The 60,948-nt window shown below is 59.5% G+C and overlaps 1 protein-coding gene across 10 annotated transcripts; it reads left to right on the top strand.

Annotated features, from left to right (window-relative positions):
• The first annotated feature begins 10,599 nt into the window (after positions 1 to 10,599).
• LOC105467416 (brain enriched guanylate kinase associated) lies at positions 10,600 to 60,725 on the top strand. Of its 10 annotated transcripts, none has more exons than XM_071099595.1 (7): positions 10,600 to 10,793; positions 30,158 to 30,186; positions 51,349 to 51,510; positions 52,815 to 52,881; positions 53,906 to 54,013; positions 57,275 to 57,358; positions 58,557 to 60,725. In XM_071099595.1, the coding sequence occupies exons 1-7, from the start codon at positions 10,752 to 10,754 to the stop codon at positions 59,901 to 59,903; spliced, it is 1,839 nt and encodes a 612-aa protein (XP_070955696.1). In that variant the 5' UTR covers positions 10,600 to 10,751; the 3' UTR covers positions 59,904 to 60,725. The 10 variants fall into 10 exon arrangements, with proteins under 10 accessions (XP_070955696.1, XP_070955698.1, XP_070955697.1 ...); XM_071099596.1 differs by lacking the exon at positions 10,600 to 10,793 and adding an exon at positions 22,427 to 23,016; XM_011716995.3 differs by lacking the exon at positions 10,600 to 10,793 and adding an exon at positions 28,315 to 28,669.
• The last annotated feature ends 223 nt before the right edge of the window (positions 60,726 to 60,948 follow it).

A 60,948-nucleotide genomic window follows, 5' to 3' on the forward strand; every position in this document is an offset into this window, starting at 1 on the left:
CAGCTCATTGCAACCTTCACCTCCCAGCCTTCTGAGTAGCTGGGACTATAGGCGTGTGCCATCACACTTAGCTAATTTTTTTTTTTTTTTTTTGGTAGAGACAGGGTTTCACCATATTGCTCAGACTGGTCTTGAACTCATGGGCTCAAGTGATCTGTCTGCCTTGGCTTCCCAAAGTGCTGGGATTACAGGTGTGAGCCATCGTGCCTGGCCGGAGTTGTCCTTTTCCATTGGTGGGTATATTAATACAGAGGTTACAATCATTGGCTGCAGATGACAGCATATAGGCTAACACGTTCCACATACAAGACATTCAGCAAAACTTCACGATTTAGAAACAAATCCGTGTCCTTGTTAGCGCCGGTGGGTTACGTATTAATTGGTACGTCAACAGTTTGGAGGACTCACGTTAACATTCTTTGCTCAGGAACAGAGTGTAAGCCATGAATCGGAAGACTTTCCGTGTCAGTTAATTCGGAAGCCTGCCAAATGTGACCTGTAGGTTACCAACATTTATCTGACAAATAACTTACATCCAGAAGAGATGAAGAACACCTACAACTGGATACCAGTAATACGAACAATCCAATTAAGAAATGGGCAGACCGGGTGTGGTGGCTCAGGCCTGGAATCCCAGCAGTTTGGGAGGCTGAGGTGGGTGGATCACCTGACGTCAGGAGTTGGAGACCAGCCTTGCCAACATGGTGAAACCCCGTCTCTAATAAAAATACAAAAATTAGCCGGGCATGATGGTGGGCACCTGTAATGTCAGCTACTCAGGAGGCTGAGGCAGGAGAATTGCTTGAACCCGGGAGGCGAAGGTTGCAGTGAGCCGAGATTGCACCACTGCACTCCAGCCTGGGCAACAGGCTTTCATCTTGTTTTGTTTTGTTTTCTTGCCTTACTGCATATCTGGGACCTCCAGTGCAATACTGAACAACAGCGGTGAGAACAGACATCCTCGCCTTATTCCCTATCTTAGAAAGCAAGCTCTGGGTCCGTTACTATGAAGTGTAATGTACTACTAAACTGGTAAACTTCTCTTAGATGCCCTTTGTCAGGTCGAGAAGGTTTCTTTTTTCTCTCCTTTTCTTTTTTTTTTTTTTTTTCTCTGTCTCAGAAAAAAAAGGAAGAAACGGGCAAAAGATTTGAACAGACAGTTCACTAAAGTAGGTTTCTAGCATCATCTGTCATTAAGAAAATTAGAATTAAAACCACAGCAAGCTGTCACTACACACCTATTAGAATGGCTAAAATTAACAAGATGCACCATACCAAGTGTCAGCAAAGATGTGGAGTAACTGAATCTTCATACTCTGCTGGTGGAATATAAAATGGTGCAATCACTTTGCAAACAGTCTGGCAGTTTCTTAGCAAGTTAGACCAACCATCTCCTGTACAACTCAACCATTCCACTCTGAGGTGTTTACCCAAGAGAAATTAAAACACTATGTCTTAACACAAAGACTTGTACACAAATGTTCAGAGAATCTGTTTATAACAACCCAAAACTGGCCGGGCTCGGTGGCTCAAGCCTGTAATCCCAGCACTTTGGGAGGCCGAGACGGGCGGATCACGAGGTCAGAAGATTGAGACCATCCTGGCTAACACGGTGAAACCCCGTCTCTACTAAAAAATACAAAAAACTAGCCAGGCGAGGTGGCGGGCGCCTGTAGTCCCAGCTACTCGGGAGGCTGAGGCAGGAGAATGGCGTAAACCCGGGAGGCGGAGCTTGCAGTGAGCCGAGATCGCGCCACTGCACTCCAGCCTGGGCGACAGAGCGAGACTCCGTCTCAAAATAAAATAAAATAAAATAACAACCCAAAACTGGAAAATCCCTAATATCCATTATTAGAAGAATGGTTAAACAAATTATAGCGTATTCATACGGTAGACTATTACTCAACAATAAAAAGGAATGAGCTATTGATACACACAGCAACATGGGTGAAACTCAAAAATCATTATTCAGAGTGGAAGGAGGCAGACCACCCCCCTCCCACTGCACAAAAAAAAAAAGTACATACTATAGGATGCCACTCATATAAAATCCAGAAAAATGCAAACTAATCTCTAATGACAGAAGGCAGATCAGTGATTACCTAGGAACAGGGGTGGAGGGAGGGATGGTTTACCAAGAGACACCAGGAAATGTTTGCAATTGATGGAAATACACGTTATCTTGATGGTGGTGATGGCTTCAAGAGTGTGCACATGTCAAAACTTATCCAATGATGCACTTTATGAGCAGTTTACTGTAAGTCAATTATGCCTCAATAAAGCTGTAAAAAAACGACAAAGAGAATCTGTTTCAATGACTTCTTCCACAGGATCCTGGTCGTGCCTGGTTGCAAGGGTGGCTGAGAAATGCACCTGCTGGCTAGCCTCATTCCTCCACTAGGCTTGCAGGGCTTCCATTGGTGAGGAAGGAGCCGAAATGGATGGGGAGGCACGTGACACTCGCCAGGCTCTGAGATCAGAGGGACAACTGGGCCTGTCCAGCCTCTGCCTTCCTGTTGTGACAGCAGATCCCAGTTCAAATCCCAGCCCCTGACTGCCGTGGAGCACACTTACCCCGTGGTCCCACACCTCGGTTCCCCACCTGTAAGGTGGGGTTGAGACCCCAGGGGAGCTGGACCCATGGTGATGCAGAAAGGGCTCTGGTGGCCACGTGAAGCTGCTCCATGAACTTTTCCTTCCTGCCCCTCACTTTCCATGTGTGGACCCCAGGGTGAACACATCGGCCTGGTTTGGGCGTCGCCAGCACAAAGCCCAGAGCAAGGTGATCATGGGATAGGGGGGCTGTTGGGAGAGCCCTGTCACCTGAGAAGGCCAGAGGTTGGTGGAAGAAGACTCGGTCCACAGGCCTGGGCCAGGATGGCTCCTGCCTCCTGCCTCCTGCCCTCCAGTCCTGGCTGGAGCGGGATATCCGTGTCCACACTGTGCTTTTCAGGCTGGCTGCGACCACCATTCCATGAGCTGAGCAGCCCCTAGATCCCTTGCAGGCACTAGAAGCGGCTGGAACACAGAGGAACGGCGGAAATAATTTTCCTGCCCAGTGGAGTGAGGCAAATTGATGGCCGCCTCTGTGGCCCTGTTTCCAACAAGGGCAGCCTGGAGCATCCCGCAGCAGCCCTCCTGCCACCTCGCATCCCTTTACAAGGAGCTCAGTGTCTGGCACAGAGGGTGCCCCAGCATCAGAGTCTCCCAGTTATTTGCCCCTAGGACTGAAACTGCGAATGCCTCCTGGACAAGCCTCTTGTTTGCTGCCTCATCCCCTCCTCACAGGGAAGGTTTTCTGAACAGTCATGTGAGAAGTGGACCACGGCTGGCGGTGCATTTCCAGTCCACAGAAGAAGAGACAAGGAAACTGAGCACAGAGAGGAGAATGTCTTGCCTGGGGCAGTCGTGGGCAGGCAGGACCAGGCCCAAGGTTTCCTGGGGCCCCGGGCAGGCCAGGCCAATGGCCCTGTGGATATGTGGGGGATGTACGGGTCATCCATGCCTTGACTGGCACTGTCCTGTGTAGGAGCCAGAAGAGCAGCAGAAGCGGGCATACCCTCGAGGGGCCACCGTGAGGCCAGGAGGAGCGCATGTGGGGCCATTAAAGGATGGAGTGGCGAAGACAGGTGCATCTTGTGGGCCAAGAAATGGTGGTCTGGAGAGAGGCGGGGGGCACAGACTGAGCCCCTCCCCCCACCATTCCAGAGACCCTGGATCACATCAGTCTCGTTTTTAATTCCTTTTTTAAGAGACAGGGTCTTGCTCTGTCAACCAGCCTGGAGTGCAGTGTGCAATTACAATTCACTGAAGTCTTGACCTCCCACCTCAGCCTCCTCAGTAGCTGGGCCCACAGGCACCCGCTATCATGCCAGGCTAATTTTTTAATTTTTACTTGTTGTAGAGATGGCGTCTCCCTATGTTGCTCAGGCTGGTCTCGAACTCCTGGGCTCAAGTGATCCCCCCATCCCTGGGCTCAAGTGATCCTCCCACCTCGGCTACCTAAAGTGCTAGGATTACAGGCGTGAGGCACCGGACCCGATGGAGCCTCTTTTTTTTATAGGAATGTTGCCTCCTGTTTTGAGCAGGGACAAGGGGAAAGGAGGCTGAGTGTGTGTGCCTGTGGGTGGACGGGGTGGAGGGCAGCCTGCAAGGGGAATGAGGGGGCAGGAGAGCCTCAGCATCTGCCAAGAGGATGAGTCACATCAGAGACACCAGTGAGCCCATGGAAGGCCTTGAGTGCCTGGATGGGATGCGGCAGGCAGGCAGGTGAGAGCCATGGCAGGTTCTTGAGCAGAGGAGGGACAGGGTGAGAGGATGCTGGAACAGACACAAGGCAGGATTCAGAGACAGGGGCAGGCAGGAGACTATGGGGATACCCAGAAGGAGGAGGGAGTTTCTTGGCTGGGAATGGGGGATGTGAGGGTCTGCCAGGCTCTGGGCACCCTCGGCTTCCATCTTTCAGGCCAGCATCCCAACTCCACACTGCCTTGGTCTCCACCTCCAATCCATACCACTCAAGGCAGTGTCAGGCAAGCACAGCAGGAGTTGATGTCCAGCCTCCAGGCAGCCTGGCTTGTGGCCATCCCTGACCTCAGGCACTGCTTCTTGCCATGTTCCTGCCACCTAAGGCTCTTAGAGGCCTAGGATCCATCTCGCTGCCCTAGAGTCCAGGCCCCTGCAGGACACTCCTCCTTCCACCAGCTTGGCAAGGTTTCCCTAGGCCTGGAGTCCTGCCCAGAGGCACTGACCGCACTGCCGCTGTCCGGATGCCACATACACCTGTGGGGCAGAGTGCAGGGGGCAGGTGTGTTCTCCCTGTGGTCCTACTGCATCAACCACAGAGGAGTTGATCGGTGCCAGCCTCTGGCTTCACGCTCTGGTATGGCCTGCCATGTGCCGAGGCTCTTGGGGAACTTTCTTTAGCCCTACCAGCTGACTCCCCCTCACATTGGGGTTCAGCCCTCTGGTGTTCCCATGGTCACTCCATTCCTCCCTCATTCATTCATTCATTCGCTCATCTCTGCCCGCACCTTCAGTGGTCTCAGCTCTGGGCAACAAGCCTCTGTAGGTTTGGGGAGGCGCCTGGAACCAGGGCCAGTCCTGCCTGGAGGGCCCATGGTGGGGCAGAGAAGGACATCCCTGGGCAGGGACACTAACTGAGGTCAGAACCAAGCTCAAGGACACACAGAGATACACACCAACTAGGGATCGGGGAGGGCTTCCTGGAGGGGGGGGTGCCTGAATGGAGACCAAAAGGCCTAGCTGTAATGCAGGAGATGAAAGGACAAGGAAGGCTGCTCCATGCTGAGGAACAGTATGTGCCAATGTCCCCTGGGGGTCCTTTGCTGTAGCTGTCCCCTGCAAGCTTGGTGAAGACCCTGCTGAGGAAGGGGCCCATGTTCTGCCTCCTAGCCTGGGCTGATGGGATTGAACAGCACCCAGGGTGGGGCCCCAGTCCGGGCCTCTGGAGGGGCTGATGTGTGTCCTGGAGAAGGGACTGGGAGAAATGGCTAGGAGAAGACGGGAGGGCACTGGTGGTTTCCAACTCCCTGAAACACCGTCCTGCCTTGGCAGAGGGGTTAGCCCTGCCCCTGTGGGGCCACAATTGTAGCTCAGAACTTTCTAGGCCACTGTTGAACTGTAGAGGCTTCTTCAGGGAATTTCTCGTCACCTGAGGGTGGGGAGGCTAGATGCCTCCTTTAGCCTGATGTATGGATTTGACTATGAGCCTTGCTGGGCGTCAGCTGTGGGGTAGGTGGGAGAGGGCTAGCTGGGAGCAGCCTGGGAAGGCTTCCAAGAAGCAGCAACTTTGGGAGCTGAGATGAAGAGGTTTCCACATGGACACTCCATAAAAGGGCATCTCAGGATGAGGGAACTCCGTGTGCAAGGACCCAGAAACAAAAGGTATGGACAGGGCTGATGTAGGCGGAGCTCAGCCTGGCTGGGGAGGGCACCACAATGGAAGCAGGGCCAGGCCTGGCCAAGGACCTAGCAGGGGGGCCCCTGAAGGAGCGCAGGTCCCCAGGTGGTCTTGGTGAACACCTGCTGACTGTCCACAGCAGCATCATACACCCAGTGGCAGTTTCTGTCTCAGTGAGGCCACCTCGGTGCCATCCCCTGCTCTGTGTCCCCTCCCCTTGCCCAGGCCCAAGCATGGGAGGCCAAAGACGGTGCCCTTCGTACCCAGGCCCAGTGCCTAAAGAGACAAGCCCAGTCACACTGAGATGAGGCGGGATTTCGCTTTGGTAAATATTTGTTTGAAAATGGTTTCCCCTATTTACAGTTTTGAAGCCCAAACCACCTCCACCTGCTGGGAAGGCCTGACATGGGGTCGAGCCCCAGTGAGGCCACTGCTGCTTCCCACGGGGACAGAGCAGGGCAGGCAGTGGTGTGGGGGCCAAGGGGCTCAGAGCACCACCCCAGGAGGAGCAGTGGGCCGGACCCCTGGGCCTGGGACCTACCTCAGACAGAGCACCTATGAGGCTCCCAGCTGCCCCTGCCCACTTCCTACGGTCCCAGGCACCCCCATAGTTGCTCAATTTATTTTAGAAAATGCTCCTAGGACAAACCGGTGGAGGAACAGGGCAGCAGGGTATGGTTAGGGTTAGGGTTAGGGTTGGGGTTAGGATTAGGTTTAGGGTTAGGATTTGGTTTGGGATTAGGATTAGGGTTGGGTTGGTATTAGGATTAGGTTTGGGGTTGGGATTACGGTTAGGATTTGGGTTAGGGTTGGGGTTGTTGTTGGCAGTGTTTAGGGTTAGGGTTAGTGTTGGGGTTGATGTTGGCAGTGTTTAGGGTTAGAGTTAGGGTTGGGGTTGTTGTTGGCAGTGTTTAGGGTTAGGGTTAGGGTTGGGGTTGTTGTTGGCAGTGTTTAGGGTTAGAGTTAGGGTTGTGGTTTTTGTTGACACTGTTTAGCGTTAGGGTTAGGGTTGGGGTTGTTGGCACTGTTTAGGGTTAGAGTTAGGGTTGTGGTTTTTGTTGACACTGTTTAGCGTTAGGGTTAGGGTTGGGGTTGTTGTTGGCAGTGTTTAGGGTTAGAGTTAGGGTTGGGGTTGTTGTTGGCAGTGTTTAGGGTTAGGGTTAGGGTCGGGGTTGATGTTGGCAGTGTTTAGGGTTAGGGTTAGGGTTGGGGTTGTTGTTGGCAGTGTTTAGTGTTGGGGTTAGGGTCGGGGTTGATGTTGGCAGTGTTTAGGGTTAGGGTTAGGGTTGGGGTTGTTGTTGGCAGTGTTTAGGGTTAGAGTTAGGGTTGGGGTTGTTGTTGGCACTGTTTAGGGTTAGAGTTAGGGTTGTGGTTTTTGTTGACACTGTTTAGCGTTAGGGTTAGGGTTGGGGTTGTTGGCAGTGCTTAGTGTTAGGGTAAGTGTTGCGTTGGGGGTTTGGTTTAGTGTTGCTTTTGCGATTTGGTTTTGGGTTGGCGTTTGAGTTAACTTTAGGGTTTGGTGTGGGTTAAGGTCATTGTTTTCCGGCAGGATAGTGTTGGGGTTAGACTTAGGGTTAGGGTTGGGGTTACTGTTATTGGTCAGGTTAGCATTGGGGTGGGGTTAAATTTCATTTTGGTTTTGGGTTCCATTAGAGTTAGGTTTAGCATTTGATATGAGATTGGAATTTGGGTTAATATTGCAGTTGGGGTCATTGTTAGATACACACTTGGGCCAATTCAGGGCCTTCTCACCACCTGTGGAGGGTAGCTGTAGCCTGATTCTGCAGGGGACCCCAGAGTTTCAGTTGGAGCACCTGTTGTTTGTGGGAGAGTGGGAAGACACCTTTCACCTTCCCAGAGTCTCTAGGGCTCATAGTCAGAATCCTTGTTCATTCTGTTCTTGTGGGTGGGAATTAGAAGATTAGGCAGGGAACTGGTCAACACGGCTAGGTGATGCTGGAGCCCAAGAAAATGCCGCATCCTGGGCCCCTGTATGTGACTGTCTGCAGGTACCTCACTGTCAATGACCTCCCTGATGTGCTGTCCTTTCTTTTATACTCAGCCACCAGGGCCAGAAGCCTGGCATCACACCAGGCTGTTCCTATTGCCCCCTCCCCATCCATCCATCCATTCTTTGGCACATTTAACCATGAGCCCCAGTGTGGTGCCACTTCCTGCCCTGCTGCCCCCACCACAATAGAGGACCATGCATCCCGGGGCAAAGATTGATGTCCACATCAACAGACAGATCAGATAGCTCTGGAATGCAGTAAGAGATATACAAAAAACAAAACAGGGCAGTGGGATTGAGCCATGGGGGTTGTGATGTCAAACAGAGTGGTTCGCAGAGGTCTGAATGAGGGCAGGGCCTAGGGAGAGGGTCCTCTGCAGCCCCTGGACATCACCTCCAAGTCCTGCCACTTTCATCCCTTCTTCCCAACCCAGCTGAAACCTCGCCTCCTCCAGGAAGCCTGCCTGATGTCCCAGGCTGTGCTGCACTGACTGTAGTTTCCCCATCTGCAAAAGGGGGCTAGTACCACTTCCCCTACAGGTGCATGACAGGGATGCTCCCAGACCCAAAACCAGTGCCTGCTTTCTCTCTGCCTTCCCAGCATGAGGGGTTGGAGTGGGAAGGATGGAAGAGAGGGCAGGGAGAGTGGGGACAGGAGGTGCGTGCAGCATGGGGGAGGGGCTCTCCTGGGGCCTTCCCAGGCAGGCCTGAGCTGAAGCCTGCAAGCTGCTGGAGCTGAAGCAGGAGCCGCCCCCACCCCACCCGCCCCTCCCCCGCCTCCCCAGCCATCTGTGGCGTTGGCAGCAGCAGTGCCAGGGCGGGCGGTGAACATTCTGGCACCATCTGAGCAGGACCAGCCTCTGGGGAAGGGCCACAGCCCAGGAGGAGGCAATGTGGGCAGAGCCCTGCCTGTACCCCAGGTTCCACATCCCCCAATGGTGTTTGTCCCCTTGGGGACTGGGGAGGGAAGGGACACTGGAGCTGGCAGGCTGGGCCCACACTACCTCTCATGGGCTGCCTCCACTGCTGTGTGCTGTGCTGCCTGAATGATGTCAGAACCTGAGAGGCCAGAGTGGAGGTCAGAGAAGCTGTTCTGACTCCTGCTGGGGAAACCAGGGCTCCCTGAGCAAAGAGGCTGGTCCGGGGGTGCACACCAGGGACTGGGTTTGGAAGAAGTCTGTTCATGCTTCGAAGGACGGGGAGAGCCCAGTCCTGAGCTGCTACCTCTCATTTTGTCTTGACTGTGGCCGCGTGCACTTGGAGGCACCTCCCTCTGTCCATTGGTTACCCAATCATGTCCCTGGGACCTGAGAGTGAGCAGAGACCGGACCTGAAAGTGAGCAGAGACAGGACTTTGCTTGACACTAAATGGCTCCAGTCAGCTGCTGGTTCTTTTTCTTGTCTCCTTTTTATCTGGGTTTTCCCTCTTGCCTTGCTATCAGCGCCTTTTTTCAGCACTGACACTGCCTGAATGTAGCAACCTACTCCCCAGATTAAATGAGAGAGTGTAGAAACTGCAAAGCATACAACATACAGCATATAAGGATGGTGGTGATGGTAGCACAACAGTGGGAATTCAATGTCCCCAAACTGTACACTTTAAAAGTGGTTCAAATGGTAAATGTTATGTTTTCCATGTTTCTGCAATTAAAAAACAAAAATGTACAAGGTACTCATTGGCAGCATCTTCTAATCTGCCATGTACTTGGAAATGATATAAGCATGTGTGAACCATGAGCCCATAGGTCCAGACAGAGGATATGAGCAAAGCACACGGGCTTTGTCAGCTCTGTTTCCACCATGCAGGACCCTCCCCGGCTGCCAGTGCTCCTCCCGGGGTTCCCACGCTGGCTGCTGCTGGCCTGGCTGGGATGGAAGACCCTCATGTAGCCGGCACCCTCAGGGCTGCCCCTTGCCCGCTCTGGGAGGAAAGCGGAGGATTCACACTGTACCTTTACCAGGGCGGGACTGAGCCAGCCTGGGCTCTACCCGGGCAGGTCGGTGGGATGCTTCAGACTAGGGGGAGAGGCAGGGGGCAACACTGGTCCTCCTGAAGCCACCTTTCCTTCCTGAGAGCTCCCTGGGGAGAAAGAAGGCCCTGAAAGCCACCGACTGGGGGCTGGGGCAGAGCAGGGGCAGCTTGGCCAGGCGGCACCCTTGGGAACCAGGGTTTCCTCATCTGTAAAATGTGACTCTGCGAGGGCAGGAGCTTGGTTTCTCTGGCTGCTGTACCCCCTGGGGCCTAGAACGAGGCTGGTTGGTACACAGAAGGCGTCTAATAAATGTTGAGGGATTGAATGGATGGACCGATGAAAAGGTTGGGCAGGTTGTTACTGACGGCCTCTGGGTTTCAAGGGCCCATTCACTCTGTCACTCACCTTCGCGCCCGTGCATTAGTTCCCTCATTTATTCATTCCTCCCGCAGGCTCTACCGCACTCATTCATTCATGCACTCTGCCATTCATGCACGCGCGGGTTCATTCATTCCCTGCCCCACTGCCATTCCTCGCCCGCCCCCCGCGCACGCCGCACCCCCGCGCCCCTGCCCGGCCCTGCGCCCACCACGTGCGCCCCGGCCGAGCGCTGCGGGGGGGAAGTGCGGGCTCAGCCGCGGCTGCGCGGGGCCGGGGCTGGCGGGGAGCCGGGCTGGGGGCGGGGGGCGGGCGCTCCCTGCGGGAAGCCGGGCGGGGTGGGGGAGCCCCGGCCGCGCCGGCTCCCGGCGCGCTCGGCCTCGGAGGGGAGGGGGCGGCGGTAGCGGCGGCGGCGGCGGGACCCGAGCGCGGCGGCGGCGGTGAGCGGCGCGGCTGCCCCGGGGCCATGTGGACAGGCGGTCGCCGGCCGGGCCGGCTGCGCCGGGCGGTGAGTACCTGCGAGCCGGGAGGGCAGGGCGCGGGCGCGGGCGCGGAGGCGGGGCGGGCGCCACCCACGCCTGGGGCGGTCCCTGCTCGGCGCCGGAGGTGGCCGGCCCCCCGCCCTGCTCCCCTCCGCGCGGCGCCCCCGCCGTGGCGGCTTCACTGGCCCGGGAGGAGCCGGGCCGGGTCTCCTGGGAACTGGGCACTCTCGGGTGGGGCGGGGATGCCCGGCCTCCGCGCGCCGCCGCGAGCGCCCGGGTCCGATCGCGGGGTCCTTGCGCCCTGACACGCGCGCCCCTGCGGCGGGAGGAAGGGAGGGGCTGGGGACCCAGGGCGCGGCTGGAGGACTGGGGACGCGCCGCTGTCCCAGGCGGGTGGCGAGGGTGCGGGCAGGCCTGGACCCGCCTGCGTCAGGGGGCAGGGCCAGCCCCTGCTCGGGAGGCCGGAGAAAGGCCCGGGAGCCGGAAGGAGGCTGAACCCGGGGCCGCCTCATTGAGCGTTTGCAGCGCGTGGGCGCGCACGAGCCTCGGACACCACCATCCCATTCAGTGCCTCGCGGCAGGTACTATCCTCCTGCCCCTTTACAGGCGAGGAAACTGAGGCTCAGGGAGGCCAGGGCCTCGCCCAGAGCGGCTCAGCCAGCGCGCTCACCCTCCCTGAGCCCCAGCACGTTGGATGGGAATTTCTGCCCCAGCGTTTCCGCTTCCTGCTTGGTTTAGAGGTGTTTCCTTCCTCATCTGTGCCCCACCCCATCCCCAATGTGGTTTCCTCAGGGCAGGAACAGCGTGGGCGACACGCTGGAGTCTCCTGAGCAGGCAGAATGGGAGCAGAGTGGGCACCCGGGAGCGGGCCGGATGGGTAGGGAGCATTGCACGTGCAGAGTCCGCATGGCCAAGGTCGGGCCAGTGCAGACTGGGGGTCCAGTCCTGGGGGTATGGGTGGGGCGGGGTCTCCACGGCCACGCTCCGTCGGAGGCCCCAGTGCTCTCTGGAGGCCATGGACAGGTCCTTTTCCTTCTCTGGGCCCCAGTTCCTCTGCCTGTCAAGAGCAGCAGCGACCCCCACCACTCCCAGGGCCAGGCTCCCACGAGGACTGTGGGCAAAAGCCCCTAACAAACTGTGGTGTGCAGCCCTGCCAGGCTGGGCTTGGTCTTGCCAACTGAGGCAAGTGGCCGTTGGGGGTGGCTCTGCCTGGCATCTGTGACACGAAGGGCGGGGAGACGGCAACAAGGGCCCCAGCAGCATCCTGCAAACCCTTAATTTTCCCGACTCTCACTATAATCAGGGCGGCTTGGAAAAGCAAGCACCGTGGCAGATGCGGCTCTGCCTGGGCTCGGAACGCGGGCTCGGGGCGATGGGCGGCTGCGCTGCTGCCCAGGGCCCTCCCCAGCTTTTGTCTCATATTTATAGATTCCTACGCTCCGCGTTCCGTTTGTCGTCAAAACCTGGAACTGTTCGCACCTGGGAGCTGAGTGGGGAGGAGGGCTGCCTAGGACCTCAGCTTGGAGGATGAGTTTTCCATGGGCTGGAGTGGAGTGGGGGGACACCTGTCAGATCCCAGGGCCGGGGAGCCCTAAGCAATCTGGATGATCTTCCATCCACTCTCCCAAGACTAGGGCACAGGGTCTGGCCCACATAGCTGCCATTTATGGAACGCCTGCTATGTGCTGGGCCCTGGATCAGCATTTCCACGCATCATCTCCACGGCAACACTTTGAAGGAGCTTCCCTACTCCTGCAGGCACTCCTGATGTTGAAGAGTGGATGGATGGATAGATGGATGGATGGATGGATGGATGGATGGATGGATGGATGGATGGATGGATGGATGGAGGGATGGATGGATGGATGGAAGGGATGGATGAATGGTTGGATGAGAGGGAGGGAGGGAGGGATGGATGGATGGATGGGAGAGAGGGATGGATGGATGGATGGATGGATGGATGGATGGATGGATGGTTGGATGAGAGGGAGGGAGGGATGGATGGATGGATGGGAGAGAGGGATGGATGGATGGATGGATGGATGGATGGATGGATGAGAGAGAGGGAGGGATGGATGGGAGGGAGGGATGGATGGATGGAAGGGAGGGAGGGAGGGATGGATGGATGGATGGATGGATGGATGGATGGGAGGGAGGGATGGATGGATGGATGGAAGGGAGGGATGGGAGGGACTGACTGCAGCCCATGAGTCCATGACTATTGAACATAGTCCACAAATCATTACCCAGGGTCAGAGGAGGTGGGGCCCAAGGGCTGAGTAGTTGCTGAACAGATGAAGGGGTCAAGGCGTGTTACCAGAGCTTGGCCCAAGGCCTGAAAGTGATGGGGAGAGTGTAGAGTGTTCAAGTCTCAAGACTTAGAGAGGCTGTGCCCTGCTGGAGTGTGGAGGCCATGGTGGTGGGGAGGTGTGGCTGCTCCCCCTAAGGGAGGTAAGGATCCCTGGGACAGATCGGAAGGTGACCCTAGGACTTGCCATGTTGGTCTAGAATCACCCCGCAGGGTTCTCTCCTGGCTCCCCCTCCTGCCGAGAGCTGGTCACTAGCCTTAGTGGAGAGGCCTGGACGGAGGTCTGCAGCCCTGGGTTCTGGTTCTTCCTCTGCCGCTGACTCACCGTCTCCTCTCTAGGGCTCCGTATCAGAATCTTAACACCCATTACAGTCAGGGGAGTGACTACTGTGTCCTAAGAGCGGCACCAGATTGTGGCCTGTGGTGGGAGAAGCTGGCCAGAGGTGTCTCTATTGCTTTAATCATTATAGGAGTGAATGAATGATGAATAAGTGGATGAATTCTACACTCACCTAACATGCTGTCCCTAAGCACCCACTCTTCCCTGCTCATTGGGGTCGCTTAGGTGAGTCTGACACAGACCTTGCCCTCCATGAGTCCACAGTCTGCTGGGAGATGGACCCTGGCCAGTGTGGCAGGAGTCAGGAGATGCTGGGGCTCTTCTCTCCCCTCTAGCTAGGAAGGGAATTCAAAAGTGGCCCTTGCCTCAGCAGGCCATGAGTCTGTAGGACAGTACAACAGCCTCTGGGGTCTGCCTGGGGTGGGGATCAGCCAGGGCCCAGCTCTGAGCCAAGTGGGGGAATTGTAATTGTTGGTTCAATCGGCAATCCCTGAACCCAAGTCAGGGATGGAGATGAGTCAGGCCTGGGCTTTGCCTGGGGAAGCCAGACATGGAAACCCGGTCATCCCGCAGCGGGTGCATGCTGGGATTAAGAGGTGTATGAGGTGGAGAAGCAACACGGACATAATGAAGGGGACGCATAGGTGGATGATGCTGTATGGAAGGGAAGCACTAGCAGGATAGAGCAGCGGATGGATGGGTAGAAAGCTAGAGGGATAGGCCGGGTGCAGTGGCTCACGCCTGTAATCCCAGCACTTTGGGAGGCTGAGGTGAGTGGACCACCTGAGGTCAGGAGTTCAAGACCAGCCTGACCAATATGGTGAAACCCCATCTCTACTAAAAATACAAAAAAATTAGCTGTGTGTGGTGGTGTGCACCTGTAGTTCCAGCCATTTGGGAGACTGAGACAGGAGAATTGCTTGAACCAAGGAGGCAGAGGTGAGGTTGTAGTGAGCCAAGATCATGCCATTGCACTCCAGCCCCTGGGCAACAGAGTGAGACTCCATCTCAAAAAACGAAAAAGAAAAAAAGAAAGCTAGAGGGATAGATGGATGGGAGGAGAGGTTGATGGATGTAAGTAGCAAGATAGGGATGGATGGGTGGACAGATGGAAAAGTTGATATGGATACAGGACTGGATTGATAGAACAAAATATCAATGGATGATACATGGGTGGAGAGAGGGAGACTTCTGATACACAAGGCAAGATTGGTAGATGAATGGATGGGAGGATCTTTGGATGGATGGATGAAGGGATGGATACATAAATGGATACAGGTGGTGCCTGGATGCTGGGATGGGTGGATGAATACTTGAATACATGTCCACGAATGATAGATAGAGGAATGAATGGACACTGGAAGAGCGCATGGATAGGTGATGAGAGTATATTGATGGATATGTGGATAGAGGCCTGAGAAGGCAGCTCATTGCACAAATGGATACAAAGCAATGGATAGATGCATGGATACGAGACACAAGTAACAGAGGAATAGACAGACACATGGAGGGATGGGCGGGCGGATGGATGGAGACGGGAGTGAGAGGACCAGTGGACAGATGAGTGCCTGTCAGCGGGTGATGGACACAGACATAGAGGGATGTGTTGGTGCGTGGATGGCACCTGTAAGTGGGTGAGCGGTCACGGGTGGATGGTGGAGGATGGTTGGTTGAATGGGTGGAGCTTCAGGTCACTCGTGCCTTGATTTCCCTGATGCCAGTGTTTTGCTCACAGACCCCCATGTCCCTCTGCTTCAGAGACATATACTAGGTAGGTGCAGGGTCAGGAGGGGGCTGATCAGACACAGAGACTTGACCCCACCTTGAGTATTTGGTGGGAGAAAAGCCAACCCAAACTAACAGCCATTCGGCCTTTCCAGGCCCGCGTTGCCCTGGAAGACACACTCAGGCAATGAGGAAGCAGCAGTGAGGCCTCTTCTAAAGGTCAGCGGCCAGCCGGGGTTCCTGCAGGGGCGCCCTTGCCCAGGGATCTCCCTGGAAGGCCTGGACAGCTGTGTACGTGTCCTATCTGAGGAAGGAGAGCTGGGGCAGAATTCATGTGCCGATGGTACAGCCTGTGCTTGGGTGCTGGGGACTTGGAGACATCAAGACCATGGCTGCCCTTGGGGATTCTCAGGCCAGCGTGGGAAATCCAGGGACAGCAGGGCAAGTGATTAGGAGCACAAGTGTGCAGATTCCCAGAGCCTCAGTGTCCTCAGCTGCAAAAGGGGGATAATAATAGAAACTTCCGACCAGGCGCGGTGGTTCATGCCTGTAATCCCAGCACTTTGGGAGGCTGAGGTGGGCCGATCACAACGTCAGGAGATCAAGACCATCCTGGCCAACATGAAGAAACCCCGTCTCTACTAAAAACACAAAAATTAGCTGGGCGTGGTGGCGCATGTCTGTAATCCCACCTACTTGGGAGGCTGAGGCAGGAGAATCGCTTAAACCAGGAAGTCAGAGTTTGCAGTGAGCCGAGATCGCACCGCAGCACTCTAGCCTGGCAGCAGAGTGAGACTCGTCTCAAAAAAAAAAAGGAAAGAAAGAAAGAAAAAAAAAAAAAAACTTCTGTGCTGGGACAAGGGGAAGGTTAGTGAAAGTGACCACACCCCTGCTGGCCTATGCTACAGCCCCTGGCGCATGCCCGCGCCATGGGGGTTTACCTGAGGCCCCTCAGAGCCCAGTTTCCTCCTCCATGAAGCGGGGTAGCTGTTCCTAGCTTGCAGGCCTGCTGTAACAATGAAGCAAGGTGATGTTTGGCACTGTTAGCAGAAGCCCAGCATGCCTGCCCACTCGGCAGGGTCCCCCCAACATCCTGTGGCCTGGTCTTCCTGCTCCAGTCCCAGCAGGCAGTGGGCAGCCTCATGCCCCTTCTCTCAGAGCTGGCAGGAGCCAGCTTTCTGACCACGGGGGCAGCGTGTGCCAGGCAGCAGGAGAGGGGCTTGGGCATCTGGAGAGGAAGCGGGTGTGAGTGCCTGACCTTTGGGGTTCCGTCCTGGGCCTGCCATGCCCAAGCCGTGTGACCTCTGACAGGTCACTGCACCTTTCTGAGACTCTGCTCCTTTTAGCAGAAAATAGAGCCTTTGGCCATCGTGCTGCACAGGGGCAGGTGGGGATTTGGGGTAATGACGCATGCCCAGCACGGAGCTTGGCACGCGGGAGGGGCTTGGGAAGCAGGACTGAATCAGATGAGTCAAGAGGCAGGGGCTACGGTGCCAGGAGCTGGAAGCCGCTCCAGGAGAGGTCATCCAGGATGGTGGTAGGTGAGCCGGCCCAGGCCTTGAGCCCATGGCAGCCGGCAGCATCCTCAGAGCCTCAGGCCCAGGCGCCTGAGAGCCAGCAGGTTGTTATGACAACGGAAACTTGTCTGATGCAGCCTGAAACTCTGGAAGCAGCTCAGAGGACTGGTTGGCCAGGGCCCCCAGAACACTCCTGAAACCATGCATGCTAGTGAAATGGACACATCAGAGCCCCAGTGCTAGTGAGTCCTGAAATCCCTTGCTCACGCCACTTCCCAGCACTGCCATGGGCTGAGTGCTGTCCCATGCCCACCTGACAGATGAGGAGGGGGATGTGACTTGCCCGTGGGCCTGTTGGAGTGTTGGAGAAGGGATTTGAACTTGGATCTGCCAGCCTTGAAGTCTCTTTCTCACTGGTGATAGGGCAGGGGCTGAACGACTGCTGCTGGGGAAGGGCTGTTCAGGTGTAGAGGGGCGACTGTTGGGCACCACGGGGTGGGAGGAGGACACTATGGCCTCCCAAGAACCTGAGATCCCTCCCCTATATTCTCATCCTGTTTCCGGTCAGAGTAGGCCCACACCAGGCTGGGGATGTCTGTGAACTGACAGCCTGAACCTGCTATGCCATTCATTCAGTCAGTCATTCAGGAACTACGTATTGAGCACCTACTATGTGCCAGGCCCTATGCAAAGAGCGGGGATACAGTGGAACTTCCATTCTTTGGGGGGACACACACACAGATAATAAATAATTGCAAGCACATTAATTACAGTTCGGGGCCAGGGCTATAAGGGGCTGCCGCAGGGGTGCTTGATCTAATCTGAGTGACAGAGGGGGACAGGCTGTGAAACTGGGACCCTGAAGGTCAGCTGGGAATTGGATGACGGGAAGGAGGGAAGGGAGAGAGTGGGAGTGTTTCTGGCAGAGGGAAAGCAAGTGCAAAGTCCCTGAGGTCAGGTAGAGCTTAGCACATTCAGGAACCTGAGAGACGTTCCTTGGCAGTGGGGAGCACAGGGCGGGAGGGTAGCAGACAGAGAGAAGACACCAGCAATTGTCAGGGCCTTGCAGTGTGTATGAAGGTGTGAGGTTGTCTAGTCACCTGGCCTGTGATTTTATTTATTATTTATTTATTTCTGTATCTATTTTTTAGATGGAGTCTTGCCCTGTCACCCAGGCTGGAGTGCAGTGGTGTGATCTCAGCTCACTGCAACCTCCGCCTCCCGGGTTCAAGTGATTCTTCTGCTTCTGCCTCCCAAATAGCTAGGACCACAGGTGGGCACCACCACACCCAGCTAATTTTTGTATTTTTAGTAGAGATGGGATTTCACCATGTTGGTTAGGCTAGTCTCGAACTCCTGACGTCAGGTGATCTGCCTGCCTCAGCCTCCCAAAGTGCTGGGATTCTAGGCGTGAGCCACTGTGCCCAGCCTGGTCTGTGATTTTAAAAGGTCATACTGGCCGTGTTTGTGGGATGGGCCGGGCTGGATCTGCATTGACTCAGGAGCCGCAGGAAGGGATGCTCGCAGGTGTCCAAGTGAGACGTGGTGGTGTCTGGTACCAGCAAAGTGATGGTGAGGATGCAGGGAGGTGGCCAGGCCTGAGAAAGGCTGAATCTCCAGGGCCTGGCGGCCAGGGATGGGTACAGGGAAGAGGGGGAGGAAAGAGTTGAAGCAGCCCCTGTTCCTGTCTTGGGTGGCTGAGGCCATGGTGAGGCCATGCACTGAGTTTTGCAGACTCAGTCAGGGGTGCCTTGGGCATCCAGCTGAACTCAGAAAAGCAGGGGTCCCCAGCACCCGATGGAGGCATCCAGACAGGGCCCGGGTGTACAGCTATGAGCATGCCGTGCAGGGCCTCAGCCTCGCTCCAAGCAACACCAGAGGCCAGGCCAGGGATGGTGGCAATGCGTGCCAGGCCAAGGGCCTGGGCTGCCACCCCTGGAGAGCCTTCCTTCACTCTAGCACCCCAAAGCCGCATCCTAGGAAGGATCTCTGCGTGGGGTGCAGCGGGCAGGTGTGTCTCCCTTCACACAAAGGATGGAGGGTCCAGGTCTGGCTCTAGCCCTTCTCTAAGTGTATCTCCCCTAGCCCACTCTCACCTAACTACACCCCAGGCCTCCGTGTGCCAAAGGCTCTTGCTCATAGTGTTAGCAACCGCTTTTTCTCACCCTAACCCTGTATATCATTGGAGAATTGCACACAGCTGCTACCAACAGAGATGAAATAACCATAGCTTAAAGACAAGGGGTTCTTTTTCTTTCAAGTTAAAGAACTACCAGAGGAAGGCCAGGCACAGTGGCTGATGCCTGTAATCCCAGCACTTCGGGAGGCCAAGGCAGGCGGATCACCTGAGGTCAGGAGTTCGAGACTAGCCTGACCAACATGGTGAAACTCTGTCTCTACTAAAAATACAAAAATTAGCCAGGCGTGGTAGCAGGGACCTGTAGTCTCAGCTACTTTGGAGGCTGAGGCAGGAGAATTGCTTGAATCTGGGAGGCAGAAGTTGCAGTGAGCTGAGATCAAGCCATTGTACTCCAGCCTGAGCAACAAGAATGAAACTCCGTCTCAAAAAAAAAAAAAAAAAAACAGTACCAGAGGCAGGTGATGCAGGGCTGGTGTGATGATTCAGTGGTCATGGGAGATCCAGATTCCTTTTGTCTTTCTGCTCCTCCATCTTTTATACATGGCTTCTGCCACAAGTTTGTCTCATGGTGCAAAATGTCTGCCACAGCTCCAGCCATCACTTCCATGTTCTAGAGAAGCAGCAGGAGGATGGGGAATGGGAAAAGGACACAGGTTGTCTGTCTGATCTTTTTCGCAGAGCTCTGCCAGCAGTCACACCCAACTTCTGTTTATAGTTCATTGGCGACCTCCTGGCCTGGCTGCATAGGAGCCCAGGAAAGATGGTCTTTTAGCTAACTACCCTGTATCTCAAAAGAGAATGAAGGCTCTGTAATAAGGATGCATGGGAGGACAGTGGGCTGCCCGCGGCCTCTGCCGACCCCTCCCATTTGCTGGTTTGCTGCAGTTCCAGTTTGCCCTGCTTCAGGCCCAGTGCTCACGCTGTCATGGTGACCATCGTGGCCATCTGTCCACTGCCTGTCCTCTGTGCCCCTGCACCCTGGACTGCACCTGGCAGAGGAGATGTCAGAGTAGGAGAGGGGGAGGCCCAGTCCAGGGTCCTGTGTACCACAGGAGCTCACTCAGGGCGGGCTACCTCCCCAGGCAGAGCCCAGGACATGACCTTCTCCTCTCTAGCACTTTCTAAGCCCTGAAGCTCAGCTTCCATTTAGTGAGAATCGATTTGGGGGTGGGAGGCCGTGAGGCCCTGCCACTGGATCAATGGGCAGGCGGGCATCTGGCTGGTTGCCCTGGTCTGTGAGGACGGGAGGCACAGCCCCCAAGAGGGCACAGGGATCCCAGCCCCATGGGAGGAGAGGAGTGGGTCACGGCGCTCTTGGGGAGCCCAGACCTTGGACTGACTCAGGAGGATGTTCTCAGGGGCCAGCTCCCAGGTACGGGGCTCTAACCCTGCCTGTCCCAAGCAGGACAGCTACAGCGCCCTCCTGGAGCCCAGGGCAGCAGCCGCCATCAAGGAAGCCCACAGACAGGATCTTCGAAGCCACATGCCAAGCCCCAGCCAAGGTCGGAATCCTGAGGGCAAATCATCTTGCCCCAGCTGGGCAGCTCGGCCCAGCCAGGAGATGGCCCGGGTGTCGCCAGTCCGGCCGTCCTCCCCAGAGTCCCTGAACACAGGCAGCCAGGCTGTCACAGGCTCCCTCGCACGCCTGGGCCGCTGGCGGGAGGCCAGACTGCCCTTCTCCAGGTTCCTGGATGAGGTCACTGTGCGGGTTCTGGACCCTGGGACCCTGGAGGCCTTCAGGGTACCCAGAGGCCGCAGCCCAGAGCCCTCCGCAGTGGATCGAGGCCAAGGCCTGGCCCAGGAGGCCCTTGCAGGAGCTGCAGCCCCAGGGGAGAAGGACCCGGCCCTGAGCTCCCAGCCTTCTTCGGAGGCGGCCGCTGAGGCTGCAAGCAGAGTGGGGCCAGGCCAGGCCGTGGGAACTAGTGGGCCTTGCTTGGGCAGTGGCAAGCGCGGAGGCCGAGCTGCCTCCCCTTGGAGGCCTCCAGGTCGGGTGAGTCTCAACCCCAGAGGTCTCTTCCCTCCTCAGGTGCCGTTTCCCCACAGGTCCTGTCTGACCTGCTCCAAGTTCCCTCCCCACACCCCTTTTATAATATCTGTAATAGGAAAGGCCTTAATTGCCAAAGGAATGAATCTCTAAGGTGAAATTTCTGACTTTGGGTCAGGCAGACTATTTCTGTATGGAATGCACATGCGTGAACAGTAATGATAACAATTATCATAATCCTCTCCCCACTGTGGCAAAGCCTTGGTGGTTTACCTCGGGCTTTCCTGTGATTATCCTTTTACAGTTTTGAGCCTGAGACAACCCCACATGAGGCAGGCTGTCCCACAGGCTTGTCAGGCAGGGAGGTGAGCTTTCATAGCTGCCCCCATTACATGGAGTTGGAAACTGAGGTTGTGAGGGGCTGCCACTTGCCCCAGGTGACACAGGGAGTCCTGGCTTGGGCTGTAGAGCTCTTTCATCGTACCCCGTCCACACATGCACTCTGACCTCAGACAGACAGACAAAAGATGTGGTGAGATTTCCTTAGCTGTCCTGGGGACGGAGCTGTGCAGAGCATTGGGCAGGTGGGACCTCACTCAGGGACTGGCACCCCCACCTTGGTGCTGACCTTCCATGCCCTGCACCATCTGTGTCCCGTGGGCCAGGGAGGACCCCTGGGCTGCCTGGATGTTGCTCGTGCCCCAGTTCCACCTTCTCCCAACACGGGATGGAGGCAGAGGCGGTGAGCTGGGTTTGTGGGATATCAACCTGTAGCCTCCCAGGAAGGCTTTTCTGCTGGGAGGGGTCTGTTCTGGGGACAAACCCCGGCTGAGTGCGGTGACTGATACTCGCGGAGCGTTGACTAGTGTTCTCAGCTTCTGACCCCCAGCTTGGGCGCAACTCCAGGAGGTCAGCGCCATCATTATGTCCCCAGTGCACAGAGGAAGAGGGAGGTGGAGGAGCCGGATTGGGCCCAGGCACTTTGCCCTCCACCTCTGCACCTCTGCCACCTGTGTGCTGCTGGCCCTCAGGTCACCTGCTCTGTCCAGGGATGGCCAGGGACAGGCCGGTGGGTGGGAAGTTCTGGTGATTTGAAGCCCTGCCAGCCCTTTCCCCGTAGGTCTGCATGGCCAGCTGGGGCCAGGCAGCTCTGGGTGGAAGCGCATCTCGAGGGTCAGTGGCCTTCTGTGTGACTCTGGACAGGTCACCCAGCCTCATTGTGCCTCAGTTTCCCCAGCAGTGAAAAGTCAGTCATGGTCACAGGCACCTAATAAGCATTGTGTCCCCATCTGCTCCTCCAGGGGGTGGTGAGCTGGGAGCCCCGCTTCTCTGCTGCTCTTGGCTCCGCTTACCATGCAGACCACCCTCTGGGGACTGCTGAGCCCCAGGGGAGTCCTGGTGCCGCCTGGGCCCTGGAAGATTCCATCCCAGGGCTTCTTGCACATATCTCTCGGGGCCTCAGGGCCTGCTGGGGCCCAACAGTATGTTCAGGGGGCGAGGCTGCACCCTGGGGCCTGGCCAGGGTGGCCCCACCCAGGAGCCCAGCTTGACTGCTTGAAGCGAGAGGTGGCATCAGCCTCAGCAGGAGGGGCTGGACCATACCTGGCCTCGGAGGCCCCGGTCTCCAGGCCTAACTCCTGCTACACCCCACCTTCTCCCACCAGTCCCCCAGGATCGTATCTCATGATGGGCGCCAACTCTGAACCCCCCAGCTCCAGCCTCAAATCAAATACAGCAAGCCTGTGAAAGGGATCCTAGGGTCAGGCTCGTTCCATAAAGCAGGCACTGAGGCCCGGAAAGCTGAGTCCAGCAGAGTCCTGGTTGGGCTGTGCCCTGGCTGAAGTCACACTCCCCCCAGTGTCTCCATGGGAACATTAGAGATAACTGAGGAAGGGCCCTGGCACAAGGTAGGGATTCAGCCGCCGGGATGATAGTGGTGATAAAGATAGTGATGCCAGCCCTTCACAGGGGCTTGTCTGTTGATTTGAGTACCCACTGTGTGCCCTGTACCTTCCTGGCCTGGACAAGCCTCTATCCCCAGAATGCTTTCTGGAGGGGTAGCTCCGGGGAAGCAAGGCAGATCCCGGGCTTCCAGTCACCAGCCTGCAGACCCTTTGTTGAGAGACCGAGCCTGGGGCTCCACCATGAACCAGTTCTGGGAGGAAGCTGCTGCCCCAGGAGAGCCCTGGGTTTCATTCCTGTCCTGTGCTGTCCTGCCTGGCTGAGTGGCTGTGGGTGAGTCTCTGGTCCTCCTCTTTGTTGGTCAACAAACAAGAGGCAGCTGTAGAAGGTCTCTGGGACCTCCGGTTATCACAGACTTGGGACTGAGCCTCATTTATACTAGTGTGAATGACTCAATCCAGTGTTTATCTGAGAACAAAAGTCAAGACGGAGCAGGAAGCACAGGGCCAGGGGCAGAGCCCTGGGTGGGGTCGTGACAACACCCCCAATGCCAGTCCCCAAGGCTGCAGTTGGATCCTGTCTGAGAGGCTTTCCGGCTGAGTGACCCTGAATAAGCCACTCTGCCCGCCTGGCCTCAGCCTCCCGATGATAGGGAAAGCTCAGATGTGGATGGCGCCTCTCTTGAATGGGGGACCCCCGAGGTGCCTGGAGAGGGGGCAGCTGCTTCCCAGCCCAGCTGACTGTTGCCATGTGGGAATGTGGGCCGACGTTGCCAGATCTTCCAAATTTTTCAGTAGAAGCCAAAAATACGGATTTTAAAATGTAAACTCCCAATTTTTAAATGTTGGCTCGAATGTTAAAAAAAAAAAAAAAAAAAAAAAAGCCTTGTGCAGGCCAAATACAACATGTCGGTGGGCCAGATTGAGCTCTGGGAGGCCAGTTCGCTGTCACCAGCCTAGCCCGGCAGCACCAGGGCACAGCTGGGTAAAGGGAGGCCCTGTATGAAGTCACACAGAGCCTAGACAAGACCCAGACCTCAGGTGCGACAGGGTCACCTCTGCAGCTGAGGCCAGGAGCGGGGATTCCCCAGGGAAAGGACATTCTTGGCCCCCTGTGGGGACAGCCCCAAGCCAGGGCCTGGGTTCAGATCCTCAACTTGCTGGATAACCCTAGGCAAGCGCTCTTCCCTCTCCCATTGATCGGATAAGGCCAGGAAAGCCCGCGGCTCATTTGCTGCTGCAGCTTGGGGATGCCTGGGGTTCACAAGGCCCAGGCAGCTCTCCATCCTTATCCTACTTGTGGGTCAGCCCGTGACACCGATGATCCCGCTCTCCTCCTTGAGACAGCCCCCAAAGGACCACCCCCACCCTTACTGCAGACTCTCCTCCCATCTCCCACCTGCCCCTTCCCAGTCTCCTTGGTTAGTCCTGCTTGCCTCCTGACCCCCAACAGTGGCAGGGTCCCAGGCTCCATCCCAGCCCCTGTCCCCTTCCACCGTGGCTGCCCTGGTGGCCTCCCCAGTGTCACTCTGATCTGACTACTTTTAGGTTCACGTCTCCTGGAGCCTCCCCTGAACTCCAAGCCCATTTCCCAGCCCTTGGTGTCTCCCCTGGGATGGCCAAGGGGCACCACCAGACCTGAATCCCCCATGTTCCCCCGCCTGTCTCCAGCTGCTCAGGTCACAATGCTTCTGTCACCTCAGGGGTTCTCTTCCTTTGTGTCTGCTTCTAGACTGCCTGGGAATCCAAGAATCCCTCCCACCTCCACCCCAGGCTCCGTGGGCCTGGCTGGACGCCCTGGGGTCCTGCATTTGCCCATCTCCACACAGCAGTGTGAAGGAGACGCCTCCGTTCATCCCTCCAGGGACTCGCATCCATCTCATGGCAGAAGCCAAGGTCCTGATGAGGGCACACAAGGCTCCGCACCCCAACCGCTCCTTCCCACTGGTGACGGGGATGCTTCCCAAACTCACCAGACGCAGCCCCAGGGCTGCTCCTCCAGTGACTTCCCAGGACTCACCCGCCCCTCTTCTGGTGGTTCCCTGGGAACTCACCCGCCCCTCCTCCGGAAGCTCCCCGCTCCACTACCTCCACCCCCCCACCCCCCCGCCCCCCACGCCCTGCTGCCCCAGGACTCACCCGCCCCTCCTCCGGAAGCTCCCCGCCCCACCACCTCCATCCCCCGCCCCCTCCACCCCGTCCTGCTGCCCCAGGACTCACCCGCCCCTCCTCCAGCGATCCCCTGGGATTCATCTGCTCCTGGGCTCAGCTCACTTCATCTGGACCTCCGTGTTCATCACTGCACCTCTTCCCTGCCCCACCCTGCCTCCCATTGTTCTCTGTACACATATCCCCATCGAACACACAGGGTGGGAGGGATGGTTTACTGATTCCTCTCTTGAGGTCTGTCTCCCTGGATGAGAATATCAGCACAGTGACGGCAGAGAATTTCATCGTTTGACCAGTGCTGAATCCCCCGGAACAGGGCTCTGCCCACAGTAAATGTTGCCAAATGAATGTCACAAGCCAGGGTACCATGTAAAACATCTTAGAAAGCTGTCCACCCCAAGTGATCAGTTAGAAGGCTGACTCTTCAGAACAGCCACACCCCTTTCCCAGTCCTGTCCCCAGGATGGTCCCTTACACACAGCCACCTTGTCGCTCCCAGTGAAGGATTTTCCATCTTTCCTTCCTAGATGAGTAACTGAGGATCAGAGAGGTTGAGAGCCCTGCCCCAGGTCCCACAGCTGCAGAGGAGGCCCCACCCCCAAGGCCTCATCTCTGCCCTGCACATGTTAGGCTCATTCCCTCCCCTCAAGGAGGGGTAGGGGCAACAAGATTCAGGGAAACTCAGGAAGCCGGAGCCCAGCGTGTGTGTAAGGAGTCTCTGGGGGCCAAGCACAGGGTTGGGGTCGGAGAGGCCAGCCCTATGCCCTGAGGGAGGGTAGGGCTGGCCTGAGTCGGAGGCAGAACTGGGACAGGAACCCAGGCCTCTGTCCTTGGCATGGCCCTCAGCACCTGGCAGGCCCCCTGCAGAGGTGGGCTCACTCTCCTCTTCATGGTGTCAGAAATCAGCCAGATTTAGGGGACAGTGGGCAGCCGTGCAATGAGGCCAGAGGGTCCGGCAGAGGATTTATGTGCTCCATTATGGGGGCCACAGCAGGACTGACCCGCATCCACAAAGGGGTTTCCCAGGGCAGAGCTCTGCGAAGATACTGTGCCAAGTACCAAGGGGCTCCATGCCCTCTGGCACAAAGGCAGGCTTGAAGAAGGGACGCGGATGGTGTGAGAATGACGAGGGCCCTGCCGTGAGAGCAGGAACGATGCTGTCCAGGGCTGGGAGCAGGTGCCTCTGGCTGGGGATTAGGACGCACTGCATTCGTTCAGGCCAACAGCACCTGCTCACCACAGGGCCTCCACGCCAGGCCCTGGACACAGGGAGATGCAGCGGCAGAATGGAGGAACTCTGCTGTCAGGGCGCCACCGATGCTTTAGACGGGTAGTCGGGGAAGACAGGCCCCAGCCGTGCAGTCAGGGCAGAGCATTCCAGATGCAAGGAACTAGTGCAAAGGCCCTAAGACAGGGATAGGCCAGGTGAGCCTGGGGCCAGCAAGGCAGCCAGTGTGGCCAGTGTGTGCCTAGCGAGGGGAGGCTGCTGGGCATGGGGGTCGGAGGGTTAGGCAGGGCCAGGTCAGTATTGACAAACCCCTCATGGAGGCCTGACAGGTGGCACAGAGTCACCTCCTCAACCTTGTCTGGCGAGGCCCTACTGTGTGCCAGTGTCTGTGCCCAGGTGCCGCAGGGAGGATAGCGAGGGCCCTGGCCCCAGATCCAGATCCCCAGGCTCCTGCCTATAAACTGCAAATGCACAGCTGATGAGACCCATCCAGCAAAGCTGCTGTGACACTTCAGTGGAACTGATTTCTGTGACCGGGCCCAAGGCCACCCTGGGAACAGAGCAGCGGAGGAAAGGGTGGACGGGCATGTTTCTGACCTGGGCAGCCCTCCCGACGCTGGTAAGAAAAGGAAGTAGCAGGTGGGAGGGAGGCAGCCAGGAGCTCCACAGGGCTCAGCCCATGCACGGATGGGCACATCATCAGGACCCAGACGTCCACAGGTGGGAGTGAGGAGAGAGCAGGGGCCAGTGGCCAACAGGCAGGGCTCCTGTGAGGGGTCAGGAGATAAAGGTGGCTGCTGGGCTGGACCACCAGAAAGAGGTAGGGACTTAAGGCAGACATTGGGGAGAGGTGTGTTGCAGGAAGAGGCAGTGGGTATGAGTGTGGCGGGACAGCGCCCAGAGGTGGGGAAGTACTATGCCCTGAGGACTGTCCCCCGAGAGCATCCAGTGTGCACCCTGTGTTCCCAGTCTCCCTGAGGGAGATCCTGCCCCCTCAGTTCATAGTGGGAACCCTGGACACCCCACAGACTCATCCTCATGGCCCCCACCCACTGGCCCAAGACCCAGGCAGCACCACAGTGCTCCAGCCCATCAGGCAGGCCTCGGCTAACCTCAGGGGACTTGAGCAAGCCACTTCATGCACTGGCCTCGGTTTGCTCACCCATAGCAAGGGCCTCACAGAAAATCATCCAGTCCTGTGGTCAAGGAACGGCTGAATCAAAACTTGCACCTGGGGTGCTGGTCCTGTGCAGAAGCCTCACGGGAGACTGTCCCCGAGGGCACAGCACCTCGGCTGGGGAAGTTTCCCTGCTGTCTCCTCCCTCACCACCCACAAAGATGCCTGCGTCACTCCTGCATGGAGAGCGTCAAGCACAATCCGCTTTTTAGTCCCCCCGCCCCTGCCAGGTGCTGGGCTGGTCCAGGGACACAGAGCTGGGACACAGAGTCCTGTCCCGTCAGGTGTGGTGGTGAACTCAGTGACTCCACTGAGTTCCCACAGAGGGCCGCGTGGAGGACACAGCCTTCAAGGGCGAGGGCAGTAGTTGTCCCGAAGGCTGTGGTTGGCCCGAAGGTAATGGGTCAGAGGAGGATTTGAGCCACAGTAGCATCAAAGCCAGGCTTCAGGCTCCGGAATAGGCAAAGTGTAGGGGCTGCCTGTTCCCTGCCTGTCTCTTGCCCTGCCCAGCCCCCACCACTTAACCAGGGCAGCTCAGCAACCTCCCCCGCCTTTCCCCCCAGTTCCCTTCTAGGGGTGGGGAGAATTCCCATACAGGCCTTTTAGAAGGGCTGAAACATTCAATGTAAATAATTAATGCTAGATTTTTTAAATTAAATGTTAATGCATTCATATTAATTATAGACAAACTCCCTGGCAGGTCATTTGCCATGAGTGATTGAGGCAACCAGAGACAGCCTTTGGGTGGGAAAGTCTCCTGAGCAGTGGGGTCCAGGTGCAGCTGGGCCCCTTCACCTGCGGGATCTCCAGCAAGCCTCTTCTCTCTCGGAGCTTTGCTCCTGCATGGGAGGTCCGAGGCTTTCGCAGTAGAGCTGTGGTGAGGAGCGCTGTGATGTGTAAGGGGCGGTAGACGTTATTGTTATGACTATCGTGGCCATTCTGCTGAGGGTGGCCTCCCAGGACCAGAGGAGGGGGTGGGGGTCTTCCTCATTAGCCCCTGGAGAGCAGAGCTTGCTTCGTCTGCTGTCCCCTCTCTGCTTCGTCTGCTGTCCCCTCTCTGCTTCGTCTGCTGTCCCCTCTCTGCTGGAGAACTTAGCCCAGAGCGAGTGAATGAGTGGGTGTTGTTGGTGGATGGAGGAACACTTGGATTTCTTGGGTTTGGTTTGATCCTGGTTCAGGTCTGACCCTCTGAGCGGACGGCTCCTCCCACCCTGCGCTGGCTCAGCGCAGGCCAAGCCTGCTGGGTGCTGGGGGTGTCCTGGTGAGAACACAGGGCTCCTGCCCGGGAGCTCACAGCCAGGAGGGGAAAGGGCCGGGAAAGACAGGCTCCAGTGCCGTGGGATCCAGGCATGCACTGTCCGTGTTTATTGAGCGCCTGCTGTATGCTGGGACCTAGCATGGGGACCCGGAAAGGTGGGCCTGGGGAAGAGAGCGGTGTGGGGGTCGCGTTGGCCGGCGGCAAAGTCTTCCCGGCAAACTCCTTGTCTTGCAGGAGAAGGGATTATGAAGGGGTCCAGGCTCGTGGTCTTGGATAACTTTTAGAGCGTCTGGGGAGGGGAACCGCCATCCAGGCGCCTTGGGGATCCCTTCCCCTGAAATTCCTTCCCCCACCCCAGCCGCTCCGCAGCCCACGGGTGCTGAAGGGCAGTGGAGCGCCTTGTCCAGCTGCCTCCCCCTTCCCCCCAGCTTTCAGGTGAGGAAACTGAGGCCGGGAGAGCGCCGGAAGGCGGGCCCGAGCACCCGGGAAGTTGGTGGCCAAGCCTGGCCGAGGCCCCCGGGCCAGGCCTTCTAGCTTGGCGCTGCGGCCGGGCTGCGCCCTCGCCCGGCGGGGCGGTGGGGGAGGCGGCGTGGGGCCCGGACCCGAGCGGAGCGCGCTCCCGGCGGACGCGGCGGCGGCGCCTGGCGCGAGGGGCCGGGATGGGCAGTCATCAGTCTTCCCAGGTCTGTCGCGTGGTCCCTGGGCTCGGACCCCCGTCCCCCTTGAGTGCCAGTCACGGCACAGAAAGACGGGGAAAGCCCCGGGGAGCGGCCTCTCTCCCGGGTGATAGAGAGCCCGCCCCGTGCCCCCCGCTCCACGCAGGAAGTGCGATCCCGCCCGGGCCGCTCGCGGTCCCCGTCGCTCGCCCGCGCCCGCAAGGTTAACGGCGGCCGGTGGGTCCCCCAGCCCGGCGCGCGGAGGGGCTGCCCGGTTGCGCGGGGCTGGGCAGGGAGGGTCTCCAAGCCGCGCGCGGGCGGGTCTGCGCAAGCCTGACAGGGAGCCTCGCCGGCGAGCCGGGCGCTCACGGGTTAATCCCTGGGGCCCGGGAGGGGCAAGCCAGGCCCAGAACCCCAGAATCTGAGGGCAGCGGGTCCCTGATTGAGGAGTCGAGGCTCCAAATGCCATCACCCTGGGATTGTGTGAGTGTCAGGTTCTGCAATCCTGCACGGCCCCAAATTCCCCAACATTCTCCGACTCGGAGATTCTGAGATTCCGGGGCTCGGTTTCCTCCGGGAGGGAGCGCGGGGCAGGAAGGGTTAACGGGCGGGGCGCGGGGAGAAGCGGGGCCGCGGCCGCCGGAGAGTTAACGGGGACGGGCCGAGTCCCCCTACTCCGGGCGAAGCCGAGATCGCCCCTGGCCGGGCCATCCCGGGCCGGGCCCCTCTTCGCCCCGGGGGGCGTAACTCGGCGCGGGGAGCGCGGCGGCCCGGGCTGGCTCACCTGTTACTCGGCCGCGGCCCGGCGCGCCCACTGAGTCACGGGGGCCGCGGCCGGGACTGGGGGCTGGGGACGCGCAAGGCCGGGCTTCCCACGGACGGGGCCCCGCGGGGTGCCCGGCCGTGCCCGCTGCGCCTGGCTCTGCCCGGCGTGGCCGCGGAGCGCACACCTCCTGCCTGCTGACCCTCTCGTTTGGTTTCTCGCAGGCCTCTGCCGCAGACATGGAGAAACTCAGGTGAGTGGAGCGTCTCCCGTGCCGCGGTTCGCGGGGGCCGGGGCGGGGGTGAGGGCGCTGGGGAAGGCGGGGGAAGGGGGCGCCACCCGAGCGCACCCCACTGGGCCCGCGGGCGGCCTCGGCGGGGCTGTGGGCCAGGTGCGTGTGTGTGGTGCGTGTGTGCGCGCTGCGAGGCAATGGGGAGCCCCGCGCGGGGGCTCCTCGGCCGGCCCGGGCCGCTGCGGCGGGGGCTGGGGCGAGCGCCACTGAGGGCCGGGCCGCCCCCCACCCGGGGGCCGCCCGGTCCTGTGCGGTCCTCAGCGCGCCTCTGCACCCTGCCCTGGACTCTCGCTGGTCCCCGGGGACCCTTCGGGCTCCGTTCGTGCCGTTCCGCACCGCCCCGGCGCTGGCTCGCCCCCCACCCACCCCCACCCCACCCACCCCCACCCCACCCCGCTGACTGCCAGTTGCCTGGCTCTGAGCTTTTAAGTGTCCGCCTCTTGGGGGCGGGGGTGGGGGATGGAGTCCTCGCGGCTGGACCCGGCAGCCGCGTCTTGGAGCCATTTTGGGGGAATCCCGCGACAGCTTCTGGGGAGTGTCCCCCGCGGCCTCCCTCCCGATGCTAAACTTTAAGCCTCGGTAGACTTCACGGGGCCACCTGCACGGCAGGCCTAGGATCAGTCCGTTTGAATATTTGCCACTTCCTCAACGACTTCCCCTGGCACCCTGACCCCTACTTTGGGAACACCCCTCCCGTGTTTTCCTTCCGGAGCCTGAGCCGAGGCGTTGTGTGGGCGGCAGGCCCAGCTCTGGCTGCTGGGTCTCGGCACCGTCTCCCCTGGCCTCTAGGGTCTCTGTCCTCGCCACTCCCTCCCGAGGCCAGAACTGGCATCCTGGGGAGGAGGCCAGGTAGAGGAGCACCCCTCCCTCAAGGAACAGAGCCCCAGCAGAGCCCTGGCTGGGCCCAGGTCTAGGGGAGAGGGGCCCTGGGCCCTGCCAGCTGACCCTTAGTGGTGTGGGCGAGTGGCTTGGAAATACCCAGGTGGGAGCCTGGGGACAGGTGGGCTCGCACAGAGACCCAGGGTGGACTCTCAGAGCGGGGCAATCTCCTGGGCCACGGAGCTGATGTGCAGCCCCCAATGTGAGTCCCACAGGGACAGGACCCACATGTCTTGTGCTGGGAGGAGGGGTCCAGTCTCTGAGGTGGTACAGTCTCAGACCCCAAATACCTGATACCCGTCAGCCAGGCCCACTTTGTCATGGCCAAGGTCCAGGTGTGGGCAGTGAGGCTCAAAGAGCCACAGCCCTGGCTGTGGTCACACAGATGACCTCAGGCCCAAACCCAGGCTCTGGCCCAGGCCCGGGCCCTTCCCTGGCGCCCCACGTCGGCTGTCATTTCACCATCTGGGTTGTACCGCTTGTGGGGGAGGGAATGCTGCTTAACTCAGCTGAGACTTGAGGAAAAACTTAGCATTCATGGGGTGTCCTGAGGCCAGCCTGGGGGTTCCCCGCGGTGGTTCTCTTTCTCTTTCCCTCCTTCCCTGTGCCCGGCCAAGGCTCTCCGGCACTCACTTCTGTGTGCCAGGCACTGAGGACAGAGGCATGACCCCGCCCGACTGGGTGCACAGGTAGGCAGGTGTGCCAGGTGGGCGGAGCTGCTGCCTGAGCTGCTGATGGTGTCAGTGTTGCTGTCCCAGGCGGGCTGAGGCTTCCCTGGGCTAAGCCATAAAGGCTGGAGGCAGTGGCCAGGGCCTGGGCTCCTGGGCTGCCCTGGGCCATGTGGCCTTTCTGGAGTTGCCAGGGGTGGTGGTTGGGCAGGGACTCCTAGAACTGGAGAGGAGTCTTGCCCTCCTCTCCCTCTCACCCAATTAGTGTTCTCAGAGTTGCCTGAAGGGCTTTTCCAGAATCTTCCCTCCTGGTCAGAGTCAGGGCTGTCCCAGTGGGTTTCTGTCCTGCATTTGGTGCCCGGGATTCAGAACCAAAAGCCCAAGGGAGTGGAAGGGAAGTTGGTCAGCATGGCTTCCTGCAGGGAAGGGTGCAGGATTTGGGGTCTCACAGACCCAGTCACTGGCAAAGTCCTGGCCCTGGTTGGGCCTCAGTTTTCTCCTCTTTAAAGTGGGTGTCCTAACCCCAACCAGGTTGCAGGGATGTTGGGTGCCATGAGCCCCTGTGGTGGGAGCATCTCTCCTGGGACCTGGCCCAGAGCAGGCCCAGGTAGAAGGTCTCTGGGGAACGTCAGACCACACAGTGGTCATAGTGAAGGGGTCCTGGGGTGTCCAGAGGGATGACCCTATGGTCGGTCCTGCCTCCCGGCTCCTGGAGTATGGGGTCTGCACATCACAGGCTGGGTCTATGGGTCTGGAATGAGCTCTGAGCGCGCTGGTCCTGGCCCCCTTCTCTCCCAGATCCCTCAGGGCCTGGAGCCGGGACTGACTCACGGGACGGTCCTGTAAATATTTGCTGAAGAGCAAAAGGACCATGTCACCTGGTAGCACTGTGGCCCTCAGTGGCTCCCTTTGGTGGGCAGGTGTACATTGAGGGGTCTCTCTTCCCTGGCCCCTCCGGCCGGCTGCCCCTCCATGCTGTCGCCCTGCTTCCGCGTTCCCCACAAGCAGCCACCTTCATGCCCCTGCCTTTGCCCACCCGGTCGCCGCTGTAGAGAATGCCCTGCCCCTTCTTGTCCACATGACAAACTCTGTGTCTTCCCTGTCGCCGTTTCCCTGGGGTTTTCATGACACTCTTGCCCCTCCCTCCCAAGGGGACTCCGGCCCCCTCTGGGTACCGGCTCTGTGAAGAGACCCAGGTTGACTCCAGTGCCGGGGACAGAGGCCCACAACAGATCCTCCTAGGCTGGTGGACAGAATACAGAAAGGATTTGCCCGGAATGCGCTGGGGTCCCAGGTTATGAACCCTGGCCTGGGATATTGGGAAGAGCTTCCTTCCAGGAAGCAGGGACACTTGAGCTGAGGCATGAAGGATGAGTAAGAGTTTCCAAGGACAGACAGGCTGCCCTCCAAGAGGCGCAAAGGCCTGGGGGCTGCCCAGAGCAGATGTGTTTAGGGAAGACAGGTGAGGGATGGGGAGTGGAGGTCAGTGGGGCTGCCACTGACACCTGGGGTGTCCTCTGTCCTCCCCAGGGCCCCAGATGGGCACCCCAGAGAACAGCCTGGGTCTGGCCCCTGGCGTTCTGGCAGCCCCAGTGCCTGGCAGAGGCTGGCACACAGTAGGGCTCCCACAGGCCAGGGGGGCACACGGTAGATATGCAGCCACACCATTTGATGGCCTGGCTCTTGTCCCTTGACCCTTGCTCAGCCACGCTCAGCTATCCTGCCTCCAACTGCTTGAAAAACTATTCTTGTGACACTCAAATATTTATAGATATTACCAAGTCCCGGCTGGCTCTCTGTGTGCTCAGAGCCGCTGCGCCTCTAATCCCTCAAATTAATCCCCTCCTCTCCCTCCAAACGGGGTCCCTCCTGCCCGCCTCCTGCAGCGTGCTGCTGGGCAGCCCCTTTTTCTGTTTGGCTTCGGTTCCCTCCTCTGCGAAACAGAGAAGTAGGTCAGTCGCCTCTCATGGCTCCCGGGGTGCCCAGAGCTACTCCTGTTTGGTGTCCACATTTTCCCCCCAAAATAGAACTTTTCAAAGTCCTGAACTATGATAGGCCTGCAGAGACATTAACAAATATCCACACAGTTCAGCGGTTAAGTTTAGAACGACCACCTGGCGACCACCACTGTGTCAAGGAGTTCAACATGGCCAGCCCCCAAGATCCCCTAAGACCCTTCCCCAAAGGCAGCCCCATCCTGCTCCTGGCCAGCCCCTGAGATCCCCTGAGACCCTTCCCCACAGACAGCCCCATCCTACTCCGAGCGGTCACGGGGACGCCGACATTGTGCTCAGTGGTTCCTTGCTGTACTCATGGTTCTGCCACCTGAGAGGGCATTCCCAGCAGGGACGATTGTGTATGGCCTGCTTTGGGACCACATACCTGGATTCCGTCAGCCTGTGCTTTCGGGGTGGCTTTTTTTCACCAAAACTATTCTGTTTGTGAGGGTCCCTTGTGGTGGTAGGTGGAGCTACAAGTTGCTGTTGTCATGGTAAATTGTCTTCCTGGTAGCTTCCCTGCAATCCGTTCGTTCCCTGGCAGACTGCTGGGCAGTGTGCAGCCTGGGCCAACTTAGGAAACTCCTGTGCGGGTGTCTGGGGATGTGGGCTGCGATTCTGGGCGTGCACCCTCAGTGGAACCTCCGAGGCACGAAGCGCGCATAGGGTCAGCTCTGGAAGATCGGGACACACTCTCGAAACCGCTTCTGCTCATCACCGTCCCTCCAGCGTTGTTGGGGTGGGCATAGCGCAAACTACACTGCCCTGGGTTGCTGCCCGCTGGGTTTCCTCACCGGCGAAGGCCGTGTGCACTTTCTACCAAGGTGTTTTGTGTTTTTCTCATTGATTTGCGGGAGCTCTTCACATTGTCAGTTACACATGCAGCAGACACACCTCCTGGGGGACGCCGGCTCTCGCTGTTCACACAGTCCTTCGATGAACAGAAGTTCTTAATTTTAATTTTGTTGAATGTCTTGGGATTTTTTTTTTGTTTTCACGTTCTGATTAAAGCGTTGTGTCCTGTTTAAGGAACCCTCCTGAAGAATTGAGGCTATTGGCTTTTCATCCGCTTGAACTTGGGTTTCCCTGTGGTTAGAGGTCAAAGTTGAGCTCCTTTTTGGTGTTGGTTTTGGTTTTGCACAAGGACACCCAGGTGTTTGGGCCGCACTCTCTCCTTCACTCCTATGACCGGTGCTTGTGGTCCTGTCCATGTCAGACACTTGTCCAGGCTGAGACGCTCTGCGGAAATGCCAGGCTGATGTCACAGGGATGCAGACAGATGGACAGCAGGTGGCCTCGAAGGTCCCGGTCCTGTCCCGCCCTGCCCCTCCATGCCTTCTGCCGAGGGGGCACCCTCTCCCACCCAGGTCTCCCACCTGGGCCCCGCGAGCCGTCCCTGCTGCTCTCGTTGTTCATGATCATGGATTCCACACGCATTCACTGAGCACTAGAGGCTGCTGTAGGCGCTGAGGACACTGCAGTGATTCTGCCGCACAGGCAGAATCTTCTAGTTGGCGGGAACAGAAAACTTTTTAAATTAAATAAATATCACGGTGACAAGTGCTGCGGGGACAAAAAGAAAGGAAGGCAGTGAGTTGAGGCGCGGGGAGTGGGTGACCTGTACAGCGTGGCTCGGGGAAGGCCCTGAGCGGGTGCCACCGGGTCAAGGCACCAGGAGGTCCAGGCAGATGGAGCAGCAGGTATACCGGTGGCCTGCAGGAAACAGCAAGGGCTGGTGGCCATGGAGGAGGGCAGAGGTGCTGCGTTCTGGATGTGTTGGAGGCTCGAGCGACGGGGTCTGCTGATGGGTGTGACGGGGGTGTGGGGGAAAGGAGGGTGTCAAAGGCAACTCCAGAGCATTGGGCGTGAGCAACTGAAAGAAAGGATCGACTTTCTTCACCTGAGGTGGGGACAGCTGTGGGGGAGGAGCAGGTTTGGGGGCACACAGGCTTGAGGTGTCCCCTTTTATTTAGCAAACCCCTGCTGCACACCTGCTTTGGGCAGGCCCCTGTCCTAGACAGCATCCAGATTAGGTTCTCTGGGCATGCAGTAGGTGCTCATTGAGGGTGGGGAAGTGATTGCACTGTGGTCTGGGCCCAACAACTCAGGAAGAGGTGTCCTGGGGGTGCACCCACCTTCAGGATGGCTGTTGAGTTTCTTTGTCCCTTTCCCCCAGGCCCCCTGCTTCTCCATCTCTTGTCTCCTCCAACCCACCCACTACCCCAGCAGGCCACACCCCTCCCTGAGTGTGGTCCCTCAAGGCTCTCTATCCCACTCCTAAACTTGATGCTACTAGAGGAAGTCTTAGGGACTAATTCTCACTAAGGTGTGAATGACTGCCTCACTTTGATTTCTCCCTTTGCAGCTAGGGGCTCAGAGGATGAGAACTCAAGACACTGAAAGCTGGGGTATGAGTCTGGGAGTCACTCCTAATCTGGAGCAGCTCTAATGGTGTCAACTTGGGGGGTTGGGGTTACAGGTGGGGCCAGGGTGCCTTTGTCCCCACAGCCCAGTTGAGTTCCCATTCCTCCCTGATGGGCCTCCCTGATGGGATACGTGGTTAAGAAAGTAGACACACCTAGGTTTCAATCCCAGGTCTGTCATCACTTACTGACTGTGTGGCCGTCGGCAAATTTTTTTTTGGTTTTTTTTTTTTTGTTTTTTTTTTTGACAGTCTTGCTCTGTCCGCCAGGCTGGAGTGCAGTCCAGGGCTCAAGCAATCCTCCCACCTCAGCCTCCCAAATAGCTGGGACTACAGACAGACACGAACACGCTGGGCTAATTTTGTATTTTTGGTAGAGACAGGGTGTCGCTATGTCACCCAGGCTGGTCTCGAACTCCTGGGCTGAAGTGATCCTCCTGCCTCGGCCTCTCAAAGTGCTGGGATTACAGACATGAGCCACTGTGCCTGGCCTTGGGCAGCTTTCGGAAGCTTTCTGACTCTCAGTGCCACATCTGTAAATGGGGGTAGTAAAAGCACCTACCTAAGAAGGTGGCTCAGGGGAATCAGTGCACTCTGGGGTCATGCACTTGGCTGGTGGGCTGGGCCTTGCTGTTGTGGCCTGTCTCAGATGGCTCTGCCCTGCTTGGGCCTTGCTGCCCATCCCTTGGGTGGTGACATCATTCCCGTGAAGGAGAGGGCCTGGCAGCATGGGGCCCTCTGAGGGTCTCTGAGCTGGGGGCAGGGCCAGCTCTTCTGCACCCTAGACTGTCCGCACTTTTTCCGGGGGGCCGTCAATGGTCAGGGCAGCGGCTGGGTGCTTTAGAGGAGGCAATGCCATGTACCTGTTTCTCAAGGCTCCATGTCAGGCCCGCATGGGGCTCCCTCTCCCCACCCCCAGCTACCACAGACAGAAAATCCTTCAGAGGGCTGGAGGCCTCTGGGCCTGAGCTCTGCACTGGGGACTGCCTGTCTCTGAAAGGCTCCCCGCTGTGTCTGCAGAGCAACCTGAGAGAGGCCTCATGCCCCATCCCCTGATAGACCCACCGAGGCTCTGGGGCTCGTGTGGAGGGAAGCTGAGGTGTCTATCCTGAGCAGCAGCAGGACCGAGTTACAGGACCTGAGACGGGAAGCGGGAGATGGGGCCGGGGATGCTTGTCGGGTGAATGCAGCAGGGCCTGGGAACCAGGTCTTCTGGGCTCCTCAGCCCCACTTCCTCTGCCCCTTGCGGCCACTAGCACGGGTGATGGTCGGGGGTCTGCCAGGAAGTGGCCAGTGCCATGTCTCTGTGTCCTGGGGGTCTGGCCGGACTGGGGAAGCAGCCACTGCTGGGTCTCTGTGTCCCAGGGGTCTGGCTGGAGTGCGAGGGACTGGTGGTGGCATTTGGATGGCCGTCTCAGGGAGGGGAGGCTGCCCTGGCCGCACACCACCCCAGGCTGCTGAGGTTGGACACCCCACAGGCGCCAGCCATGTGTCTGGGGGATCGCCAGTGAGGGCCAGGGGAGACACATGGCTGGGCTTCCCTGGGCAGGGCTTTGCCAAGCAAGAGAGAAGGAAAAGAGAGGCAGGGGCAGGTAGTGCTGCTGGGGACACAGGAGAACCCAAGACACAGAGCTGGGCCCGAGTCACCCTTCACCTGGAGCAGCTCTGAGGGTGTCAGCTCAGAGTGTGGTGGGGCTGTCGGAATGATCCCTGGATCTCAGGAGCATCTGAGGGCTGGCTGGGGCTTCTGCCCCCATTCCTTCTTGAGGAAACTGAGGCTCTGAGAGCTTGAGTGCCAAGCTCATTACCCCCAGTGGCCTGTGGCAGAGCAGAGACTGCTGAGGTTGGGGCCTGCTCAGCCACCCACCCTCTCCCGCCCACACCATTCAGCAGGGTAAAGAGTCCACAGGACCCTCTCAGCCCCCCGGGGCTGGTGCAGGGATTGGGGGATCCTCGACACCGCCAAAGGGAGGCTTAGGGAGCCCGGGCCTGGCTTCGGGAGGGAGGACAGATGCCACCAGTGCCCCCAGCTCTCTCCTTGGCCCCGACGCCTCCCTCCAGCCCTTGCTGCTGCTGACAGCCTTCCCCGTAGCTGCAGGCTCTTCTTGGAGACTGAGTCTCGCCTCTCGAGTGTGAGTGTGAGTGTGTGTGCACACCTATGCAGAGGCGAACGTGGAGTGGGACCAGCCAGGTACTGAGAGCATCCCAGAGAGGCCCAGGGCATGGAGGGGTCCAGGTCCTGCAGTCCAGGGTTACTGATAAGTGTCTGCCACTCTGATTAGTTCTGTGATCCCTGGAATCCCAAAAAACAGGCCTCCTGCTGATCCAATTAATAAGTTTGCCCACGTCTGTTTGCAGTGGTGAGCAGGCTGGTGGGGTGGTCAAATTAGCAAAGCCAGCGTGGGTTCCTTAGTGGCCAGTAATGAAGCCAGTAATCGAAGTGCTGAATCGCAGCCCCTTCTCTCCTGGGCACCAGGGTGGGTGGCAGGCGCTGAAAGGTTCATTTGGGAGTCCCACGAGGAGCTCGTTCCTGGCTATGGGGCCGGCCCATGGCCATCTGTCTGCTCATGCTGCCCCTGCACACTGACTGTGGGTGGGTGAGACAGGGGCTCCAGGGCCAGGGTGTGTACAGCCCCACCCTCTGGCCAACCCCATCTTCTCCAGAGGGAGAGACGAGGGAGTAGTGATGGTGGTGCAGGCTGGTGCTAGGAAAGAGGGGCCCAGGCAGGGGTGCCAAGGAGCCTCCTGGGTCCACTGTGCAGCTCACCTTGGCTCTCGGAGACAGCCCCACTGAGGCTCCCTGCTCTAGCACTGCTCTCCCACCAAAGGGACAGCCCCAAGCCCAAGCCAACTTCTGGAGCTCCTTGATGTGAGCATCTCGGTCCCCCAGGAAGAGGATCAGACACTTCAGCACACGCTCAGGGCCTTCTGCCAGCTGACCCCAGGCCTACCCCTTGTCTGCACCCCCTCCACAACCCCCAGGCCCGAGGCTCTGGCCACACCCATCTCAGGGACACGCCCTGGCCCCACTGGCATGCTCCCAGCTGTGTGTCCTGCACACAATGGCCCACCTCCCCATGGATGGGTCTGACGTTGGTTTCAAGAAGGTCTCGGGCTGAGAGCAGATGAGGGCAGGTGCTGGGGCCTGTATCGGGGCTGTGTGGCAGTCACGTGAGAGGAGTGGGCCTGGTGTGGTGGGTGGTCCTAGAAGGCGAGGCTCCTGGTATACTCCGGGGGCAGACCCTGGGGTTTGCTGCTGGCCTGGAAGGATGGGGAGAGAAAGAGAGGAGTCAAGGATGCATCGAGGCATGGGAGAGGACTTGTCTTGCTGCAGGATGTTGGGGGAAGCTGTGGATTTGTTGGGGCGATGGGAGTTCAGCTGCGCCGTGCAGATCTGTGCTGCCCATGAGACAAAGGTGAGGCAGTGGAGTCGGGGAGCCGCAAATGTGGGGGCCTCAGCAGAGAGATGGTATTTGCCGGCTGGGGCTGCCACTGGTGAGTGCACACAGGGAAGGAGATGCTGGAGGCCAGATCTCTGGGACACACTGGTGCCAGGAGGCCAGGAGATGAAGAGCACCCCACAGAGGAGCCTGAGAAGGGGCAGCCAGAGAGCCCAGTGAGGGTGGGAGGTGTGGGAGCAGGGAGAGGTGGCATGTCCCTGACTGCTGAGAGCTCAGGTCAGGTGAAGGCTGAGACAGGACCAGTTCAGTGACATGGAGGAGACAAGATCCTGGCGGGTATTGGTCCTGTCCCAGCAGGCTATGAGTAAGGAGGCAGAAGCAGCAAGATCAGACACTTCCATCAAGCGGGGAACAGGGACTGTGCCTGGAGGGTGAAGAGAGGGTTGTTCTCAATATGGGAAGAGCAACCACGAGTTTGCCTGCCAGAGAATGACTGGGAAGTGAGGGAGAAACGGATGGTTCAGGAGCAAGGGAGACTACCTGGAGCCCACCTGCAGCTGGGAGAGGCCGGTGGCCACGGTCCAGCCCAGCTGAAGGGCTGCCTTGGCTGGTCTGTAGGTAACGGCGGGTGTCACCAGGTGTTGGGCAGATGCTGGTAGGTGGGGCACGTGGAGGTAACATCTGGGGAAGTTCCCTTTGGAAGGTTTCACTTCTCAGCAGAAAGGGAAGAAATGGAAGCGAGGTCATCAGCCTGAGTGGGGATGGGGAGGAGGTGTTGGGGAGTTGGGAGGCAGGAGGGGAAGGTGTGAAGTCACTTTCCAGGAAAGTCGGTGGGGGGAATGGCACAGGCATGCCTAGGATTCCTGGGTAGGTCTGTGGATGAATGGAGAGCGAGGCCGTCAGCCCACCGCTGTCTCCTGCCATCCATGTGGGTATAGGAGCCCAGTGGATGGAGAGGTGGGTTTGGCACCCTTAGTACAAGGAGGAGAGTGATGGGGAGGAGGCCGTAATGCCGTCATTGGCTGCCAACTGAGGGCAAGGCTGGTGAGGGGCTGTGAGAGCCCCCAGTGGCACTGATGGAGTGAGGGGCATCCTCAGGCCTGAGCTGGAAAGAGAGGGGGTGTCAGAAGTGGGACCACATAGGGGTCCGCATGGGTGGAGCACAGTGGGCATCACAGAGAGTCTGGGAGCTGGGCCTGACTCCCCTCCCACCTCCAGCAGGGCAGCCCCTGCCATGGCAGTCATCTCTCAGCAAGCATGGCTTGTGTGCTTCTGCCCACTAGGCTCAGTGCCAGGGTCTCACACTCCCTCCTCCCAGTCCTGGGCTCTGCAGGCCAATGCGCTCCCTGACTGTCTCCTCTCTGTAGGTTCTGTGGCTGGAAGAGGCCAGCAGAGCCCACGCTGGGATTGGGGGCCTGGGTTTGGCCGCCCTGACTCAGGTGTGGCTGGAAGAGGCCGGCAGAGCCCACGCTGGGATTGGGGGCCTGGGTTTGGCCGCCCTGACTCAGGTGTGGTGCTTTCAGCCATGCGACTACCCAGGGCCTGGGCTCGTCGTCTAAAATCCAGGTTGGATAGAGATCAGTGGGGACAGCAGTGGACTGTGACCTGCAGAGAGGGGGCATGGAGGGATGCCCCGGGACATAGCCTGCTGCCCCAGGTGGTTCTGCCCCACCTACCCTCCTCGGACACTCAGCTGTCCCCTCACTAGGGGACAGAGTCCCCAGGCCTTCACCCTGCAGGCCTTTCCTGAAATCGAAGCTGGGAGCTCAGAGCTGGCTGCGCTCTCTTGGGGCACCTCCAGTCCTGCAGCAGGCACTGGGTCCCTGACCAGGAGGAGACAGCCCCTGTGCCCTGACCAGGAGGAGACAGCCCCCATGCCCTTGCACTGTAGGGCTGGGGTGAGGATGGAGAAAGGGCTCCTGATGCAGGGGGAAGGTCAGGGAGCCCTTCTTGGAGGAGGTGAACAGAGTGAACTGAAGTGCAGGGAAGGGCATGCTCTGAGCAGGGGGCAGCCTGTGCCAAGGTTCAGGGGTGACTCTGCAGCCACCCCATCTCTCTGCCTGGGTTGGCCTGCTCTGCCCTGGCCCTGGGCACGCCCTGGGTCTGCTTACCCTCCGAGGGCTCCCCAGGACATGGTGTACCAGCTCCCAGCACGTGGTTCTGCAGAGAGAGGGGGCATCGGGGCAGGGCTGCGGCTGGCCAATAAGATGAGGCGAGATGAAACATTTCCTGCTGCATCCAGGCAGGAGGCAGCAGCGGCGGCCGGCCAGGTCATCCCGGAGCGGAGGGTCCAAAGGGAGAGGTGGGGCCAGTGAAGGAGGGGGCAGGGAAGGGCGGGGGAGCAGGACGGGAGGTCTTGAGCCCAAATCCACACTGTCAGGGTGGCCCCGGTTGAGCTGGTGATGACCAAAGCTCACTCCTCTCCAGGCCATGCCTCCTGGCTGTGGGCCCTAGCTCAGCACCGTGACAGTCCCCTCCTCACTACATACACACCACGTACACACACAGGCACATGTATGCACGTGTCTTTCCCCCGGGACAGTCATACAACAGCGAGTGGCCGTGGCGATGACATTCAGAGTCTTCTCTGTGCAGGTGGAGTCCCGGTATTGCTGCAGAGGTCAGCCACGGGATTGTCCAGGCCTGGACGGGCACGGCTGAGCCCAGAGCAGTGCCAGCAGTGACGGGCTGTCCTGTTGGACTCCGGGGCCACCGTGGTCGACCCTCCAGCCACACAGGGGCGGAGGGCAGCTCGTCATAGTTGTCTCGCTGTGCGGGAGACACGCACCAGGATGGCTAAAGCGCTGCTATTGCATTAAAATCTGGCATCTCAATGTGAGGCTGGCCTGGAATGGAACCCCAGCCGGGCTGTGTGACCTCCGACAGGCCCTGTTCCTTGAGTGCTGTGAACCTCAGTTTCCTCATCTGGACAATGGAATGGGGTACACACCTCCCTTTCTGGGGTCTGAGGACTAAATGAATGGGTGCACATGGTGGGCAGGGGCTGGGGTGCCCCCCACCTTCTGTTGGGAGTGGTCTGCTGTCGGCTTCCAGGCGACACAAAGGACAGAGTCAGTGCAGCAGGAGCAAGTTGGAGGGGAAGGAAAGGCTCTTCTGAGCCATGAGGAAAGAAAGTGGCCATGGGCGCAGGGAACACAGGCTGCCGGCACAGGAGAGGCTCTGCCGGGCAAGGGATTCTGCCCACTCAGCCCGGGTTCCCACAGGCCTTGTTGCTGCTCCTTCAATGGAAGGCTTGGGCCACAAGGTCTTCTGCAGGGAGACCCCAGATGGCCTTGGCGGGGGCAGAAGCAGCTCTGCGAGGACTCGGCCCTGGGCCCGCAGCTGGCATCCCAAGGGTCTGATGTGGGCTTCCTCCAGGGGCCAACTGGAGGTTCTGCTGGGAAAGACCAGGCTGGGTGAGAGCAGCTTTGGGGACAAAGACCTCCCAGGGCTGATATCAACTCAGTGGAGGCTGAAAGGGTGGGTGTGTGACCCCCCTGCTCGGCCTGGTCCCGCTCTAGGCACTGCGGGGTGTGAAGGCAGGCTCTCAGGGGCATGTGCACAGCCCGAAGGCCAGCGCCTGGCGGGAAGGTGGGGGGTGCCAGCAATGGCGAGGATGGGGCTGCGGCGGGTCCCAGGGGATGGGAATTTGGGGTGAGGAACTGGCCTTTTAGTCTTGGTACAGAGAGGAGTTGGGGGAGCTCTGAGCCAGGGAAGAACATGGTCTGGTTGGGTCTAGAAATGAGCCGTCTGGGGGGGACTACAGTTTGGGGGGCCAGGGTGGGAACAGGAGACCTGGCACTGCAAGTCTCAAGGACAGGGCTGGTGGGGAGTGGGCTGGTGGGGAGTAGAGGCAGCAATCGACCTCGTCCAGGGCAGGGTGGGGTAAGCTGGGGTTTCAGGCCCCCTCAGGTGCTACATGGGGAGGAGTTAACCTGGAGCAGGAGGGAGGGGTGAGATCCTGGCAGAGGGGACTCGGGGACAAAGTCACGGAGATGAGAGCCTGGTTGCCTGCAGCCTGGAAGGGAGGAGGAGAAATTTAGTGTTGCTGGCGCATGACACTGTGGGGCCAGGCTGAGAGCCACGACCAAAGAGGGAAGACAGAGGCCGTGCCCAGGGCATGGTGGGATCCCACAACATGCCAGGGGCATAGGGCGGGAGCGGCTCTCGGGCCCTCAGCTGACTGTGCAACAGTGACAGCCGCAGCCCAGCCCCACCCCATTGTTGTGACGTCAAGTGGGAGGATGGGAGCCAGGCCTCCCCCGCAGCCTCCAGGAACCTGCTCAGCGCCCTCTGAGCTCCGGGTTCCCGTGTCCCCAGCACACCATGGAGCTAGAAAGGGTTTCCTCCTGACACCAGGGGCCCTGGAGCTCATGTGACTATCCTCCCCCAGCCCGGCAGGGCCCCATGGGCATCAGGGGAGCAGGAAGGGCACGGCCCCGGTGGCCTCACGTGATGGAGGGAGGACAGCAGGATGACAGACGCAGGGCCCTGGGGCTCCGGCCCTGACCCTAAGTGGACACTCGCCTGCTCCACTGAAGTCACCCTGTCTGAACTCCATCAGCTGCGCCAAGACTTGCAGGGTGGTGGGAAGCCAGGGAGCATCCCTCCTGTTTGGAAGCGCCCTCTGGCTGTCTTGTGGAGTGGCCTAGCTGAGCAGAGGAGGGAAGCAGTATCCCAGCAGGAGGGTTGTGTCCAGCACAGGCTAGATGTCCAAGGTGAGGGGAGACACCTGGAGAGGAAGAGAGGGACCTTCAGCAGAGGGGACCGAGAAGGGCTTCCTGGAAGAGGCGGCATCTGAGCAAAGCCTCACAAGAGAGGAGAGGATCTGAGGACACAGAGAAGGGAGACGAGGACATGTCCAGGGAAGAGGACAGCATGAATAAGGGTCTGGATGGGTGTGGGGGCGGCCACATTTGGGGGAAATCTGAAGGCCCGCAGGGGACAGTTGTGCCTTTTAGCAGGGGCGAGAAGAGGCATCAGGCCTGGCTGGCTTGAGGCAAAATGTCCCGTCATTTTTCCTGGGGGCCAGAAGTGTGGTGTTGGGGTGTGGCCAGACCAGGCTGTCACCGTCTTCCTCCCATCTTTTTGCCCTGGAATGGGGTGGGGGCAGTCACAAGGTCCCACAGGTGGCCATAGGCTTTTCTGCATCTGTAGGATGGTGGCAATGGTGGCATCCCTCTCAAGGCTGACATGCAATGGGAGGGGCATCTCACCGGTGAGAACGGGACACGTGTGCACCTTGTGGTCCATGCCTGGTGCTTCCTGAGTGTCCCGTTCTCCTTCGCCACCCATCAAGGACCTGAAGCTGGCTGTGCAGCCCCTTCAAGCCATTCCCTGGGGGAGAAAGACAGGCCTCTGTTGACAGTGCTGCCCCCAGGGTCCAAGCCCTAAGAGGAGGTATGCCCTGGAGACATGGACACAACCTGCCCAGTCTCCTGTAGGGCTCCAGGCTTCCTGGGGTCATCTCATCCTGACACACACAGGGCCCAGGTGGCAGCTGCTCCCCACATGACTACACCCATGTCCACAGAGGTTGCCAAGAAGCACCAAGGCGAGGTCTCTTGGCAGGTCAGCCTCGGTGGCCCAGGCCAACCCCCAGTCCATCTGTCTGTCCAACAGTCACCAGGTCCTTCTGCCAGCAGGAGCAGGAACGTGGTTCCATGCACCCAGCTGGAAGTGACACTGAGACAGGTCGTCCCTGGGGCCCGCGTGCTCTACTGGCTCCCCCTGGGGCCATCACTGGCTCTGCTGACAGCCGGGCCAGGAAACCAGTGGGAGGCGGCTCATTCCCCCTTCCGAGGTCCCACAGGTCATGGCTCCCCTGCTCTCAAAACACTTCGGCAAGCCTCTCAGCTGGGCAGCCCTCCTGTGCCAGGCTCTCAGCGGCATGCCCCTGCCCACCCTTCCTTCGAAGGGGAGTTCAAGGAAGGGGAGGGCGGCAGCCCCAGCAGGGCCCAACAGCCCTGGTTCTTACCTCATCCTCACCGAGCCTTGCTTTGTGATCCTGGGCCTCTTACTTTACTTCTCTGGGCCCCAGATTTCTCATCTCTAGGGTGAGATGGTCCACATGCCACAAGCTGGGAATGAGAATTTCCATCCAAGTGTTGTTACCTGGCTCGGAACCAGAGCGGGTCACCAGTGATGCTTAGTAAATGTCCTGTGAGAGACCAGAGTCAGAGCCTGGGTCAGGTCACAACCGTGCCCCCACTCACTGACTCACTGCACCTGCAGGCAAGCCCCGCCCCTTCCTGGGCCTCAGTTTCCCCTGGGTCCTAGCCTTTCTACTCTGAGCACCTTCATTCTTCAGCAATCCCACCTACCATAAGGCCCCTGCAGAGGGGACCTGCTGGGGTGGGGTCTCCTTGGCAAGGGCTGGGAGGAGGACGCTCATGGGAGTCGCTGACCTTGGTCGGGCCTCGGAGGGAGGGCAGTTGTTCCTGGCAGCCTCAAGTGAACGCACTCATCCCGTCCTGTTTTCTGTTTGCTCGGCAGCACTGGGGTCATCTGCTGAGGGTGGACCTGGGACCGGATTTCCAAAGTCCAGTCCAGCCAGAGGCCAAGCCCACCGCCCTGACCCACTTCACCTTCCCTACCATGCGCTGGGGCATCAGACCCCTGCCCACTTCTGCAGAGCAGCTCAGGAATCCGGTGATCAATGTGTGCCTCGTGGCCAGCACCAAGAGCTTTCCCTGACCTCTGCTGCCCCCTCGGCCTGACCCATGGGAGCGAATGGTGACTTTTGGAGTGGGGGTACCAAAATTTGATCTTCAGCAATTTTTTTCTCTGATTTTTGATCCTCACTGTAGAAAATATGACAAATTCAGAAAAGTATAAAAGAAAAATGTTAAATTACCCAGCATTTCACCAGCCAAGTATAACAACATTAACATTTCTTTGCTTGCATTACTGTCCGTGGCTGTCCGTATGCAGTTATTTTTTCAATGGGATTAGATTATACAGCTCTGTTTCTGAGCATGCCCATCTGCCCGAATCTTGAGGCACTCTTTGAAAGCCTGATTTCTGGGGCAGCATCAGAGCCTTATTGATGGAACCAGCTCCTCTAGGCAGAGGTCAGATCTCCCGCTTTGGCGCAGAGTCCGCAGGGCTGCCCAAGCGTCTCCGCGAGCCCACCAGCTGATCCCCAGAGAGAACCCGGGAGGGGGACAACCAAGTGGGTGCTCGTCTGGGCGCTGTGTCCTCAAGCAGGCCAGCACCCTAGCAGGGCCGGGGCGGGCGCTTGTCCTTCCTCACACCCATCGGTCCAGCCAACGCAGGCCACAGGCAGAGGCAGAGGAGCAGGGGCCCCATGGCAGGGTGAAGTGGACCCCGGATCCCTAACATCTGCCAGGTCCCACAGCCTACAGGACACTCCATACATCAGCCATCAGGGCCTCCTCCTGACCGGCCAATCCTGCGTGCCAGGAACCCAGCCCTACAAATGCAGGCACCCAACAGATGCAGAGCTAGCAGAGAAGGGGAACTTGCCCCCGTCACTCCCCTCTGAGGCTGAGACAGTGGACCAGACCCCACCTGTGTCCTGTGAGGCAGGGCTGAGGGTAGACCTGCTGCCCTGCAGTGATGGGAAAGGATGCTCAAAAGAAGCACTGAGCGAGTGACCAGTGACCCTGCCATGATGGGACTCAGTGCCACCGCTGAGCTGGGACCCTTCAGAGTGAGGAGTGAGGTGCAAGGCAGGTGCAAGGCTGGGCCCCCGTCTCTGGTACCCACATCCCCAACCCCTGCTACTTTGCAGATGACAAGGAGTTTTCTTGGCAGGGGGTGGGGACCAACTCCCCATCTCTGTCGGTCTCACAGCCCTCCAAGGGGCTGTGGCTGTGCCCCTGATGGTGGGCCACGCATGGCCCCTAGCCCTGCCCACCCCGACCTGTTCTGAGCAGCTCTGTCCTCTTTGCCCACAGGCTGCGCAGCCCCTGGGTGCCCTTGTGCCTCGGGCAGCCCCGAGTCCTGCAGGGCCGGCTGGCCAGGTCCTCGCCCTCGATCTGGGACAGGTAACACACCTGTTGTCTCCCCTGGCTCCCTGGTGTCTCTGCGTCTGTCCCCAGACATCTGTCCCGTGTCTATGTCCAACTCCCCGAGACAGATGCAGAGGCCCAGAAGGTGAAGGTGAAGGCCTGGGCCAGCAGCACAGCCTCACAGCCCTCACCCCAGCAGCCCAGCCAAGGGCTCCATCCTTGGACTTGGGCCCCCTGCAAGTGGCCAGAAGAGGCTCCCAGTGGAAGGCAGAAGGGAGATCCCTCAAGGCCTCCCCATGTGCCAGGGGAGGTGGGCACTCATCCCCGTCCAGGGAATTCCCACAGGCAAGGAGGGAGCCAAGAAGCACATGCGCATGCACACACATACGCACGCACGCACACACACACAGGCACACGCACTGCCGGTTAGCCCCAGATCCTGGTGTGACTCACCAGGCAGCAAGCCCAGCAGGGCCCCCCCCAGGTCCCCAGACCTGGACGGGTGACCCCAGCCTGGAGGGCGTGGCCGTGGCTGCTCTGGGCACCACACTCCTCCGTGTGTGTCTGCTAAGGAGCTGTTTCCAGATGCTGGGGACTCCCTGACCCATCTCAGCCCTTGCCAGGCCACCTTTTCACCCAGGGCAGGGGGCAGAGGCCTCTGAGCCGCAGGCCTCCAGCAGTTTCCCCCAGACTGCCAGTGGCCTGGTGACCCCACCCCACACAGTGCCATCTCTGACACTGTCCACTGTGTGGGGGGTGCTACCATGTAGAATGTGGTCCAGCGACAGCCCTGCCCACGTCTGGGTGCATCACTCTGTTCTGCAGATGTGGAGACTGAGGCTGCTGTGGCCCGGCAGGGCTCGGGTTAGTGTCTGGTGTGGGGGACACTGGACAGGGAAGGAGGTACTGTCTGGGCGACCGCAGACCCTACGTGCACAGCCTGGACCGGGCAGAGGGGACACGTTCAGAGGTGTGAGAAGCTGAACCCCCAGGCCTGGGTGACAGGGCTGTGAGGGGTAAAGAGGGGTCACCATGGCCACCCCCAGGGTGGGGAACGTGGAGGGCAGTGAGGGTGTGGTGGATGTGGCTGCACTGGACGGGTTGGGTGTTGAGATGCCTGAGGGCCGTAGGTGGGTGGCTGGATGTGATGGGGGTATGGAGCCTGACAGGCACCCCGCCGGAGTTGGATGGAAGCCTGGGAGGGGTCCTCGTGCAGCTGGCGTAGAGGGGATTCGGCCTGAACATGCAGGACGGGGGTGCAGGTGCAAACCAAGGCCTCAGGGAATAGCCCAGGCGAGGTCAGGAGGGGCCTGTAATGTTACCGCCGGACCAGCAGAGGTGGGGAAAGATGTGGCAGGAACCCTGGGGCGGCCAAGTGCGGGGCATCAGCTATGCCTGGGGACGGGGTGCGTGTCCGTGGCCGGGTGCCTGCCGCAAGCGGACACTGAGGCAGAGAGGGGTGCGAGAGCCAGGGGCCGGGGGCACTGCTGGCCCAAAGATTGTTTGGGTGTAGCAGGTGGGTGAGTGTGAGGGACTTGGGGAGGGGGGAGCAGTATTTAAGGGCTGGTGGAGCAGGGAGTCAACTGCTGTATCTGGAAGGCCATCCGAAGGCCGGGGTAAACTGAGGCTCTGTGAAGCTGCCTGACTTGTGAGATGTCTGCCCCGAGCCCACCCCACAGCCCCTTCGTCCTCCCTTCCCACCCCTGCCCCGTGGAGAATCCCTGCCTAGCTCATTGTCTGCCTCCGCTCTGTGCCGCAGGCTGCCGAGGCAGAGGCAGGGTTTCTCTTACTCCTGGCTGTGAGGTCTCACACCGGTTGCTGGCTCTGAGAGGTTAGGGTAGGGCCTCAGGGTGCCCAGGAGGGGCAGGGCTGGGTGAGGGGGCACAGTGAGCTGGGGGTGCAGGTCTCAGAAGAGCGAGGGCCTGAGGCTGGTCAGTGAGGCCTGGGGTATGGCTGGAGAAGGGGTGAGGACTCGGGGCTGAGGTGGCCACGTGGGTGGATGGACGACGCCCTCACCTCTTCCCGAGGGCTGTGGGCACACCGGGAGGCCCTGCAGGGAGCAGTGGACTTCAGGGACTGCTGCCCAGCCATTGTGCCTGCCCTGGGAGCCCTGGATGGCACAGGAGTCCCCGGGAAGCTCACCACCTCCCTGGGGAGGACAGGCCTGTGCTGGGAAGCAGCCTGGAACCTGTAGCTGTCAAGTGCTAGAAGTGGGGTGGCCACGGAAGGCTGCCTGGAGGAGGTGGAAGGAAGCCTGAGCACTGTCCCAGAGAGCGCTCCTGGAGGCAGACCCGTGTGGGCAGCTGTGGCACTTTGCCTCGGGATTCCCTCTTTGCTTGTTACTCTACATCCTCTTGTGGGGACTGACTCGGGAAGACCCGCCCTGCCCTTCTCTGATTTTCTCAAAAACGTAAGCAACTCTTTATTTTTATTTATTTTTAAAAATATAGTCCTGGGCAGGAATCCAACAGTGCTTCCTGGAGGCTTGCTGGGTGTGTGCCCGCGGTGCCACATGTGGTTTACTCACAGGGCCCAAACAGAAAATGCCTCTGCTCGGGGCTGGGGGACAGTGGTGGCCCGAGGAGGACTGGGAGCCTCCTGCCTGCCCTCTACTCCCCTCACTTGGGTTTGGGTCGGGAATGTAAGAACTCGGGCTCTTGCCCAAGGTCCCACAGCACATCCAGACAGAGTCAGGGTTCCAGGCCCTCTCCCACACCTCAGGTTTCCTGCATGCCACCCAGGACTTCTGTCTTGTCCCGCCCCCATCTCACAGCAACACCATCCTAAAGATGTTGGTCCCAGATAGCCCCTGGGCTGTGCACCCATCGCAAGGAAAGAACTGCTGGCTGCAACCCGGCTCTGACCCAGCCAAAAGGAAGTGTAGCCCCTGCCTCAGGGAGCTCAGAGCCCGCCCTGTTGGAGGCCCCCACACTACCCTCCTGCCTTTGCACAGCTTTAGTTCAGGTGAATTGTTGGCAGGCGGTTCGGAAGAGTGGGTGACGGTGGGTCTCTGTTTCCTGAGCATGTGGGGCTCTGCATCCTGGGGGTCTCCTGCATCCCAGGAGATCCCGTTCTGGGGGAAGAAAATAGCGCCTCAAGAGCTGTCTGGGTTTCTGGAAGGCTTCCTGGAGGAAGGGGAACTTGAACAGGCCAGGACCTTGCCAGGTTTCCTGTGCTGCATGCAGCTCACTGGCCATGGTGGACACTGCCTGGGCATGGGTCATCGCCACCAAACCTCTCTCTGGCCCAGAGAAGTGACCCAGGGTCCCGGGGCCACACAACCATTTTGGGGAAAGCAGGTCTGGTCTTGGGCATGGCACTGCTGACTGGGCCTCAGCCATCCCACCCTAGCGCTGCGGAGGGGCAGGAGTGAGGGCCCTGGTCACCTGCGCCACCAAGGGCCAGCTCCGTGATAGACAGCCTGGGTGCTGATGGGCGCTCTTTATACCGGGGTCCTTTAAACCACCCCCAGTGCACTGGCCAGGTTCTGGGGTCAACGACTCCTCCAGCCACCACCTGGGATTTACCTGAGAGGGGCACTGGTGGAGTCTGAGGAACCGCCGGGCCAGACTGGCTCAGGGTCAGAGTCCCTAACTCTGGGGCGCCGTGGTCTCCAGTGACGCCCGGGAGGCTGTGTGTGTGTGTGTGTGTGTGTGTGTGTGTGTGTGCGCGCGAGCGCAGGTACTCGCGTGTTAGTGCGGCACGCCCTGGCTGGCCCGCGGGCCTCAGTTTCCCCCGCTCAGCGCCGCGGCCCCGCCCGCCGCCGCCATGTCGTTGCAGCGCGCTGCAGGAGCAGAAGGGCGAGCTGCGTAAGCGGCTGTCCTACACCACACACAAGCTCGAGAAGCTCGAGACCGAGTTCGACTCCACGCGCCACTACCTGGAGATCGAGCTGCGGCGCGCGCAGGAGGAGCTGGAGAAGGTCACGGAGAAGCTGCGCAGGTGAGGGGCGGGGCGTGGGCCGGGCCGGGGCGGGGCGAGGGGCGGGGCGGGCCGGGGCGGGGGGCGAGGCCCGGGAAGCCCCACGCGGTGCTCCCCTCCCACCCTGGCTGTTGACCCCACTCAGATGCGGAGTCCAGAGGTTCTGGCAGGGGAAGCGCTTCCTCCAAAGTCACACTTTGGAGCAGCCGAGCCAGGATTTGAACCCCGGCAGATGTCCAGACCCTGACTGGTCCACCCGGAGCCCAGCCATGGTCCCCTGGGTCCTGATGGGAAAAGCTGTGTCTAGCCCGGAGATGAACCAGTTTAGGGACCATTCCCTTGAGCGTGTGCGGGCTAGTGAAGTGTCGATCAAGGTGTGCCGGACTCCCTCAAACACCACACTTTTCTAAAAGCAGTTTTCTTGTGCACATTTAAAATGGATGTTTTTCTGAAATGTAATATGCACTTTCCCGTCTTCTTAAACAGAAGATGAAAGAAGCATGCAACCTTTGCTGTTGGCTTTATTTGCCTCCCTGTTGCCCCCCAGGGAGGACTTGCCATAGGGAGAGGGTTTGTTCCTCTTCGAACGGCCCCACCTCCTGGGTGTTTTGAATGTTACCCTCCATTCATATGGAAACCAAGTTTGGGCAGTGCGGTCAGATCTCAGTTAAAGTCTGGGCCCTGCCCGTTACTGCTTTAAGTAATTAAAGTTTCACCTCAGTTTCCCTATTGGCAAGACAGGGGCCATAACACAACACATAGGTTCTCTGAGGCTGGACACCATCCCCAAGCCCCTCCCACCAGCAATAGAATCTCCAAACACCTGATTCCCACCTGACACTCGGCTCCACTCCTCCTTCCCGGCAGAACGGAGTCTTGTTCACTGTGAGGTCTCCAGCCTTACCCCAGGGCCCCTCACATAGTTAGTGTTAAGTCTCTTCCCTGCTCATTTGCATTTGAACTGTCAACCCCATAACAGATTTGTAAGAATTGTGGGTCAAATGTGAGTAAACTGGCTCCACGTGCAGATGGGACAGAGTCTCTTGTGAATAACAAGCCTTCGCTTCTCATCCTCAGGGGATTCTGGGGTGGAGGGGGAAATACAGTCCTGGGCCCTGGCCTAGGAACAGCTTCTACCAAAGTTTGCTTTAATGGGCTGTTTTCTGCTCTGTGCAGAGGGGCACAGATTCCACCAGGGTGAGGCTGGTGGGGTGAGCTCGGGAGGTCCAAATTCAGCGCCATCCTGCTCAGCAGGCTGTGCAGCCATGAGGGTCGTGGGAGGGCCAGGCCTGGCATGGCAGTGACCCCATTGCCTCCTGCGCCAGGATTCAGAGCAACTACATGGCACTGCAGAGGATCAACCAGGAGCTGGAGGACAAGCTGTACCGCATGGTGAGGCCGCCAAGCAGCACCCACTCCCCCACCCCGCACCTCCTCCCCTGGGGGAGCCACCCAGCTGACACGCCTGGCCCACTCAGGAGCTGGGACACAGGTCTTGCTGGTCCCACCCCTTTCTCCACGGAACATGTGGAGCCGGGTGGGTGCTCTCCGGCTAAGTGCGTACTTGGGTCCAGGGATCCCCTGTGCTGCCTGAGCAGCGGGTGGGAGCACTCTAGCCTGGGGGCATGTAAGAGGGGCTGTGGACGGAGGACATAAACTGGGAACCGGCCCCCCAGCTCAGCCTGCCAGTCCAAGGACCTGGGCCCAGGAGGATAGAGAGGCCGAATTCAGGCCCTGGGTAAGCCAGAGGCAGGTTTGAGTCCCAGCTCCACTCTCATGGGGACCCTCACACCACCTGCAGATGACCTCAGTGGGGTTGCCATTTTCTCTGTGACCGCACTGCCGGGATGTGTCCAAGAGGGACAGGGTGTGGGTTTCTGGTGCCACCCCCTTACTAGGATGAAGAGGTTTCCTTTCTTTCTACTTTGGTGACCGGCTCATTTTGTTTTTGAAAGCAACAACCTGCCCACCTTTGCGGTGCTGTCGGAGAGGCGGGGTGGCAGGCCTGGGGACTGGGCCTGGCTCTGCCTGGGTCCCTGGACACAGGCCCTTTCCTTTCTGAGCCTCAGTTTCTCAATCTGTCTAGTGAGGTGGGCTGGGCTGTATGCCAGGCGCAAGTCATCTGTCCTCCGTCCCCACTCCCAGCTGCTGAGGCAGGACGCTGTCACCTCTGTGTTGCACATGAGAAACTGAGGCTCAGGGTGGCAGTGACGTCCCCAAGGCTGTCTGGATTGGCAGTGTTGGACCCAGGAATTGAACTAGGGTCTGTCTGTGCTCATTAACCCCGCACCCTTGGCCCTTCAAGTGTCTTGTCATTCACAGCTACAAGAGGCAACACAGGGGTTGCCGTTGAGTGACTGGGCTGGCCCACCAGGAGCCAACCACAGACTTCCTCCTCCCACTGTCCCACCCCCAGGGCCAGCACTATGAGGAGGAGAAGCGTGCACTGAGCCACGAGATTGTTGCCCTCAACAGCCACCTGCTAGAAGCCAAGGTGACCATCGACAAGCTGTCGGAGGACAACGTGAGTGCCGCACACACTTGGCCCGTGGAGGGCTGCTGGTGGGCCCAGGCGAGGGCTTCCCAGGATGCACTGGGAGTCACAGTCTGACTCTGAAGGGGACTGAGCTCAGCTGCTTCAACCCCAGCCTCAAGGGGCTGGCACAGGGTACAGGTGGATGGACAGGCCGGTCAGGGCTTTGAGAAGGACCTAGTGCAGTTGGGGAAGGATGGGGCTGCCTCGCTGAGGACGCCAAGAGTGTCCTTAAACAGACCCTCTGCCGTGAGGACTTGAGCTAGGGGATGCGGGGCCATATTATCCCATTCAAGGCAAGGCTTCCTGGCCTCAGGGCGGGGTCACGGCCACTCAGGACTCCTGCCCTTGGCCTGTTCCAGTGTCGCATCACAGCCGTGTGGCTGCCCATGGGGCCTAATTTCAGGTACCCTGTGAGATGGGCCCAGTTGCCCTCCACAGACCCCGGACAGCTGCCTCTGAATTCACGAATTAGCTTCTACTCCTTGCCAGACCCTACTAGGCTCCAAGATGATGGTGTGAACAACACAGGCAAAAAAAAAAAAAAAAAACCACGTCTGCCCACATGGAGTTCACATCTGAGTGGGGCAAACTCTGGAGTACGTGAGACGTGTGAAACGCTGTCAGAAACAGAAAGTGAGGAACGGTACCAGGGAGTCGCCAGCTGCGGGCCTGCAGATTTCAAGAGGGTGCTTCTGGAAGAGGCTGCTGGGCCAAGCCCTGAGGGAGTGTAGGAGCCAGCCATGCAGACACCCGTGGGAAGAGCGTTGCTTCCAGGCAGAAGAAAACGGGGGTGTGCAGCTGTACCTGGTTAACTTGGAGGACCCCAAAGAGGCCAAAGAGCGCCCAGCGGGAGGGGGAGCCAGGGTCTGAGGTCAGAAAGACCATAGGAGGCAGTGCTGCATAGGCTCCTCTCAGAAACCTGGGCTTTATTCTGAGTGCAGTGGGGAGCCATGGAAGGGTCTTAAACAGAGGAGCAACGTGATTGCATGTGCAGCTTCCCAGGGCTCACGTGGCTGCCGTGCTGGGAACAGGCTGTACGGACGAGGGCAGGAACAGAAGATCAGGAGGAGTCCAGGGCCATAGTCCAAAGGATGTTGGTGGCTCAGGCAATGGTGGAACTGGGCAGAGGGCTGAGATTCTGGTTGAGTTTTGAAACTAGAATCAACAGGACTAACCAAGATTTAGGATGTGGGTTGTTAGAAGAGCTGGGTCTAACCCAGCTACAGGGTTCAGAGCCCAAACAAAAGGAGTTGCCTGCCATTTCCTGGCTGGGGATAACTGGGGAGGGGCAGGAGCTGGGTGGGAGATGCATAGGAGCCCTTCGAGGGGAGATGTCACCAGGGCAGCAGGAGGTCCGGGTCTGGAGTTGAGCGTGAAGGCCGGCATGCCAGTGGAGACTGCCGAGGCAGCGTGCAGATAAGAAGCAGGGAGGCCCCAGGACGGAGTAGGGACCAGCAAGGATGCCTGGGAGGGAGTGGCCAGCAGGCTGGGGGACGCCAGGCAAGTACGGTGCCCCGATAGCCACTTGAGAAGGGGGCTGCAGTCAATGCCCTGGCCGGCTGACTTGCCAGCTACTGAGAGACCAGGTCAGAGGGCAAAGAAGAGGCATTGGGATTTGGGGAACTGGAGGTCGGTGGTGGAGTGGAGCAGTGGTTCCAGGCACAGGCCACCCTTCTGAGGAGTGTGGCTCTAGCAGGAGGAGGACAGGAGGACATGGGCTCGGGACAGGAGGTGCTTCTTAACGTGACAAGGCCAGGCCCCTTACATAAGTGGGCACTAGTCCTGGGGGCCTCTCTGCAGGGATGGTGCACATAAGGAAACTAAGGCATGGCCAGCTTCAGTGGTTTCCCAGGTAACCCAGGTGGTCGCTCGCAGACGGGGCCAGAACTCAACCTCGGGACTCTTGACTCCAGCAGCCCTGGGCCCTGGGCGGCCGGAGCGCTTGCCTCCACCTGCTTGCTCTGCCAGAGTGTCCCATGAGCATTTCCTCCCCAAGCCAGCAGCTGCAGCTGCTCAGGAAAGGCTCCCAGCTGTCCCAGAGATGGCCACCTCAGACACGAATAGCCCAGGCGGTTGGGTACTATGGACATGGCACCGGCCCCCAGTGGCAGCCACTCCTGGCTGTGGCTGGTGGGGCTCAATGGCAGACCTGGGCTGGCTGGGCAGTGCCTGCAGCCCTCTGGTGCCAGGGGCTGCTGATCGACTGGGGTCACACAAGGGGCCAGTTCTCAGCTCTCAGGCAGTCGTGCTGTTCTGTTCCTAGGAGGCCCAGGAGGGCACTGAGAGGGGCTTGGTGACTCCAATTCCCTCCACCGTGTAGGCCAAGTTGGGGGCACCAGCCTTCAGTGAGGGAGGCTCCAGGGCCGTGGTGGGGGGACAGAAAAGTGCCTGTGTCAGAGACAGCCTTCCCTAGACAGCAGGACGCCTGGTGCTGGTTGGGTTGGGACTGTGGCCAGCCTTGCCAGGAGCAGCCATGGGGCAGCTCAGGTGGGTCACAGGGCCTCCGGGCCACCCCAGGGCTAGCTGTCAGAGCCCTCGCAGTGGGGACCCCTGTGGGGCGGGAATGCAAGCCCCAAACACAGGCACATGCAACAGAGATTCTCAGTGGCGAAGCCACACCCCTTGAGTCCTACTGTTTGCATCTGTTTTCAGCTCAGGAGGCTGAGCCAGTGCCCGCCTGGGCCTGGGGTCACACACCTGCCCGGTCCCTGCCCAGCCCTGCAGCCATACTGTTTCCAGGCCACACTTTGGGAAGGGGGATGTGAGCAGCAAGTTTGAAGTACGGGGTGGAAGGTGCTGGGGGCTCATCCTGCCTCCCATTCCTGCCTGGCACTCCCTCCCAATCATCTTTGGAAGGACTCCGGGAGCCTGAGGGACAGGTAGAGGGAGACCAGGCCTGCTCTATGAGCCTGGGGGACCCCCGGGAGCTCAGGGCCATTGGGGCTCCTTCTTCTACCACTGCCCCCCACCTTATGGGAGGTTCCCATCTTGGCAGGGTCCCGAGGGCACCGGCTAGGGCAGCGGCAGGGCCCTCCATGCTCCAGCAGCCCCAGGTCAGAACGAGGCCCTCATTTTGCAGGCAAGAGTGTGGAACCCAGAGAGGGCCGGAGCCAGCAGTGGGTCCCTGTCCTGCCAAGCGCACAGCAGGCCCTGTGCACCCCACTGCCCCTGCTGGCCACTCGGCACTGGTCAGGGCGGCGGGGCCTTGGCTGGGGTGAGTGGCGCCGAACGCCTTCTCTTGTCTTTTAGGAGCTCTATAGGAAGGACTGCAATCTAGCGGCCCAGCTGCTGCAGTGCAGCCAGACCTACGGCAGGGTCCACAAGGTGTCTGAGGTAACGTGGCCCCGCAGCCAGGCCCACCCCACCCCGGGACCACCGGGCTTCTTTTGTGCCAGTGCCACCCCAAGGCCATTTCCCAAATATCTTTGAGGAGGAAGATGCCAGCTGAGCCTGAGCCTCCTCTATCCCCCTCGCTCATGTGGGGCCATGACATTCCTGATGGTGGAGGGGCTGCCAGAGACACCCCACCTCACACAGCCGTGCAGCCCCTGGCCCTCACCAGAGTCCCTTTGGCCCACCCCAGCTGCTGGTTGCCCTCTGTTTCCTTCGAGGGCTGCTCCAGGTCCTTGCTTCCACTGAGCACTGACACGGCAGAGTGACCTTTGCGGAACTTTGCAGGAGCCTGTGGTTGGGCACGATGATTGACGGTGCCTATTTCAGAAAGAAAACGTTCAGGAAAGAGGGCGGGACTGACGCCACACGGCAGGCAGGTAGCAGAGCCAGGACCCAGAACCAGGCCTGCCCGATGCCAAGGGCAGATGGGCCAGCGGCCCACCCCGGCCTGCCTATGGCCGCCGCACCGGGCGCACCCCGCCCCCCAACCCTCCCCTCACATGCAATCTCCCAGCCAGGCCTGTGTTCCTTTCCCCTGGTCCTGGGCCATGCCTGAGACACTCACAAAATAGATCAAACAGTAGCGGGACACCCCCAATGGCACCAGGCACTCTCAGCCCTGGCCCTCAATCTTTGTTGCATCTGTTTCTGAGTCTGTCTTCTTCAGGAATGCTCCAGCAGCATAACTGGGGGGCTGGGGAGCAGGTCATGCCCCCAGGAGAACCCATAGAACCCATGGCCCTGGGAGAGCAAGTCAACCCCTTGCTGGGCACAAAATGGGTGGCCTGGGGCTGGGAGTGGGTGCAGCCTTGAGTGGGACCTGAATCAGACCTGGGTTCTGGCTTCTCCAGGCGACTGCAGCTTCTGGGCTGTCCTGGGTGCAATGGGAGTGGGGTGGGGAGAGATGACCCAGGATCCCCAGGCACTCACAGCACCCACACCCCTGGGAGCTTGTTCAGTACATCGTCCTGGATCCAGGCTCCCTGTGGTGTGATTTGAGAAGCTGGGAGGCCCCGTTCGTCTGTCTGTCTGCCTGTCGGTCATGGCTAACCTCAGTCCTCAGCTTCGGGGCCAGGGCTGGGCCACCATGCTGACAGTGACCCTGTCCCTGCCCTCCCGCTCCTCCCACCCGTTCCAGCTGCCCTCAGACTTCCAGGAGCGCGTGAGCCTGCACATGGAGAAGCACGGCTGTAGCCTGCCATCCCCGCTCTGCCACCCGGCCTACGCCGACAGCGTCCCCACCTGCGTCATTGCCAAGGTGCTGGAGAAGCCGGACCCCACCAGCCTGTCCTCGCACCTGTCCGATGCCTCGGCCCGCGACCTGGCCTTCTGCGACGGGGTGGAGAAACCAGGCCCGCGGCCCCCCTACAAGGGAGACATCTACTGCAGTGACACAGCCCTCTACTGCCCGGAGGAGCGGCGGCACGACCGGCGGCCTAGCGTGGACGCGCCCGTGACCGACGTGGGCTTCCTGCGGACCCAGAACTCCACCGACAGCGCGGCCGAGGAGGAGGAGGAGGCCGAGGCGGCGGCCTTCCCGGCGGGCTTCCAGCACGAGGCCTTCCCCAGCTACGCGGGCTCTCTGCCCACGTCCAGCTCCTACTCCAGCTTCAGCGCCACGTCGGAGGAGAAGGAGCACGCGCAGGCCAGCACGCTGACCGCGTCGCAGCAGGCCATCTACCTGAACAGCCGCGACGAGCTCTTCGAGCGCAAGCCACCCGCCGCCACCTACGAGGGCAGCCCTCGCTTTGCCAAGGCCACGGCCGCGGTGGCGGCCCCGCTGGAGGCCGAAGTGGCCCCAGGCTTCGGGCGGACCATGTCACCGTACCCGGCCGAGACCTTCCGCTTCCCGGCTTCTCCGGGTCCCCAGCAGGCCCTGATGCCCCCAAACCTGTGGAGCCTGCGGGCCAAGCCGGGGACCGCCCGGCTCCCCGGGGAGGACATGAGGAGCCAGTGGCGGCCCCTGAGTGTGGAGGACATTGGCGCCTACTCCTACCCAGTGAGCGCCGCCGGCCGTGCCTCACCCTGCAGCTTCTCTGAACGCTACTACGGCAGGGCCGGGGGCAGCCCGGGCAAGAAGGCGGACGGCCGCGCCAGCCCGCTCTACGCCAGCTACAAGGCCGACAGCTTCTCGGAGGGGGACGACCTCTCCCAGGGCCACCTGGCAGAGCCCTGCTTCCTGCGGGCGGGCGGCGACCTGAGCCTCAGCCCCGGCCGCTCGGCTGACCCACTGCCCGGCTACGCACCCAGCGAGGGGGGGGACGGGGACAGGCTCGGGGTGCAGCTGTGTGGGGCCGCCAGCAGCCCTGAGCCCGAGCAGGGTTCCAGGGACTCCTTGGAGCCAAGCTCCATGGAGGCCTCCCCGGAGATGCACCCTGCCGCCCGCCTCAGCCCCCAGCAGGCCTTTCCGCGGACTGGTGGCACGGGGCTGAGCCGCAAGGACAGCCTCACCAAGGCCCAGCTCTACGGAACCTTGCTCAACTGAGCGCCTGCGTGCAGGCCTGGCCGTGGGCCCCTCCCCACCAGCCCACGGTGCCCCAAAGGGGCCGGCCCCACCTCTCCCCAGCCCCCGCTGTTCCCCCGCCCCTGCCAACAGGAGTCTGTTCCTCCCAGCACCTCCTCTCCTCCCCAACCCTGTAGGCCTGAGAGGAGGATCCCCCACACCGCGGTGTCCACCCAGCCCCGCCCCGTGGAACTCCACTTAGAACGTTTTTCACACGTCCTTCCCCCATGTGAGAGGAGCATCCCCCCTTTTATAAAGCGAAACTATTTTTATAGAGAAAAAGGGTCTTTCTTAACGCACTTGGCCTCCAGCTCCCTGGACGGCTGCCTTGGCGTTTTCAACACAAAGCTCCTTTATTTTTTGGGTGAGGGTGCGTGGGGCCTGCCCCTTGGAAGGGAAGGGAAGGACGTGTCCTGTGGAGACCAGACTCTGCAAGTAGGAAGTGGCAAGACCACCCCCGCCAGCCAGTGACAAGGGAACCCTGAAGTGTCCACAAAGAGGGAGCTGAAACGAGTTCGGGGCTATGAAGTGTTTTAAAAATCCATTTTTCGCAGTGTGGCCACCACACCGCCCTGAGCCCTCCCACGGCCCATAGTCCCTGGTGGGCCGGGATGATGCCCCAGTGCGGCCGGTGCTCATCTCCGCCCCCCGGGTCCGCCCCCTGACACCGTCTACTCTACCTCAGACATGATGAGGCCCTCCACTCCTGGTTTCTGTAGCTTGCATTCCTGTCGTCTCTGATGCATGCCCTGTCAGTTAGTACTGTATTTTGCATTCATTAATAAAAGACGCTGGTGGAAAGAATCTGGGTTGGGCTTTTTCTCCACCTCCTGCCTTTTGGTCTTGGGAACCTGGGGCCCCTGGTGTCCCTCCCCAGCTTTGTTCTCTGCAGCCAAGTTGGGCCCCTTAACTCCACTTCATACCCCATCCCCATAACACCCGGTCCCCACCCCGGCATCCAAGTTCCTATCTAGGGTGTGGATTCTCCTGCTTTTCCCAACCCACCGGATACAACAGCTCTTTTATC

Source organism: Macaca nemestrina, chromosome 7 (genome assembly GCF_043159975.1).
Source record: "Macaca nemestrina isolate mMacNem1 chromosome 7, mMacNem.hap1, whole genome shotgun sequence".
NCBI lineage: Eukaryota > Metazoa > Chordata > Mammalia > Primates > Cercopithecidae > Macaca > Macaca nemestrina.

What these genes read in the sequence shown, in the direction of transcription:
- LOC105467416 (XM_071099595.1), top strand. Translation starts at nt 10,752, where the DNA reads ATGTGGACAGGCGGTCGCCGGCCGGGCCGGCTGCGCCGGGCG. An exon ending in AGGACAAGCTGTACCGCATG is followed by an intron (nt 52,882 to 53,905) that starts GTGAGGCCGCCA and finishes TCCCACCCCCAG; the next exon opens with GGCCAGCACTATGAGGAGGA. An exon ending in ACAAGCTGTCGGAGGACAAC is followed by an intron (nt 54,014 to 57,274) that starts GTGAGTGCCGCA and finishes CTTGTCTTTTAG; the next exon opens with GAGCTCTATAGGAAGGACTG.